Source organism: Chlorocebus sabaeus, chromosome 28, assembly GCF_047675955.1.
Source record: "Chlorocebus sabaeus isolate Y175 chromosome 28, mChlSab1.0.hap1, whole genome shotgun sequence".
Taxonomy (NCBI): domain Eukaryota; kingdom Metazoa; phylum Chordata; class Mammalia; order Primates; family Cercopithecidae; genus Chlorocebus; species Chlorocebus sabaeus.
The window spans coordinates 12716418-12777670 of record NC_132931.1 but is presented as its reverse complement, the minus strand read 5'-3'; the positions used below and the strand labels follow the sequence as shown (position 1 = coordinate 12777670).

General features: G+C 42.1%; 3 protein-coding genes and 1 long non-coding RNA gene across 4 annotated transcripts; 1 reads left to right on the top strand and 3 right to left on the bottom strand.

The window, feature by feature from the left end:
* Nucleotides 1-6926: 6926 nt before the first annotated feature.
* Nucleotides 6927-8088, bottom strand: OR2AE1 (olfactory receptor family 2 subfamily AE member 1). Its single transcript, XM_008018608.3, is given in 2 exon segments — nt 6927-7911; nt 7914-8088. Coding segments are annotated over 2 exon segments (1047 nt in total). The 3' UTR covers nt 6927-7039.
* A 12417-nt stretch (nt 8089-20505) lies between these two features.
* Nucleotides 20506-49584, bottom strand: TRIM4 (tripartite motif containing 4). The gene is made up of 6 exons (XM_008018607.3): nt 49004-49584; nt 39612-39707; nt 38654-38884; nt 33637-33659; nt 33278-33375; nt 20506-22374 (listed from the first exon to the last, which is right to left on the bottom strand). Exons 1-6 carry the CDS (start codon nt 49394-49396, stop codon nt 21791-21793), a joined length of 1425 nt encoding a protein of 474 aa, XP_008016798.1. The 5' UTR covers nt 49397-49584; the 3' UTR covers nt 20506-21790.
* A 10-nt stretch (nt 49585-49594) lies between these two features.
* LOC119621364 (uncharacterized) lies at nt 49595-57073 on the top strand. The gene is made up of 2 exons (XR_005237905.2): nt 49595-49779; nt 51840-57073. It is a non-coding gene; the product is annotated as an uncharacterized lncRNA (long non-coding RNA).
* Nucleotides 53978-60378, bottom strand: LOC103246762 (gap junction gamma-3 protein). The gene is made up of 2 exons (XM_008018606.3): nt 59598-60378; nt 53978-54312 (listed from the first exon to the last, which is right to left on the bottom strand). The coding sequence occupies exons 1-2, from the start codon at nt 60376-60378 to the stop codon at nt 54254-54256; spliced, it is 840 nt and encodes a 279-aa protein (XP_008016797.3). The 3' UTR covers nt 53978-54253.
* Between the last annotated feature and the right edge of the window lie 875 nt (nt 60379-61253).

Here is a 61253-nt window from a genome sequence, read left to right as displayed (position 1 = left end):
CCCCAAAACATGTTTCTTTGCCATATCTTGAAATGGTCCTGCAAAGCTGTCCTTTGTGGGGGAAATTTGCATCTGTAAAGCATCTCTTTTCATATGTAGCTAGATCTTTTTCTTCCAGGCCATCCCAATCCTGAAGAGATGAAGTAAAAGTCTAACACCTTTTAAAGGTCTGAATAGGAAATATTTGTCATCTATTGTCTCTAAGGGCAGCCACTATAAGACTTCAAAAGAACCCTGGTCTCCACAACCTTTTTTTTTTTTTTCTTAAATCTTAACCTGAACATTTCCTTTCTATCCATCCCAGGTCTTTAAACAAACTCAACCAATGGTCAGTCAGAAAATGTTTAAATTTTCTTATAGCCTGGAAGCACACATACCCCCAACATCCCACTTTGAGTTGTCCCACCTTTCTGAACCAAACCATTGTATTTCCAAAATGTATTTGATTGATGTCTCATGCCTCTCTAAAATGTATAAAACCAAGACGCACCCCTATCACCTTGGGCATATGTTCTCAATACCTCCTGAGAGCTGTGTCACAGGACATGCTCACTAATATTTGGCTCAGAATAAATCTCTTCAAATATTTTATAGAGTTTGATTCTTTTCATCAACAAAAGGAAATTACCCTAATATAGCATGTACTATTAGCAATAATGTTACCCGGAAGGGGTCCCAGTCCAGACCCCAAAAGAAGGTTCTTGGATCACTCGCAAGAAAGAATTCAGGGCAAGTCCATAGAGTAAAGTGAAAGCAAGTTTATGAAGAAGTAAAGGGATAAAAAATGGCTACTTCATGAGCAGAACAGCAGCATAGGCTCCTCCTTGGCCATTTTTATGTTATTTCTTGATTACATGCTAAATAAGGGAGATTATTCATGAGTCTTCCAGGAAAGGGTGGGCAATTCCCAGAACTGAGGGTTCCTCCCCTTTTTAGACCATATGGGGAAACTTCCTGACATTGCCATGTCATTTGTAAACTCTCATGGCGCTGGTGGGAGTGTCTTTTAGCATGTTGATGCATTATAATTAGCCTATAATGATCAGTGAGGATGACCCGAGGTCACTTCCATTGCCATTTTGGTTTGGTGGGTTTTGGCCAGCTTTTTTTACACTTGCTGTTTTGTTTTGGTTTTGGAGGTTTTTTTGGAGACAGGGTCTCACTCCATCACCAAGCCTAGAGTGCAGTAGTGCAATCTCAGCTCACTGCAACCTCTGTCTCCCAGAGTTCAAGGGATTTTCGTGCCTCATCCTCCCCCTCCCGCCACCCCGAGTAGCTGAGACTACAGGAATGCACCACCACACCTGGATAATTTTTATATTTTTAGTAGAGACGGGGTTTCACCATGTTGGCCAAGCTGATCTCAAACTCCTGACCTCAGGTGATCCACCTGCCTCGGCCTCCCAAAATGCTGGGATTCACCTGCTATTCTTTTAGAGTTGCAATGTGTTGCTTGTCCTTCCTCTTAACAAGTATTTTATTGCTTTTATTGAGCAAATAAAAGCAATGATCAAAACAGGGCTAGTGAAAGAATGTTTTTCTGTCTTCCCAAACTGGAGGGTAGACATTCATTTTTTAAATTTAAATACTTATTTAATTTTTATTTGGAAATATATATTCACAGAAAGTTGCCCCAAAAATGTACAAGGATGTGTCATGTACCCTTCATTTTTCCCCCAATGTTAATGTCTTCCATAACTATGAATATATTATACTCTAGTAACAAGATTATTACTCTAAGTAACTAAGATTATTACTCTAAGTAACTATTATTACTCTAAGTAACTAGATTATTACTCTAGTAACAAGAAATTGACATTGACATAATCCACAGGGCTTTATTCAGATTTCACCATTTTATGAGCCCTCATTTGTGTGTATGTGTGTGTGTGTGTGTAGCTCTATGCAAATTCATCACACGTGTAGATTTGCATAATGCCCAGAAGAATCAAGATACACAACTACTCCATCAGCCTATGACCCTCGTGATTCTCACCTGCTATTCTTTTATAGTCACAATGTGTAGCTTAACTTTTTTTCACAAGGTTTTTTCATGACTTTTATCAAGCAAAACTTTATTTTGAGGGGACCAATTTATCAATTTTTCCTGTTATGAATTGTGTTCTTGGTATTGAGTCCGAAAATTCTTTGTGTACCGCACCCCACCCCCAATGTTTTTGTTGTTTTTCTAAAAGTTACAAAGTTTTATCCTTTACGTTTAAGTCTATGATTCGTTCTGCATTAATTTTTATATAAGGTATCAGGTTTAAATCAAGGTTCATTTCTTGGGGCCTATAGCTATTCATTGTTCCAACACCATTTTTGGAAAGGCTATCCTTCCTCCACTGAATTGCTTTTGCACTACTATCAAAAATCAGTTGGGCTGGGCACGGTGGCTCACACCTGTAATCCTAGCACTTTGGGAGGTCGAGGCAGGTGGATCACTTGACATTAGGAGTTCGAGACCAGCCTGGCCAACATGGTGAAACCCCATCTCTACTAAAAATACAAAATTAGCTGGTCATGGTGGCGCATGCCTATAGTCCCAGCTATTTGGGAGGCTGAGGCAAAAGAATCGCTTGAACCCAGCAGGCGGAGGTTTCAGTAAGCCAAGTTCAAGCTACTGCACTCTAGCCTGGGCAACAGAGCAAGACTCTATCTTTAAAAAAAAAAAAAAAAATCAGGCCAGGCGCGGTGGCTCATGCCTATAATCCCAGCACTTTGGGAGGCCAAGGTGAGCGGATCACGAGGTCCGCTCAGGAGTTCAAGACCAGCATGACCAACATGGTGAAACCCCATCTCTACTGAAAAATACAAAAATTAGCCGGGCATGGTGGTGTGCACTTGTAATCCCAGCTACTCAGGAGGCTGAAGCAGGAGAAACGCTTGAACCAGGGAGCCGAAGGTTGCAGTGAGCCAAGATCATGCCATTGCACTCCAGCCTGGGCGACAGAGCAAGACTCCATCTCAAAAAAAAAAAAAAAAAAAAAATCAGCTGGGCCTATTTGTGTGCATCTATTTTTCATTCTCTATTCTGTCCCACTGATCATAGCGTCTTGACTATAGTAAGTAGTAACATCATTGCGAGTGATTTCTCCCACTTCATTTATTTTTTTCAGAAATATTTTATCTATTGTTGGTCCTTTGACTTTCTATACAATTCAGAATAAACATCAATATCTAAAAATAAACTTTCTGAAATTTTGATACGAATTGAAATAAACTTACAGATCAATATGAAATAAATCTATATCTTTACTATGTACAATCTTGACCGTATGAACACAGGATACCTCTCTATTTCCTTTCCTTCCTTTCTTCCTCTCATGTACATTTCCTAGTTTCAGGACAGTGAGATGTTTTGTTAGGTTTATAGCTGAAGTCTTTTGTTTTAATTGGAGGGATTATAAATCATATAGCATTTATAATGTGTTTTCATATATTCATTGCTGTCATGTAGAAATGTGTTTGACTTTTTATGTGTTGCTCTTGTATCCTACAATAGTGCTAACTTCACCTTTTTTTTTTTTTTTTTTCTTTTGAGTCTTACTCTGTTGCCCAGGCTGGAGTGCAGTGGTACGATCTCGGCTCACTGCAACCTCTATCTCCCGGGTTCAAGCAATTCTCCTGCCTCAGCTTCCCGAGTAGCTGGGACTACAGGCACGCACCACTACACCTGGCTAATTTTTGTATTTTTAGCAGAGACAGGATTTCACCATGTTAGTCAGGCTGGTCTCGAACTCCTGGCCTCAAGTGATCCGCCCACCTCACCCTCCCAAAGTGCTGGGATTACAGGTGTGAGCCACCACACCCGGCCTGAATTCATTTTTTTATTCCAGAGTTCCCCTTGCATATTCTTTGAGTGTTGAGATGCTCCTGATCATACTCTAGTATGGAGATGTGTGTTTGAGAAACCTGAGACAGACAGTAGAGAAGGGCAAGCCCCTCACTTTGAGAGAGTAAGTAGAAGCACAGCCATGGGGTTCTGAGTTGGCATGAGCCCCTCCAGCTGCCTGCCATGGAGCTGATATCCCCACTCTTGGGTTACTCCAGTGACCAGACAAAAGCAGGGCTGTAGTGTTGTGACTCCAATGGGCCATCCTAGAGGGGACGGCTCCCATGAGAAGACAGGGAAGCAGTGTGGGGTTGGGAGTCAAGGGGGATTATTTTCTCCTCTGTTCACAGAAGGCTAAATTTACTCATCTGCTAAATTGTCACCATGGATATTCTGGAAGACAAATACATTTTCTAGATGTAGTTCCTACATCAACAGCATCAGCACCACTTGGGATTCATTAAAAATGTAAATTCAGAGTTTTCGAATGAGAAACTCTGAATCAGAAACCCTGGAACTGGGGCCCAGCAAACTGCTTTAACAAGACCTTCAGATGATTCTAATGTGTACTCATGTTTGAAAATCGCTGCTATAGAAGAGCATGAGAACAAGGAAGTAACATGAAAGAATTTAAATGAAAAAGTTAAAATGATGAGAACATTCAAGCAAAGAAATGGAAAATGAAGAGTCAATGAAGTAGGAGTTAAATTGAGTGTAGTGTTCAGTGAAGAAAATGTTTCAAAAAGGAAGGCATAATCAACTTTGTCAAAGGCTGTTGGGTACACTGAAAATTGGCCGTTGAATGTGGCCACAAGGAGGCCATTTGTGACAATCATCCTAATGGTTTCCACAGATTGATGATGACAAAAGCCAACTGAAGTGAGCTCAGGAGAATATGGAAGCAGAAAAAGTGGAAATAACAGGTAAAGAAAACTATTTTGGCCAGGCGCGGTGGCTCATGCCTGTAATCCCAGCACTTTGGGAGGCTGAGGCAGGTGAATCACGAAGTCAGGAGATCGAGACCATCCTGGCTGATGTGGTGAAACCCCGTCTCTACTAAAAATTAAAAAAAAAAAAAAAAAAAAAAAGGATTAGCCGGGCATGGTGGCAGGTGCCTGTAATCCTAGCTACTCAGGAGGCTGAGGCAGGAGAATGGCTTGAACCCGGGAGGCGGTGCTTGCAGTAAGTGGAGACCACGCCACAGTGAGACTCTGTCCCAAAAAAAAAAGAAAACTGTTTCAAGGAATTCTTCTGTAAGACTGTTTAGACCACGGATGGACGTCCAATCTTTTGGCTTCCCCAGGCCACACTGGAAGAAGAAGAATTGTCTTGGGCCACACAAAATACACTAAAACTGATGATAGCTGATGAGCTAAAAAATAAATACATATATACATACATACATATATACATACAGACATACATATTAAAATCTCATAATGTTTTAAGAAAGTTTATGAATTTGTGTTGGGCCACATTCAAAGCCTTCCTGGGCCACATACAGCCTGCAGTACATGGGTTGAACGAGCTTGGTTTAGACTTTCCAGGGTTGAGAGGAAGTTTCTTTTTAAGATGACAGTCATAAAAGTATGTCTGCAGGCTGATGGTATTGATCAAGTAGACTGGGAAAATTTATAATGCAGGAGAGAGAGGAATAATTTCAAGAGCAAGATTATAAGAGATCCCTACAGATTAGACGGTTATGACGACCTGTGTTAGTCCTCCCCCATATTGTTAAACCCAAATAATCTTGTCCCCATTGGATGAATTCTACTACTGGCCTCTTCTTGGACTTACTCTGTGGACAATTTGGCAGTAAATGGATATGGGAGTAATAGTCTCCAAATCTGGTTCTTTAGTGCTCCCATGGATTCTGGGATCTTCCCAGCATCCGTTCAATAAGCCTCTTTTCTGCTTGTATCGTTCAGAGTCCATTTCTGTTGCTTGGAACCAATACTCACAACTAACACAAAATCTCAGGTCACTGTTTCTGTTTTGTTTTGTTTTGTTTTTCCATTAAACACATAGGATTACTGAGGCCTTGAGAGGTTAAGTAATTTACCATGTATCCCACTGTTAACAAGTGGCAGACTCTCCTCCAGATCACTCTGATTCCAAATCACAAGGCAAGAAACCCTCAAAGAACAGAAAGGTATTTTCAGTCTGTGAAATAATAAAAGTTAATATCCCTACTGATATGACAGGTCCAATATAAACCAAGAAAAGCACAAGCAGATGTATAAAAAATCTTAAGTTTCACAATGTAAATTCCAAACATCTAGTTTACCACCTGGATCATACTAGGCACTCAACAAATATCTGTTAAACACAACATGTATTACAAGGATTATGTTATATATTATTATGTATGTATACAAAATGCATTATTCCTTCCCTTACGAATTCTTACACACTGTGATTCAAGGAACTCTAAGGGTGTAAGAATATAACTTTTAGGGCTGGGTACAGTAGCTCACGCCTGTAATCTCAGCACTTTGGGATGCCGAGGCAGGTGGATAACCTGAGGTCAGGAGTTGAAGACCAGCCTGACCAACATGGTGAAATCCCGTCTCTACTAAAAATACAAAAATTGGCCGGGCGTGGTGACGTGCGCCTGTAATCCCAGCTACTCTGGAGGCTGAGGCAGGAGAATCACTTGGACCTGGGAGGCAGAGGTTGCAGTGAGCTGAGATCGTGTCACTGCACTCCAGCCTAGGTGACAGAGAGAGACTCCATCTCAAAAAAAAAAAAAAAAAAAAAAGAATATAACTTTTATATCATGCATCCTCCCTTTCAAACAGCCATGATTCACCATTTACTTCCCATGTTTCCAAAAGTAAGCAACACACCCCCATTTTATGCTCCATAAATATTCTCTGGTGGCATGTTTTATATATTTGTTGTCAATAAAAATAATAATAGATAAGGGCCCTTATATCTTTATCTTGCCTTCTTTTTTTCAGGGTGTCACTGACCTTTATATGTCTTCTTTCAAAAGGACTTTTTTAAAAGTTTTCCCTAATTCTCTAAAGACCCACTGAAATGTTCTCCACAGTGCTTGGATACCTGACACCGAAGTGGAATATTGGAATTGTGTGTTAAACGTGTTTTTCTTCCAGTAGTAAAACAGCATAAGGGAGCTAGCTCCCTGAAAAACCTCACAGGTTTACATGAATTAATTTAAGGAGCTTATCCTATTCCACTCTACACTCGGGGCAACCATAATTGCAGTCGTTGAATGCATTGGGTGATAACGTCTCTCCTCAGCACTCTTCTCAGAGCCTTAGCTACATCTTTATTCCGGAGAGTATAAATCAGAGGATTCAATGTGGGGGTAACGATGCTGTAGAACACAGAACCAACTGTGTCCTGCAATGGAGTGCGCTGGGACCTGGGTCTCATGTAGGAGAAGATGCAGGCACCAAACCAAAGAGAAACCACCATGAGGTGGGAGCTACAAGTGGCAAAGGCATTTCTCTTGCTCCCAGATGAACGCATCTGAATGACACTTTGAAGGATGAAGACATAGGATGTAGAAATCAGCAAGATGGGGAGGAGAAGAAGGAGGATGCTGCTGATGTACACTGTGGTCTCATACACAGTGATGTCGCCACACACCAGCTTCACAACAGCTGGGAACTCACAGTAGAAGTGGTAGACTTCCCAAGGCCCACAGAAAGGGAAGTGCATCAAGATTGCTGTGTGAATTAGGGAGTTCACGGATGCCCCCAACCATGACGTGACAACCATCATCAGTCCCACCTTCTTGCTCATGAGCACAGCATAGCGCAGTGGATGACGGATGGCAACATGGCGGTCATAGGACATGACAACTAAGAGAAAACACTCAGCACCACCCAGAGACAAATAGAGGAAGTGCTGGGTTGCACAGCCCACGAAGGAGATAGACTTCTTGCCAGATAGGTAGTTGGTAGCCACCTTAGGGATGGTTGTGGAGACATGAATCAGATCCATGAGGGAGAGCTGGCTGAGCAGGAAATACATTGGTGTGTGAAGCTGGGGATCAATGCAGATGAGGAGAATGGTGAGGGTGTTGCCACTCACGGCAATAAGGAGACCACCATGGTCAAGGAGAAAAGCAAAAGGTGGGTAAGGGAGTCATCAAAGAGCCCCTCAAGGATGAAGTCTGCCAGAGAGGTCTGATTCCTCTGCCACCTTGTTCCCTTTCTCAGTCCCTGGGGTAACAGAGAGTGGAGATAAAGGGTGTGATTAGAAACACTGGGGTCCAGCATACCCGATGAAAAGCACCTTTTGATAGAAGACAGAACCTTTGAAAAAAAAAGTTTCCATTTCTAATTATTCAACCTCTCTAATTATTGAAATAACCTTTATTTAAAAGAGAGCTTAAAAATCTGCCTTCACAAACATAATCACTCTGAAATTTCAGAATATCTAGACTCTATTATCAAACTTCAAGTCTCTTCTCGTTAAGAAAGATATATATGTGTGTGTATGTGTGATTGTATATGTATGTGTGTATATTTATTCACCATTTACTTCCTATGCTTCCAAAACACACATACGTACACACACACACACACACACATATGTCTTTCTTAATGAGAAGAGACTTGAAGTTTGATACTTAATAGAGTCTAGATATTCTGAGATTTCAGAGTGATCGTATTTGTGAAGGCAGATTTTTAATCTCTCTCTCTCTACACACACACACACACAGAGTTTGGGGCAAAGCTTGAGGGGGTTGTTTATTTTATCAGTGAGAATTTTATTAGAAAAGCTAAAACACTAAGAGATTTCTCTTACACAATTGTGGAAGCTGGTTAGGCCATCTATGCATGGCTGTTACCTTTGTGTCTGATGCTGGAACTTTAAGTCCAGAGGGCAAGTAGTCAGGAAAAAAAATGGATATAAAAAGTGGCAGATCAAAGGCATGCTGGAACCCACAAGCATGAGCTGTAACCCCACAAAGGCAGACTGAAACCCATGTCAGTTCTTGTTGCCTCTGAAATTGGTGGTGTGGATATCCTGCAGAAGCTGGGGCGCTTGTTAATGGTCCGATTAAGAATGCACACACCTGGCTGGGCGCTGCGGCTCACGCCTGTAATCCAGCACTTTGGGAGGCCGAGGCGGGCAGATCACGAGGTCAGGAGATCAAGACCATTCTGGCTAACACAGTGAAACCCCGTCTCTACTAAAAATACAAAAAAATTAGCCGGGCAAGGTGGCGGGCACCTGTAGTCCCAGCTACTCGGGAGGCTGAGGCAGGAGAATGGCATGAACCTGGGGGGCGGAGCTTGCAGTGAGTGGAGATCGCATCACTGCACTCCAGCCTGGGTGACAGAGCGAGACTCCATCTCAAAAAAAAAAGAAAAAAAAAAGAATGCACACACCTGACCCAGAAGTCAGAAAAACTAAAGGAGAATCCAAGGGAAGGCCTTTTGAAGACCGTCTGGTTGGCAACACTTTTTGGTACTGGGGCAATGTCCTCCAGGATGCGAAATATACTCTAAATCTGCATTCAACTTATCCTGCTGTTCCTCCCATAGCAAGATTCATGGAACCAGAAATCACCAGGTGGAAGCGAGAACGAGTCTTCTCACTACAGTCTCTGTAACTGTGACCCACCAGCAAAATTTTAGCTTTCTATCCCTTCACTTTTAGGTTCTGCTGTTTTAGAGGTCTTAGTTCCAAAGGGAGAAATTCTTCCACCAGGTATCACAACAATAATCCCATTTGCTGATAGTTAAGACTGCCACCGTACCACTCGGGGCTTCTCATGGAACTGAATCGATAGGCACATAAGGTTACTCTATTGGCTAATGAGACTGATTCTGACTAGCAACGGGAAACTCAGTTACTATTACATGGTGAGGATAAGGAGAATTATGTCTGCAATCAGATTTTCTAGGGTGCACTCTCATGTCCCATGATGTAAGCCAATAGAAAACCACAACCCAATTCGGACAAGACTGCTAGTGGCCCAGATGCTTCAGGAATAAAGGTTTGGGTTACCCCACCAAGCAAAGAATCATGAATAACTGTAGACAAAGGGAATCGGAATGGGTAGTGAAAGCAAGTCATTATAAATACCAGCCAAAACCATGTAAGCAGCTGCAGAAACAAAAACTGTAATAGTTATGGGCATTTACTTGTGTGTGTGTGTGTGTGTGTGTGTGTGTGTGTGTGTGTGTGTGTATGTGTACTGAATATTTGTTTTCTTCTCCTCTGTCATCCCCTATATCTAACATAAGATATATTAATAATTGTTAATTTCAGGCTGGGCACACTGGCTCACATCTGTAATCCCAGCACTTTGGAAGGCCAAGGCAGGCAGATCACCTGAGGTCAGGAGTTCGAGACCAGCCTGGCCAACATAGTGAAACCCGTCCCTACTAAAAATACAAAAATTAGCCAGGCGGGGTGGCACATACCTGTAATTGCAGCTACTTAGGAGGCTGAGGCATTAGAATTCTTGAACCCAGGAGGCGGAGGCTGCAGTGAGCCAAGGTTGTGTCACCGTACTCCAGCGTGGGTGACAGGGCGAGACTCCGTCTCAAAAAAATAAAACAAAAAAGATGCTGGAGAGGATGCAGAGAAATAGGAACACTTTTACCCTGTTAGTGGGACTGTAAACTAGTTCAACCACTGTGGAAGGCAGTGTGGCGATTCCTCAAGGATCTAGAACTAGAAATACCATTTGACCCAGCCATCCCATTACTGGGTATATACAAAAAGGATTATAAATCATGCTGCTATAAAGACACAGGCACACATATGTTTATTGCAGCACTATTCACTATAGCAAAGACTTGGAACCAACCCAAATGTCCATCAATGATAGACAGGATTAAGAAAATGTGGCACATATACACCATGGAATACTATGCAGCCATAAAAAAGGATGATTTCATGTCCTTTGTAGGGACATGGATGAAGCTGGAAACCATCATTCTGAGCAAACTATTGCAAGGACAGAAACCCAAATACCGCATGTTCTCACTCATAGGTGAGAATTGAACAATGAGAACACTTGGACACAGAGTGGGGAACATTACACACTGGGGCCTGTCGTGGGGTGGGGGGAAGGGGGAGGGATAGCATTAGGAGATACACCTAATGTAAATGACGAGTTAATGGGTGCAGCACATCAACACAGCACATGTATACATATATAACAAACCTGCACATTGTGCACATGTACCCTAGAACTTAAAGTATAATTTAAAAAAAAAAAAGTAACTTTAATTGATCCCTCAAATATCCACCACCCTATTCTTTTTGTGTTTTTTCTCCTAAATGTCTTTCTAGACTTTCATGCGTGCAGATTATCTATTTACTTTTTAAAGTGAAGAACTCAGAAAGAGTCACATCTGGCCAGGCACGGTGGCTCACGCCTGTAATCCTGGCATTTTGGGAGGCTGAGGCGAGTGGATCACCTGAGGTCAGGAGTTCGAGACCAGCCTGACCAACATGGAGAAACCCCATCTCTACTAAAAATACAAAATCAGCCGGGCGTGGTGGTGCATGCCTGTAATCCCAGCTACTCGGGAGGCTGAGGCAGGAGAATCGCTCGAACCCGGGAGGCAGAGGTTGCGGTGAGCCAAGATCACACCATTGCACTCTAGCCTAGCAACAAGAGCAGAACTCCCTCCGGAAAAAAAAAAAAAAAAAAAAAAAAAGTCACATTTATTACTCTGTCTCTTCTAAGACAACCTACAGTATCATCTTTCTGGCTGTCACTTCACCCTTGTTTCATACTCAGCTTCTAGTGGACTAAAAGCTCAACTTCTCCCATGCTCCTTCTGATCACTTCAACCCATTAGAGATCTCCACACACTTCCCTTTTATTTAAGTATCCATATACTTCTCTATCACTTTCCACATTAGTGTCCATCTTTCTGTACAAATCTCCATGGTGTAAGTTTTTCACCATCTGACCCGTGTCTCTCTTCCTCCCTTCAGCAACTTTACTAATAATTTTCCATTCTGATTTGTGGCCTTCAAGTGACTTTTTTTTCTCTGTCTTCTGAGGAAGCTTTCCTCATGGATTGGTCAAATGTCATCCTCTGACTTAAGGGATAAGCTGGCAATGCCCTAGTTTCTAATAAAGTTTCCTAGATACCTCAAGCCTTAATATTATCTTACCTGGAATTTCCTCTGCAGAGACTCGTAGGAAGACAAGAATAGAAGTGAAATGCAGAGGGCAAGAGAGGTCCACGCTGACCCACGTGTTGGCTACTGGTGATCAAAACAAGCCTTTTCTGAGGTGCTCACCAGACTTCCTTCCCTAAGCCTGGAAATTTCCATCTACGTTACCTTTTGGTGGAACGGCATAGGAGAAATTGCCCCAATGCAGCCATTGTTGTTTGCACTAACTACCCTAATGACAGAACATCACCAGGACTAATGGGACACATGTGTGTTCATATCATGAGCTCCATCAACACACATCAGGACAGATTAAGTAACTGAACTTCTTTAGCCTCTACTAGTCGGGCCTTTGAATCACACATATGCTTCCTCTGGCTCTATACGTATATTTGAGACAACCCTCCCTTCCAATATCAGAGCTTGGGCAATAGGAATTTCCATTAATATCACTTTATTAAGAAGGTAAACTGAATACCAGTTTAATCGTGAATGTGCCCAGAGTCAAAATAAAATCTGTTATGGTTTTCCCTTGTTTTGGATCTCTCAAGGCACTCTCTTCTTAGCTTTACACCTCCTCCCCTCCTTAATAAAATATAAATTAGGCTTTCTGACTGCATAAATGTCTTCTCAATAGTAATCATGGGGGTTAGAGTAAGAACATTCTTGGTCTGATGTGAGCCAATCATAAGAAAAAATGGACATCATCTGGGAGAAATAAAACATCCCCCTAACCCAGAAGACCTATGTCAGCTGAGGCAAATTGAGGACACTAAATAGAATGGCATCAGGGATTCCATCCCAGAAGACACATCTTGCATCACTTCTGGAGACCATTACTCAAGACGTCAATTAGACTGTGCTGTACGCACTGAGATAAGCATCCCCAAAGGGCTTTACTTGGAGTTTGTTCCAAGTGATGAGGAGAATGAGATATTTTGCAGAGTGAGCCTGAAGATAACAGAATATTATCCTCAGGGGCCAATTAACTGTGGCGATAAACCATTCTTAGAGTCCATTGATTGTTTTTCATTTGGGAACCCAGATTTCTGTAACCCCTTTCCACGCAACCCTTTTGAGAAGACAGTCTGAGTAATAATATCTAGTCTCTTTTGCCCACAGCACCCTTTTGAGGGTTTTCCATGTGCCATATCATAGGAAAGAAGTCAAGGAATAGAGACAGGCAGTTCCCATCCTAGCTGTTGGTTGTACTCCAATTTCATAGACTATATGAATATAACATGTCAAGAGATTTCAGGTAGGGTGCGGTGACTCACACCTTTAACCCCAGCACTTTGGGAGACCAAGGTGGGTGGATTACTTGAGGTCAGAAGTTTGAGACCAGCCTGGCCAACATGGCAGAACCCTGACTCTACTAAAAATACAAAAATTAGCCAGGCATGGTGGCACACATCTACAGTCCAAACTACTCAGGAGACTGAGGTAGGAGAATCACTTGAACCCAAGAGGTGGAGGTTGCAGTGAGCTGAGATCGCACCATGGCACTCCAGCCTGGGTGACAGAGTAAAACTTCCTTTCCAAAAAAAAAAAAAAAGATTTCAGATACAGAGGGAATAGAAAAAAATGGCATATCCCTACCTCCCCTTCTTATGCACTTCCATATCAGTCTCATACCCTGCTCTTCCTTTCCATTATAGGGTATGTTGACCTCTTCTTTGTTTCTCTACCTCAACTCAAATCCTAAAATGCTTTGCTTCACTGATATTAGCTGGTTGTTTAAAATTGTGTAGCACTCTCCCCCCCCCCCCTCACTCCTGCTTTCTCCTGCTCTCACTTTGCCTTCTACCGTGAGTAAAAGCTCCCTGAGGCCTCCCAAGAAGATCATCGGATACAAGCACCATGCTTCCGGTACAGCCTGCAGAACCATGAGCCAATTAAACCTCTTTTCTTTATAAATTACCCAGCCTTGGGTATTTCTTATAGCAATGGAGGAATAACCTAATACAGATTGCAAATAATTTCTCTCATTCAATAGGTGGGCTTTTTATTTTTTATTGCTTTTTTACTGTGCAGAAGCTTTTGAGTTTGATGTCATCCCACTTGCCCGTTTTTGCTTTTGTTGCCTTCCTTTGTTGTCATACTCAAGAAATCATTATAAAGGCTAATGTCAGAAAGCTTTTCTCTTATGTTTTCCTCGAGTTTTATGGTTTCAGGTGCTACATTTAGGTCTTTAATTCATTTTATGTTGACTTTTGTGTATGGTGTAAGATAAGGGTTTAATTTCTTTGTTTGCATGTGGATATCCAGTTTTCCCAAAACAAGTTATTAAAGAGACTACCCTTTTTTCCTTTTTGTTGTTGTTGTTGTTTTGTTTTGTTTTGAGACGGGGTCTCACTCTTTCACCAGGCTGGAGTGCAATGGGATGATCTCGGCTCACTGCAACCTCTGCCTCCCAGGTTCAAGCAATTCTCCTGCCTCAGCCTCCCGAGTAGCTGGGATTACAAGCACATGCCGCCAAGCCCAGCTAATTTTTGTATTTTTAGTAGAGACGGGGTTTCACCATGTTGGCCACAATGGAAAAGAGACCATCCTGTCTTTATTGTACATTCTTGGCACCCTTGTTGAAGATAAGCTGACTGTATATGCACGGGTTTATTTCTGCACTGCCTGTTCTGTTCTGTTTGGTCTATATGTCTGTTTTTATGCCAATATTGAAGCAACATCATTTGTCTGGGGAAATACTCAAGGTTCGTTGTCTTGTGCTAAGGAAATCAAATATGAGGACATATACAAGGAGTGGGTTTAACAGCAGAAGTTTAATAGTGAAAGAAAGAAGAGAGAGCTTCCTCATGCAGAGGAAGGGAACCAAAATGGGTTTCCAGGTTTGGGGTGAGATGCAGTTGACTTTATAGAGGGGCTTAGAAAGGCAGTGTCTGATTTTCACAGGGCCCAGGGGATTGTTTGGACCAGGTGTGCCACTTACATAGCTGTGATTAGGCTGGCCATCCCACCCTAATCTTTTATTATGCAGGTGGGGTCTCCACCTGGCCAGCGCCATGACATTTGCACATGTGGCAACAAAGAGAAGGGAGGAGAAAACCTCCATGTTGGATGTACCTGGCTTCCAAGTATCTCTTTTCTATTGGCACAGCTGCCAGTATTCACCTATGCAAGCTTCCAGCTTGTATATCTATGCTTGCAGCTTGATTTTTCAGGCTGCTTTTTGTTAGAAAAGAAATGATGTGGGGGCTGCTTTTTATTAAAAGGAAATTCCACTGATAATTCTTTTACCCTTACTAACTGCCTAAATAATTCCTTTTTAACTCCTATGTTGGTATCATGCTGTTTTGATTATTGTAGCTATGAAATATAGTATCAAATCAGGACTTGTAATGGCCCCAGCTGTGGTTTTCTTGCTCAAAATTGCTTTGGCTATTTGAGGTCTTTTGTGGTTCCATATGAATTCTAGGATTTTTTTCTATTTCTGTAATAAATACCATCAGGATTTTGATAGAGACTGCGTTTAATCTGTAGGTTGCTTTGGGTAATATGAACATTTTAACAATATTATTCTTCCAATTCACTAACATGGAATGTCTTTTCATTTATTTGTGTTTTCTCCACTCCAAAAACAAAATAATACACATTCTTATCATCTGCAGTGGCACATAATCTAAAATCAACCAATCAGCCATAAAACAATTCTCCACAAATTGAAAAAAACCAAAACCATACCAACCATACTCTCAGACCACAAAATAATAAAAATAGAAAACAATAAGAACAGCACTCAAAACTAAACAATTACATGGAAATTAAACAACCTGCTACTGAATGACTTCTAGGTAAACAATGAAATTAAGGTAGAAATCAAGAAATTCTTTGACACTAGTGAGAACAAAGATACAATATACCAAAATCTCTGGGACATGGCCAAAGCGGTATTAAGTGGAAAGTTCATAGCACTAATGACCACATCAGAAAGCTAGAATCTCAAATTAACAACCTAATATCACACCTTGAGGAACTAGAAAAACAAGAGCAAACCAAACCCAAAGCCAGCAAGAGACAAGAAATAACCAAAATCAGAGCTGAACTAAATGAAATTCAGGTACAAAAAAACCATACAAAATATCAATGAAACCAGAAGTTGATATTTGAAAGAATAAGTAAGATTGATAGACCACTCGATAGACTAATAAAGAAAAAGAGAGAAGATCCAAATAAACACAATCAGAAATGACAAGGGGACATTACTACTGACCCAATAGATTTAAAAAAAAAAAAAAAAAAAAAAAACTCAGAGTATAACAAACACCTCCATGCACACAAGCTAGAAAACCTACTAAAAGTGGCTAAATTCCTGGAAACATATAATCTCCCACGATGAACCAGAAAGAAATTAAAAATCTGAACATACCAATAACAAGTTCTAAAATTGAATTAGTAATAAAAAGCCTATCAACCAGATAAAGCCCAGGATTAGAAGGATTCACAGCTGCATTCTACCAGATGTATAAAGAAGAACTAGTGTCATTCCTGCTGAAACTATCCAAAAAACTGAAGCAGAGGGACTCCTCCCTACCTCATTCTATGAGGTCGGGATCATCCTGATACAAAAACATGGCAAAGACACAACAAAAAAAGAAAACTTCAGGTCAATATCCTTAAAAAATCATAGATGGAAAAATTCTCAACAAAATGCTTGGCTGGGCGTGGTGGCTCACGCCTGTAATCCCAATACATTGGGAGGCTAAGGTGGGCAGATCACGTGAGGTCAGGAGTTTTAGACTAGCCTGACCAACATGATGAAACCCCATCTCTACTAAAAATACAAAAATTGCTGAGTGTAATGGCGGGTACCTGTAATCCCAGCTACTCGGGAGCCTGAGTCAGGCGAATCACTCGAACCCAAGAGGCAGAGGTTGCAGTGAGCCAAGATCACGCCATTGCACTCCAGCCTGGGCAACAAGAGCGAAACTCTGTCTCAAAAATCAAACAAACAAACAAAATGCTAGCAAACCTAATCCAGCAGCACATCAAAAAGGTAATCCACCACTCTCAAGCAGGCTTTACCCCTAGGATGCAAGGCTAGCTCAACATACGCAAATCAGTGAGTGTAATTCATCACATAAACAGAACCAAAAACAAAAACCATATGATTATATCAATATATGCAGAATATAATAGGAGTCATCCACCTACCCTGCCACCTGGGAGTTGGGAGGGCAGGTGGATGACTACAAAGGGGATACCCAGGGTAATGATAGGATGATGAAACTATTCTATTTGGTACTGGAGTGATAAATACATAACTCATGCATTTGCCAAACCCATAGAACCACACATCAACAAGGAGTGAACTTCGATATACACAAAATTTTAAAAATTAAACAGGATGTTGGAAGAATTCCAGGATGAAATGCAGACTGTGAGGAAGAATCTATTACAAATCTACTACACAATCTCACTGAAGAATGGAGTGGTAGGGGAAGGAGCTGAACAACTTTGGAAAATGCTGTTTTAATAGGAAAACATAAGGTGAAAAATAAAAGGAATTGTACACAAATACTATACTCCAGTTGATAAATTTCTCACCGGGATACAGGTTAACAATTCTGAATCTGCTTCACATGTATGATGGGTGGCTGATGAGAGCCAGGTTTCTATCAGAGAAGAAAATTACAGATGATAAGAAAGGAGGGAAGGCTAGAATGAATCTCATGGAGCTGGATTAGAGTTGGAGACATCAGAATTAATTCATGCTTCGCTTAATATAAATATAGATGGGTAGACACAGAAATAATTCTAGAAGTGTTTGTATATATGGGTATTGTGATGGTTAATGCTGAGTGTCAACTTGATTGAAGGATGCAAAGTATTGATCCTGGGTGTGTCTGTGAGGGTGTTGTGAAAGGAGATTAACATTTGAGCCAGTGGGCTGGGAAAGGCAGACCCACCCTTAATGTAGGTGGGCACCACCTAATCAGCTTCCAGTGCGGCCAAGACATAAAGCAGGCAGAAAAATGTGAAAAGGCTAAATTGGCTTAGCCTCCCAGCCTACATCCTTCTGTGCTGAATGCTTCCTGCCCTCAAACATCAGACTCCAAGTTCTTCAGCTTCGGGACTTGGACTGGCTTCCTCGCTCCTCAGCTTGCAGACAGATCTTCACCATATGCAGGCACCACCGCAAAGTGGACAACTGCAGCACTACAGCACCTTTCTAGGACATCCCTGAAGGACAGGAGGTCTGTTAGCTAATTCACCGCATCAGATTGACCTGTAAGGGTGCGTGACTTAAGGTCTGTCATGGCCTTCAGTCTTACTTATGATTTGGTATCTTATCGTCACAGAGCCCATTTTGTTAATCCTGTTGTCTCTATTTTAATGTTGGGCAGTTGTTGTGTCTCAACTCCAAAAGGGAGGAAATGCACCTGAGGCATGTCTAACTTCTCAGCCAATCATGGCCAGAAATTTGTTGTTCAGGTTTCTCTAGAGCCCCCTTAGCCAGGAGGGGGTTCATTCAATTAGACGGGAGGCTTAGGATTTTTAGTTTACAACTGATAGTTTATTTTCAATCCTGTTTGTATATCAAGAAGCATGGAAAGAGTTTATGGATGGGGTTTTGCTTTTTTTTTTTTTTTTTTTTTTTTGGTCGGCTTTTTAAATAAAAATGAACACCTAGGGCTGGGCGCGGTGGCTCAAGCCTGTAATCCCAGCACTTTGGGAGGCCGAGACGGGCGGATCACGAGGTCAGGAGATCGAGTCCATCCTGGCTAACACGGTGAAACCCCGTCTCTACTAAAAAATACAAAAAAATAGCTGGGCGAGGTGGTGGGCGCCTGTAGTCCCAGCTACTCGGGAGGCTGAGGCAGGAGAATGGCGTGAACCCGGGAGGCGGAGCTTGCAGTGAGTTGAGATCCGGCCACTGCACTCCAGCCCGGGCGACAGAGCGAGACTCCGTCTCAAAAAAAAAAAAAAAAAAAAAAATTAACACCTAGGTCCCACCCCACACCTGATGAAACCAGAGGGGTCAATATCAAGACTCAAGCACAGAGACAAAGAACTGTGAAGAATAAGAGGGGCAGAGGAAAAGAAATTTTTTTTTCTCTGTTGAAGATGCAAGTTCTTTGCAATCGTATGAAGGGGGACTCATGAAGGCTTAAAAGGAAAAGTTTGGAATCATTGCCACCAGATGTAAAAACAAGTTGAGTGATAAAAAAGTTTACCACGCAGCTCAAAGGGCCCACTTGAAGGCAGAGAGCAAGGACTTGTAGTAGAATCAATCAACCTTTCAATAGCCAGAAGGAAGAGAGGAGGGAAGGTACTGATGAGTTTCCAAAGGATTAGCTATTAGTAAAGCAGGCATTGAAGGACGTCCTGATGGGCAAGTGTAGTCACTATTTCCTAAGGTGGCCATAACAAACTTGGTGGCTTAAAACAATGGAAATTTATTGTCTAACCTCAGTTGTTGCAGCTAGAAATCAGAAACCAAGGTGTTGATGGGGCCATGCTCCCTTCAGAGTTTCTAGGGGAAGGTTCTTCCTGGCCTCCCCCAGCTTCTGGTAGCCCCAGGTTCCTTGGCTTGTGACAGCGTAACTCCAGTCCAATCTCTGCCTCCATCTTCCAGAGCCTCTTTCACGTTGTTTCCATCTGGCATTTTTCTGTGTGTGCGTGGGCATGAGTGTGTGAACATATGCATACATTTCCTTCTTTTTAAAAGGACACCAGTCATATTGGATTAGAGTCCATCCAAATGACCTTATCTTGCTTACATCTGCAAATATCCTATTTCCAAATAAGGTCATATTCACAGGCAGCTCTTCAACGTATCTTTTTGGGGAACATAATTCAACCTATAACAGCAAATATCCTGGGAAGTTGAGAACTCAGTAGAAACTGTTGAACGAGGGGGCTGCTCAGGCTGAACAGGAAGACGAGCCAAGATGGCTGATGTGTAAGAAGAGGAGGAAGGGAGGAAGAGTTAGGGAAGATACTGGAAGTTGTTTAAGAATCCTCACTACTGCCATTCAACCCAGCAATCCCATTATTCTGTATACGCCCAATACCCGAAGACATTATTCAACCACAGAGACATATGCATGGATACATTCACTGAAGCACTATTCACACTAGCAAAGACATGGAATCAACCTAAATGCGCATCAACGATAGACTGGATAAAGAAAATGTAGTACATCTATACCACGGAATACTATGCAGCCATAAAAAATGAGATCATGTCTTTGCAGCAACACGGATGGAGTTGGAGGTCATTATCCTAAGCAAACCAACACATGAACAGAAAACCAAATATCACATGTTCTCACTTATAAGGGGAGCTAAACATTGAGTACCCATGGACACAAAAAAGGGAACAATAGACACCAGGGACTACTTGAGGGTAGAGGGTGGAGGAGGGTAGGGTATCAAAAAAGTACCTATTGGGTACTATGCTTAATAGCTGGGTAAGGAAATAATATGTACACCAAACCCCTGTGACATGCAATTGATCTATAGAACAAACCTGCACGTGTTCCCCTTAAACTAAAATATAAGTTAAAATAAAATCCTTGTTAAATCGCTGCCTGAAAGTCTTTATTGAAAATCTGGGAGAAAATAAAATGTTAGTAGCGCATAACTTTAATTTTTATACTTTTTGTATCTTACAAACTTTCTACAGTAAGTACACATGACTTATATAAACAGAGAAAAGCAATCATTATCTTAAAAGTAACTATCCAGTAACTGCTACAGTCTCCTGAGTCCAGACAATCTAGAGCAGAAGGGTAGAGTGAGGAAAATACACACAGTATAAAACACATGTAACAAAATCAAAACCTGAAACAAAGATCAACATCCAATAAATGCTTCCAAATAAACGGAGAGTAGATAAGAGCATGGGCTTTCATCTCAAATCTGGATTTTAGTCCCAACACTGCCATTTACCAGTTAGCCAATACTGAGCTAGTTACTCTAGAGAGTTCGTTTTCTCATTTGTACAAATAGGATTTTACTTTCCATCTCACTGAGTTGTGATGAGAATCATATGCAACAGCGTATGAAGAGGCTAGCAAAAGGTAAGTACTTGACAAGCATTCCAACATTCTCATGATGACATGAATAACCCTGTACATACAATATAGGAACCTGACAAATACACAGTACGGTTAATAGCTGAGGGCAGAGACATGGTTGGGAAGAGAGAGAATGCAACATGGGCAGAGTGAGGGGGGATTCCCACAATTTTCTAAGACAGAAAAGTGGGGGAATCAGTAGTTACTGGGAAGAACAGGCAATGCCTGACTGGATAGAAAAAGATTCTATGCCTTTGTCAAATTTCACAAACATGACATAAGCCTATACTGTGGGATGTTCACACTATGTCCCTTTAGTGCCAGTTAGGGTACTTCAGGCTGCAAGTAACCAAATACAACTAAAATTGTCTTAGACAATAAGGGCATAATTATCTCATATAAGCAGCTCAGGATTAAGGAAATTTCAACAATTTCACAATGGCAACAAAAACTATGTTTCTTCTACCTTTCCACCATTCCTGTGTTCTGAGTTCCAATATGGCTGCTAACATTCATATGTCTTCCCCGCACATCTCTTTAAAACCTACAAAAAGATTTCCCAAAAGCACCTTGGAAAATTTCCTGTCCCATCTCCATTGGCCAGAACCACCTCCCATGGGACTGCCTCTTGTGAAGCACACAAAGGGCAGATACCAAATGGTTCCATTAGGGAGACCCAGAAGATGGACGATCCAGGATAGAGACATGAAGGGCAGAAGAGGGCCCGGGGATGTGTGTCCCTGAGCTGGACTACAGGGAAGGAGTTTTGGTCAGGGGAAGAAAAGCCTCATTTCCTGTCAGTCACTGGTGGAATGACTAAAGATGCTAATGGACTCAACCAAAAAAATGGCCGGAGGCGTGAGACAGAAGAACAAGCAAAGGTGTGCAGGTGCACTCCATCCACAGCGCTGTAGAAGGAGACATTCCCAGTCCCACGATCCAGGTAAACCCCCACTCGGTGGAGAGCTGGCTCTTGCTGGGTGGGAGTTCCAGGGAAGCCTGTCAAGGGCCAATAGCCAGCAGCACTCCAATAAATCGCCCAGATGCCCACATCTGGGGACATTGTTGAACGATCAGTAATTCCCATTACATCCTCCCGACACACCCCAACGGCAACCTCCAGACTATCTCTTCTCTCAACTTCCCAGTAATGTTTCCCTGAGGTGAAAACGTTTTTTCCCAGAACACAGGGTAAGTGCTGAAATCTCTCTACATAAGCGGTCTTCTGAGGATTTCTCCATCCAGCGAAGTAGTTCCATGCTGTAGAAAACACTGGCCAAGAACTGGCTGATGCTGTATTTTTCACGTATCTCCCTTCCTGGGAGAAGACGAGTTTGGGATGAGCTGTGTCTTCAGCTAGGTTTACAGCCACTGTGGGGAAAATGAGAGCTGAGATAAGTAGCGCAGCAGCTTATCATCACCCCTTCCCCAGAAATGCCCATCTCTTCCAGCATCAGTTTCATCTTGCTCCTCCTAACAAGCACTCATGACTCCTCACTGCTGCCCAACTGATTCTCAGCCAGGCCTAGCAGGCCACAGCATGGCCTTTAGCAACCTGAAGTCCTCATTTCCCTTCTGCTCTAAAAGACTAAGCCCTAGGCTGGGCGCAGTGACTCATGTCTGTAATCCCAGCACTTTGGGAGGCTGAGGTGGGGAGATTCCTTGAGGTCAAGAGTTTGAGATTAGCCTGGCCAACATGGCGAAATCCTGTCTCTATTGAAAATATCAAAAACAACAACAACAACAACAACAACAACAACAAACTGGCCCGGTGTGATGGTGGGCACCTGTAATCCCAGCTACTCGGGAGGCTGAGGCAGGAGACTCACTTGAACCCAGGAGGCGGAGGTTGCAGTGAGCTGAGATCGTGCCACTGCACTCCAGCCTGGGTGACAGAGCAAGATTCTATCTTAAAAAAAAAGAAAAAAAAAAAAAAAGACTAACCTCTAGAAACTGGGGATCTAATTATTTCATGATCCAAGTTTTCACAATCAGCCTAAAATTTGGAGAGGTATTAACAAGTTCTCACATGTTGAATCAAAACTAGAACCAAAGCGGCTGACTAGTGGGTTCTTTGGCTAGATACACACAGGTGTCACATAGGACAGAAAAACGAGGTCTCTTCAGGGGTTCCAGTTGTTTATGGGACATCTCTGCAAATCTCCCCAATCATTCAAAACTGAGCTAATTATCTTACTTACTCCCCCTTCTATAATCTCGGGACTAATCCACTTCACATGCAGACATCTTGCCTTCTACGTTCTCTAAGGTGTCAGTTACATCCACCTGAACATCACGCTGTGAAATCTTTATTTGCGACTCTTCTTCCTCTAACCCTCAACGGCTAGTTAGTCACCAAGTCCTACCAATTCTACCTTTGAAATTTGTCACTCAGGTTCTTTTCCTCCCCTCCACTCCCATTGCCACTGCTTTTACTCCAATCTCCAGCAGCACTCAATGTGTTAACAACGTCCTCCCTGGCCTCCCTGCCTCCAAATTCCCTTCCCTCTGACTCTCCATGTCTCTTGAGTTTGAGGACTTTTTTAAAAAATCAGGAATGTATGCTAGAGTTTGACAAATGCTTTTCCTGCTTCAACTGAGACAATCACATGGTTTTCCTTTTTTTTTTTTTTTTTAGTTTAATGATATAAATTACATCGATTTTCAAATATTAAACCAACTATGCTTTTCTGGGATAAATCGCATATATTGTGATTATTATACATTATCCTTTTTGTATGCCAAAGGACATATAAATTCGTTGTGATTAATACATATTATCCTTTTAATATATTGTTGGATTCAATTTGCTAAAGTTTTCTTAGAATTTAGGTATCTATGTTCATGAGAGACATTGATCTATAATTCTTTTCTCTTGTAACGTCTTCGTCGGATTTTGGTATCATGGTAATACAGGCCTCACAGAAAGAACTGGGAAATATTCCCTCTTCATCAATTTTCAGTAAGAGTTCTTGAAGAATTGGCATTTATTTCTTAAATATTTGGTGAAATGTTTCACCAAGAAAGCCATCTGGGGTCAGGCGCAGTGGCTCACGCCTATAATCCCAACACTTTGGGAGGCCGAGGCAGCGGATTATGAGGTCAGGAGTTCAAGACCAGCCTGACCAACATGGTGAAGCCCCATCTCTACTAAAAAAAAAAAAAATACAAAAATTAGCCAGGCATGATGGCATGCACCTGTAGTCCCAGCTACTCAGAAGGCTGAGGCAGGAGAATCACTTGAACCTGGGAGGTGGAGGTTGCAGTAAGCTGAGATTGCACCACTGCACCCCAGACTGGGTGACAGAGCAAGACTGTCAAAAACAAAGAAAAAAGAAAGAAGGCGAGAGAGAGAAAGAAAAGAAAAAACAAACGCCATTTGGAAGGTTTCTAATAGCAATTTCTTTCATAGAAATAAGATTATTCCAGTTATCTCTATCTTCATGAGTCAGCTTTTGTAATTTGTGTCTTTTAAGGACTTCGTCCATTTCATCTGTGTTGTCAAGTTTATTGGCAAAAGTTGCTCCTAATATTCTATTATCTTTTTAATATCTGTAGAATCTGTAATGATGTCACATTTCTCGTTTCTGACGTGAGTGTGTTTTCTTTTTTTCTGATCATTTTGATTAAAGGTATATCAATTTTACTGAAATTCTCAAAGGACCAGCTTTTGGTTTCATTGGTTTCTGTTGGCTTTCTGTATTTTACTGCAATGACTTCTGTTCTGATTTTTTATTATTTCCATTCTTCTGTTTACTTTGGGCTTTACTTGTTCCTCTTTCTCCAGTGTCCTAAGGTGGAAGCTGAGGTCACTGATTTGAGAAGTTTCTTCTTTCCAATATAGCACTATACACTTTTTTTTACGTACTGCTTTAGCTGCATCCCACAAATTCTGGTATGTGGTCTTTTCCTTTTCATTCCATTCAAACTACTTCCTAATTTGCGTTTTGATTTCTTTAATTCAAGGGTTACTAAAAAGACTATTATTTAGATTCTTGACATTTTGGGGGGGTTCCAAGGATATTTTGATACTGATTTCTATCAATTCCATTGTGATCAGAGAACATACTCTGTATGAATTGAATCCTTTGAATTTGACACTTGCTTTACAGCCAGCTTAGTCTATCTTGGAAAATGTTTCACGTACACTGAAAAAAATATGTAGTACATATCTGTTGGGTAGACTGTTCTATAAATAATGGGATCAAGTTGATTGATAATGTTATTCAAGTCTACTATATCCATGCTGATTTACTGCCTACTCTAAAAATTACTAAGTTACTGAAAACTCTAAAAGTAACTGTGAATTTGTCTATTTCTCCTTGCAACTCTATTAGTTTTTGCTTAATATAATTGAAGCACTGTTAAGTGCATAAATGTTTAGAACTTACCTCCTCTTGACAAACTGACCCCTTTATCATTAGGATAGAACATTCTTTATCTCTGGTAATATCCTTTGGTCAGAAATCTTTGACACTAATATACCCACTCCAGATCTATTAACATATCTTTTTCCATTATTTTGCTTTAAACATATATGGTTCTTCATATTTAGTGTGCTTCTTTTCCAGTATACAGTTAGGTCTTGCATGTTTTTTTAGCCAATCCAACCAACTTCTGCCTTTTGATTAGAGCATTCAGACCATTTATAGTTAATGTGATTATTAGTATAAGACTTGTGTCTATCATTTTGCTGTTTTCTATTTGCCCTATATGCTCTTTTCTTCTTTTTCTGCCTTATTTTTTATTAATCTTTTTTATAATTTCACTTTATTTCCTTTATTGATTAGCTACAATTCTCTTTAGTGGTTTAAGGTTTATAGTATCATATGGCAGATGCGCCTGACAGCAATAACTCAAGCATACCCTGAGAATGACCCTATGGTCTAAGTAGAATGTGTTCAGACTTCCAAGCTAAGGAAAGTGGGAGTGGCCAACCCAGAGATCTGCTCCTTATCTAGGAAGGACATCTGAACATCTGAACCTCTGGCCCATTCTTGGAATGCAGGCTGTACAGAGGATCAAGGCCCTTTGTTCCGGGTTAAATGGAGGTTGTTAGGAGGCGGCTGCTAAGTAAAAATGCTATATAATCTGCATGCTTTTTACAAACAGTAGTAATTGGTTTTCGTGTCCAGCCCACTGCTCCTGGACCACCCAGCATGTAAGTCCTCAATAAACCCTGTGTCTCATTCACTGGCTCCAGGTTTCTTCCACCTCTCAGACACAGTGCCATCCCTACTGAAATCAATAGGGGTCTAGCAAAATTAGCCCAGCAGGAGGTCGGAGAAAATTCCACTTGAGTGCCAAGACAATGGGATCAGGGGAGGGGAAATCCACAAGGGAAATCCTGGGCTGGCTGTCTACGTGTATGGGGGGCCTGATAGCCACTATCCTTGATGGGTGGGGCCCACCAGGTAAGTATGGGGATATCCCCGAAATGCCAAAAGATCTGGAAGAACTGCTGCAGGGGGAAGATCCAACTAAGGGAAAGTCAAATGCCCAAGCTGTGGCAGCTGCAGTTGGCTGGCCACTCCTCCCTGCTTAGAGCAGCCCCCAAGGCTGACCTTGCGGCACAGGCAAGGGTTCACCAGTTACAAGATGAGCTGCAACTAGAGAGATACTAGCTCAGGCTGAAGTGTTGGAGAACTTATTGTCCCATCTGTGGGAACAGGATGACAAAATGGAGACGCTGGTTTGTTGAGTAACCTGTTTGAAGGGTCACTGACTGCCACATGGACTTAGAACTATCATGACTAAATTGTCCTGGGACCCTAAGTCCTGGGACCCCGTGGAGAGATCTAGTGGCGAGGAGGATGAGGACTGGGATGAGTCCATAGAGGTTCCCATCCTTTCCACATGTCTGATGGTCACCACCAAGATAAAAGAAGACCAACCACACCCACAGCAGGTAGCCCTAGAAGACTTGCCTGCACCTGAAAGAAGGCAGAACACCACAATGCAGAATTATACCGCTCTGAAACTGGTGAAGCTGGGAAATAAGTTCAGACAGAGTGGGAGAGAGTCAATCCACTCTCCCTGGGATTTTACACTCTCCCAGTTAGTAGAAATGGATTTTGAATGTTCCCAATGCAGATAATGGTAAATGTTTGAGGTGATGAATATGCTAATTACTCTGATTCGATCATTACGCATTGTATACAAGTATTGAAACATCAGGCCGGGCTCGGTGGCTCAAGCCTGTAATCCCAGCACTTTGGGAGGCCGAGACGGGTGGATCACGAGGTCAGGAGATCGAGACCATCCTGGCTAACACGGTGAAACCCCGTCTCTACTACAATACAAAAAAATTAGCCGGGCGCGATGGCAGGCGCCTGTAGTCCCAGCTACTCGGGAGGCTGAGGCAGGAGAATGGCGTGAACCCGGGAGGCGGAGCTTGCAGTGAACCGAGATCCAGCCACTGCACTCCAGCCTGGGCAACAGAGCCAGACTCCGTCTCAAAAAAAAAAAAGAAAAAGAAACATCATACTGTACCTCATAAATATGTACAATTATTATATGGCAACTAAAAAAAAAGAAGAAAAGATTTCTCAGGTCGGTTCTTGCACTCCATGGGGGAAGGGCCGAGAATAGAATATACAGGTCACACCTATTTTACATCCTACTCCCCAACCCCCTGTACTTCTAAAATAACGAATCCCAGTCTTCCTTGTGCAAGGGGACAATCATCCTCTTATAGAACATTATAATACCCCCCCACTGTCTTACTCTGGCTGCTTGCAAAGCATCACAGAGGGCCCAATTCACTTGGTATTATAAACCAGGCGCCAGGCCATTGCCGTGGTGGTGCTCTCAGAATGACACAACTTCCTGTGTCTTACTAAATGGCTTCCCCTTTCTTGTACCCACTAAACATCTCACCTGTTGCCCATAGATAGGGTGCAGCAAACCGCTTCACCAGCTGGGTGCACATGGTGACCTCTTTCCAGAACACAACAGACTATTGGGTCTGCAGAGAGCTGCCCCTCTCCTCCACAACGGACCTGCCATGGCACATCCACGCTGCTAACTTGAGCACCTGGAGCCATGTCAATAGTCGGCATGATGAGCCTCACCCACTTCCCTTCAGCACCACCACCACATTATGCAGTGAGTTTCCCACCATCAATGAGACAAGATGACATATTTTCCACCTAGTATGGGAGAAGGTTAATGCTACCCCAGCTGTGGGGTATGCTGAACACGATGGACAAGGGTGACAAGAGTGCAGACACAGGTAGTACGTCACGCACCCTTACGTACCGAAAGGCATGATAATAACATGTCACAAGCTAAACCCATAATATGGATGGCTACCCCCACAGCAATGCAACCAGTCCCTTCAAATAGCCAATAATATGTGGCTACGGTGGCACAGTGACTGTCTCCATGTGGGGGCCCATGCTCTCCCCTTGGGGATGGCTACGGGTAGATGGCAACCACAGCTGGCCTTACTTACCCTATAATTGGGCTGGTAGGTGCACCTGGGGTCGTTCTCACCTGCCGGACACATTGTGTCCCATTGAGACACCATTCCTACGAACTGGGAGAGTGTAAAAGCCAGGCGCTTCCAGAAGTGTGCATTCTGGTGGTTCTACCCCTTGGTCACTTTTGCCCCCAAGTGGCAACAACAGGCACAGAGCTGCAAGTTGGAGACCTCGCTAAACATATGGCCGCAGCCTTCGAGGATACCTGCGCCATGCCATTCCTCTTCTCACTGGGCAACTGTGTAAAATCGCATGGTCCTGGATATCTTAACTGCTGCCCCGGGTGGAAGTTGCACATTAATTAAAATCAGATGTTGTGTATATATCCCTATTACTCTCACATTACAACCGGGACTATGTAAACCCTAGAAACCCATATTTCAGCTATAGAATCTCTACCTCATCAACTTCCAAGTGCTTGGAAAAACTTTCTGTAGAGGATGATTGGACTATGCTTGTCATTGTCTTTTGTTGCTGTAGTTTCTAATGCTGCTGCAGCATCTGGAAGCAATGCTCCTGCACATACCTTGCCCCAGGGAAGTTGCAGAGAATGGCGTGAAAGAATGTGGGGGCCATTCGAGGGTATGCTGGACTGCAGTGTATGGCAGACACACCTGACAGCAGTAACTCCAGCACACCCTGAGAATAATCCCACAGTCTAAGACGACTCTGTATTCAGAGTTCTGAGGTAAGGAATCCAGAAATGTACTCCTTATCTATAAAGGAGTGGCCAATCCAGAAATGCACTCCTTATCTATAAAGGAGTGGCCAATCCAGAAATGCACTCCTTATCTGTAAAGGCCGTGTGAACTCCTGGTCCATTCCTTGGAAGCAGAGGCTCTACAGGGAATCGAGGCCCTTTCTTTTCGGTAAAATGGAGGGTCCCAGGTGGAGATTGCTAAATGAAAACGCTATGTATCACCTGCATGCTTTTTACAAAGAGTAGTGGTTTGTTTTCCTGTCCAGCCAGCCATTCCTGGACTGCCCTGCATGTAGGTCTTCAATAAACCCCATGTCTCATTCACTATTCCAGATCTCCTTCGGCCTTTCAGACATGGTGCCATCCTTAATGAAGTCAGTAGGGGACTGGCACAAGTACACATCTTTTTATTAGTCTCCCTTCAAGTGATATTACACCACTTCACATATAAGAACTGTATCATAGTACACTTTCATCTCTCCTCTCCCAATCTTCACACCACTGTCACGCATTTTACTTTTAAATATGTTATAAACTCCAAAATACATCATTTTTTGTCTGTTGAAATAGTCAATTATTATTAGTCAGGGTTCTCCAAAGGAACAGAACCAAAAGGAAATGTGTGTGGGGGGGGGGGCGCGGTGGGTGCGTGTGTGCACACGTGCATGTGTGCACCTATGAGTTTTCTGGGTTTTCTTTTGAGATGGGGTCTCGTTGTCGCCCAGGAGTACAGTGGTGCAATCACAGCTCACTGCGGCCTCAACCTCCTGGGCTTAAGCCATCCTCCTGCTGTGGCCTCCCAAGTAACTGGGATTACAGGCACACACTCAGCTAATTGTTTTATTTTTTGTAGAGACACGGTCTATGTTGCCCAGGCTGGCCTCAAACTCCTGGCCTCAAGCAATCCTCCTAACTCAGCCTCCCAAAGCACTGGGATTACAGATGTGAGCCACCACACCCACCCAGTGTATGAGATTTAATATAAGGAACTGACTTATGCGATCATTGCTACCAACAAGTCCAAATCTGCTGTGTGAGTTGGCAGGCTCAAGACCCAGATAGAGCCAGTATTCCAGCTTGAAGGCCATTAGGCAGGAAGAGCCAACGCTGCAGGTGAAGTCCAAGGCAGTATGCTGTAGAATTCCATCTTGCTCAGGGAAAGGTCAGTCTTTTTTTTCTATTCAAGCCTTCAACTGATGAGATGAGGCTCACCCACATTATGAAGGGCAATCTACACAGGCCTACTGACTTAAATGCTAATCTTATCCAAAATCACCCTCACAAAAACACCCAAAATAATTTTTGACCAATATCTGGGCACTCTGTGGCCCAGTCAAGTTGACGTATAAACTTAGCATCACAATTCCTTTTTAAAGGAATAAATAATGACAATAATATATATTTATTCATGTCATTACCATTTCTGGTGCTCTTTTATTCCTTTGTGTAAAGAGATTTCCATCTGGCATTTTCCTTCTGTCTGAAGGACTTCCTTTAACATTTCTTGAAGTGTCAGTCTGCTGTAAACTCTTTCTTTTAAGCTTCAGTTTATCTCAAAACTTATTTATTGCACCTTTGTTTCTGAAGGATATTTTTTGCCAGTTCTAGAACTCACCAGTTTTTTCTTTCAGGACTTTAAAGAGTTTGCTCACTTGCATTGTTTCCAATGAGAAGTGTAATGTCAACTTTGCCTTTGTTCCACTGCAAGTAACTGTCCTTTCTCCTGGTCGCATTTAAGATTTTCTTTTTATCACTGGTTTCAAGCAAGTTATGATGAGTCTTGGCGTATTTTTCTTCATATTTCTCATACTTAGGGTTTGTTGAGCATCTTGGATCTGTGGACTTAGTTTTTATTATATTCAAAAAATCTTTGGTCATTATTTTTTAAACTATTTTTCCTATTCCATCCCCATCCCCACTCCTCTCTTTCAGGGACTCCAATCACCATAGATAATAAGGCTGCATAAAGTTGTCCCACAGGTCACTGATGCTCTTTGTGTTTTTGTAAATTCTTTTATTCCATATATGTTTCATTTTTTGTAGTTTCCATTGCTGTCTTCAAGTTCACCAATTTTTTCTTTTGTAATATTTAATCAACTATTAATCCCATCCAGTGCATTCTTCACCTTAATCACCACATTTTTCATCTTTAAAACTTTGATCTGGTCTCTATACACCTCTTTACAGAATACACTCATAATAAATGTTTTAATGTCCTTCCATGCTTATTCTAACATCTGTGTCAATTCTAGGTCAGTTTCAGTTGATTATTTTCCTCTATTATAGGTCACTGCTTTCCTGTCTTTTTGCATGCATGATAATATTTGACTGGATGCCAGACATTGTGAATTTATATTGTTAGGTGCTCTTTTTTTGTTTATTTCTACCAATTTTCTAGGGCTTTATCCTGGGATGCAGTTAAGTTACTTGGAAAGAGTCTGATCCCTTTGGGTCTTACTTTCATGATTTGTAAGGTGGGTGTGGAGCAGTACCCAGTCAAGGGCTAAACATTCTCTGCTAATGAGGCAAGATCTTCCTGAGTATGCTACTCAGTGCCCATGAACTACAAATTTTCTGGTCTGGCTGATAGGAACCGGCACTGTTCCTGGCCCTGTGTGAGCACCAGGAACCATTCTCTCTCATCGTTTTAGAAGCTTGTATCTCCAGCCTTGAGTAGATTTTCACAGGCATGTGCTGATCAGAACTCTGCTGAACACCTAGGAAGTTCCTCCACAGATGGCGAGGGTTCTCTCTCTGTCCGGCTCTCTCCTCTCCAGGACACTGCCCAGTACTTTGCGAACTCTCACTACTTTATTCTCCGTGAACTCCCAGCTCTATTCCTCAACTCAGCAAGTCTCCCTGGCTCTACCTCAGTTACCCCAGCCTTACATGGTCTGGAAATTCCCTCAGGCAGAGGGTAGGGCGATCATAGGTTGACCTCATTTGTTTCACATTTCTCAGGAATCACCGTCCTTCACTGCCTGATGTCTGGTGCTTTGAAAACTGTTGTTTCACATTTTGTGCCTGTTTTGTTTTTGTGTTTTTATTTTAGTTGCTGCAGATAAGAAAACAACTCTTATTTACTCCATTTTTGGCTAGAAGTGAACATCTACAACATGGTTCTTTTTTTTTTTTTGAGATGGAGTCTCACTCTGTCACCCAGGCTGGAGTACAGTGAATACAATCTCAGCTCACTGCAACCTCCACCTCCCAGGTTCAAGCGATTCTCCTGGCTCAGCCTCCCGAGTAGCTGGGATTACAGGTACACACCACCATGCCCAGCTAATTTTTGTATTTTAGTAGAGACAGGGTTTCACCATGTTGGCCAGGCTGGTCTCGAACTCCTGACCTCAAATGATCCACCTGCCTTGACCTCCCAAAGTGCTGGGATTACAGGCGTGAGCCACCATGCCCGGCCTACAACATGGTTCTTAATCAAACATGTGCACATGAGAATCGCCAGCACAGCTTCTAGAGCATGTACATGCCTTGGTGCCTCCCTGGAGATCCAATGGGTTTATTTTCAGTCTGTCTTACACTTTTCTTCTCAACCTCAACCTCTATCTTTCCTCAAAATACACCTTGTTCTTTAGCCTCATTGGACACCCACCCCTCTGTTTTCTCCACACCTTAGCTCATGCTGCTGCCTCTGCTTGAAATGGTCATCCCCATTTTCCACCTGCCAAACTCCTACTAATCCCTCAAATCGCAAACACACCTCTGCTGTGAAAACTTTACCATCTCACCCCCAACAGAACCCTTCCTCTGGACTTCTGTAACATTTTATTCCTCCTGCCAACAAACACTGGGTCCTACTATATCACAGTGAGTGCCGTGTGTCTGTCTCTCCAATGTGCTTATGAATTCATGAAGAAGTGAACAGGTCTCTTTCTTTTTGTATCACTAGCACCTCATAACGGTGTGTTAAATAAATGTTTCTTGAATGAAGTGTATACCCACTTATTAACCACCTTTCCTGACACTCTATTAGCTGCATACTGTTTCCTCTTTCCTCTTCAGACTTCTCTCTTTATTCTCTTATTTGAAAGATTTCTAAGGAGCCCCAAGTCCTCCTAGAAATTCTGCTCACCTTGGAACTGCTTTAGCATTTCCTTCATCAACGGTATCTGGCACACTGTCTTCACCTTTACAGCTTCAAGGGAATAATTCATATCCTGGATCTCACTCCTAAGAAGGTAGAGAAGACTGCTCTTAGGGGACAACTAGTGTAGCCAGGACCCCCACTCCCAGTCAAATGTTCTTAGCCCAATGTTCAGATGGTTTTTGTTCCCATTCCTCCTCGCAGAAGCAATCGGGAGAATTTTTCCTCAGATCCCCTCTTAGGGTGTGCCCAGACTGACCTATGGAGCCTAGGCCTTGTTTCCCTTCTGCTCAGCCTGTATCTTTACCATGCCACCCAGGTCCCCATAAGAGAATAGGAGCACATACCTGGTCAACACTTCTTTTGGATTCTGTGAAAAGAAGGAAGACATAAGCAAGTTACGAACCTTCTCCTGGAGACCTGGGACACAACTGTGTGAGCAGGTATTTTCTGACAGTTGCTTTTGCTCATGTCACATATGATCTCCTGCTGCCAAAGCCAACGGATTGACAGAATCTGGTCCTTTCTTTCACGTGGCCCCTCTGCACTATTCAACAATGCTGCCCATGCCCCTACTCTTTCTCCTTTGGCACCATGACATGAACTGGCTCCTGGCTTCCCGCCAGCCTCCCCAACTAGTCTCAATCACAGAGCCTGCTCCTTTGCCTGCCTTTTGGTAGGTCCTCAGCAGCTCCAGCTTTGAGCTTCCGCTCTTCTCCTTCCTGTTGTTTTACAAGATGGCTTTTAAATTATAATCGCAAGGGATATTTTATCATGTCCAAGTCCAAAGAATGTTTTCTACAGGTGAATTTTACTAAACTTTATGGAACTGAAAATACCCTAAGTTGTAGCAGAAAAGAGAAAAATAGAAATTTTCCCAACTGATTTTTCAGAGACTATTATAACCTTGTTCCTTAAGCCATGAAATGAAATAGTAGAAAAATATATATATAGACCCATTTTACTTAAAGACATAGATGCAAAAATTCTAAGTAACATATCAGGTAACCAATGGCAACACGTACTTAAAAAATAGAGCTCCTCCAAAAACTTGTAACTCAGCCTAATCAAGAGAAAAACAGACAAATTCCAATAGGGAGGCATCCTACAAAATACCTGACCAGCACTCCTCAAAACTGTCAAGATCATCAAAAACCAGAAAAGTCTCAGCAAATGTCACAGCCAAGAGGCAACTAAGGAGAGACAATGGCAACCAAATGTCATCTGGTATCCTAGGCGCGGTTCTGGAAAATGAACACTAGGTAAAAACTGAGGAAATGGAAATAACCTATGAACTCTAGTTAGTAAACTGTATCACTGGTTCATTAATTGTAACAAATGAACCGTATTAACGCTAGATGTTGACGATAGGGGAAACTGGGGGAAGGGGTATGTGGGAACTCTGTCCCATCTTCTTAACTTTTTTGTAAACCTAAATTGTTCATTTTAAAAAAAGAAAATGGTTAATTACCACAGGAAAAGTGCTCAATCTCACTAGTTATCAGGAAAATAGCTTTATCTAGATGGGTGCAGTGGCTCATGCCTGTAATCCCAGCACTTTGGGAGGCTGAGGTGGGGGTATCACTTGAGGTCAGGAGTTCAAGACCAGTCTGGCCAACAAGATGAAACCCCATCTCTACTAAAAATACAAAAATTAGATAGGCGTGATGGCGGGTGTCTGTAATCCCAGCTACTCGGGAGGCTGAAGCACAAGAAATGCTTGAACCTGGGGGGCGGAAGTTGCAGTAAGCCAAGATGGTACCACTGCACTTCAGTCTGGGTTAGAGAGCAAGCAAGACCCTGTCTAAAAAAAGAAAAAGAAAAAAGAAAGAAAATAGCTTTATATATATATATATATATACACACACATACACACACACACACACACACACACACACACATATCCATATACCTTTAGGAAGAGGAAAGGGGTGCCGACTGAGGGCAGAAGATGACATTTTGCACCTTTCAGGATGGCTAAAATTAAAGAACTGACAAATCTAAGTATTGGTGAGGACACAGAGCAACTGGAACTCTAACTTTACACACTGGTAACAATAGTGTAAACCGGAACAATCACTTTCTACCAGTTTGAAAATGGTTTGGAATCATCTACTAAAGCTGAACACACATATATGTCCTATGACCAGGAATTGTTCTTACAGGTATACAACTAATAAAAATGTATACAAATGTGCACCCAAAAAGATATGTTCTCACATATTCCTGTGTTTTAATAACAACAGAAACATAAATCATCCAAATTTTCCTCAAAAGAAAAATGAATAATATGCTTTGGTATATTAATAAAATGGAATACGACAGTACTATACAGCAGGCACTACTGACATTTTGGGCTGGATAAAGTCTTTGCTGGGAGTTGAAGGCAGGCATGTCCTGCGCATTACAGAATGTTTGGCAGCATCCTATACACAAGAGATGCTGGTAGTAACCACCCTTGAGTAGTGACAACCAAAAATGTCTCTATATAATATCACATTTTGCCCTCTGAGGGAGCAAAATCACCCTGATTCAAAACACTGGTGTACAGCAATGAAAACAAATACCTACTGCATGGATTCATCTCACAAACGTAATGTGAGCAAAAGAAGCCAGTACAAAATAGAGCATCCTGAAACACACTCACTCAAGAATAAGCACAAGTGCCAGCCGTGGTGGCTCACACATGCAATCCCAGCACTTTGCGAAGCCAAGGCAGGCAGATCACTCGAGGTCAGGAGTTCGAGACCAGTCTGGCCAACGTGGCAAAACCCCGTCTCTATCAAAAATACAAAAATTAGCCAGGTGTGGTGGCACACGCCTGCAAATCCCAGCAGAATCACTTGAACCCGGGAGGCAGAGGTTGCAGTGAGCCGAGATCGCTCCACTGCACTCCAGCCTTGGCAACACAGCAACACTCCATCTCAAAAAAAAAAAAAAAAAAAAAAAGGTAAAAAAAAAAACAAGAGTCTGAGAAGTCCAGAGGGAGGCTACCCTTTGAGGAGAAGGGAAGAAGTACCGACTGGTAACATGAGGAATCTTCTAGAATGCTATGTATGTTCTATTTTTTTGACTTGGATAGTAGTTACATGAGTGGTCACTTTGTGATAATCTGTCAAGCTTACGATTTATACATTTTTCTCCACGGGTGTCATCCTTTTTTTTTTTTTTTTTTTTTTAATAGAGGCAAGGTCTTGCTATGTTGCCCAGGCCAGTGAAAACTCCTGAGCTCAAGATATCCTCCCACCTCAGTTTCCCACAGTGCTGGGATTACAGGTGTGAGCCACTGCACCTGGCCGTAAAATGTGTTTTAATGTTTATTTTATTATGACGATAAATATAACAACTTGTCAAAATCTGTGGAATACAGAGCAATACTTAAAGGTAGGAGTATAACTTAAATAAATTTACCAGCAAACAAAAGGGTAAATATAAATGAGCCAAGCATTCCAACTCAAGAAGTTAAGAAAACAGCTAGAGAAGAAACCCAAAGACCAATTTAAAAAAAAACAGCTGGGGGCAGTGGATCACACCTGTAATCCTCCAACACTTTGGGAGATCAAGGCGGAAAAATTACTTGAGCCCAGCAGCTCGAGGGTGCAGTGAGCTATGAGCACACCACTGCACTCCAGTCTGAGCAACAAAGCAAGACCCTGTCTCAAAACCTAAATAAAATAAATAAAAATAAACAATAAAGAGCAGATATTAATGGTTTCACTGCAGCATTATTTGTAGGGGTGATGGTGTTGGAGGCAACCCGGGTAGCCATCACTGGAGAAAGAAACAGGTAAAATGTGGGTCATGGGGTAAAAGTGAAGGAAATCAATTTTTAAAATGGATGGATGGATAGATAGGTAAGTACAGTAAGTTCTCTCAGGCTCTGAGATTCTATGCTCCAGTTTCATCTGTTTGTTTTGTTTTTTTGGTATGGAGTCTCGCTCTGTCGCCCAAGCTGGAGTGCAGAGGCACTCACTGCAATCTCTGTCTCCTGGGTTCAAGCAATTCTCCTACCTCAGCCTCCCAAGTAGCTGAGATTACAGGCATGTGCCACCACCCCCAGCTAATTTTCAGTAGAGACGGGTTTCACCATGTTGGCCAGTCTGGTCTCAAACTCCTGACCTCAGGTGATCCGCCCACCTCAACCTCCCAAAGTGTTGGGATTATGGGCGTGAGCCACTGCACCCAGCCCCAGTTTCATCTTTTTTAATCGTTTCCCTAACTTTGCATTTCCATTTGCTGATATAACTTTTTGTAAGCATTCTGCTGGCTCACATGTATCTTAGAGGTTTCAGATTCTAATTAGACGTTAAGCCTGTATTTTAAATGTGTTATTTCAGAGATTCTTTTATGACACACATTCAGATATGTACTGGGAACTTCATTGCTTAAGCATGTTGTAAAACTTTTACATAATTCTTGGAAGTCATTACACTTAATATTAAATGTTAGGTTATATCTATCATATAAAACCTAGCTAGCAATTTCTTATTGATAATAACTAGAGGGTGGGTCCAGGTTTCTGAATTCCTTAAGAGTAGAAGAGAATATTGTCTCTTCCTTATGAAAAAAAAAAAATAGTAATGGTAGACAGAAAATGTTCTTGAGAACACCTTTTAGAGATTCTTTCATCTTCATTCACATGAAATAGAGGACAGAGAGGTTCTGAGGCATCCAAGACTCAGCATGAATTATTTCAGCAAAAAGAAAAAACAAAGACAGTCACAAACGTAGGACCCTAGCCAAAAACTAAAAGAAGCTCTAAGGACACTTTACCTACAGAGGATATAAAGGTAAAGATTAACTCAAAGGAGGGGCTTTTGATAACAAACTGGCCTAAAGACCCAGATTTAAGTGCTGAGTTAGAATTACAATCTTTTAAAGGTTGCTAGACATTGGAAATTATTTAAATGAAAGCACCACTCAAATATAGGGAGAAGAACAAAGTTTTATCAAGCTGTGATTGTAATGATTAAAAACAAGCGACAAACATAAGTGTCTCTTCACTGTTGATACGATTATGTACTTGGGAGTTTTATGCTTGCTTTATTGTTTAAATAAAGAATTATAAATGTACACATAAGATGAATGAAAAAGTCTTACATGTACTAAGTCTCAGATCCTAGATGTACTGTGAGACCATGTGAATCAACTTATCTCGTATGACCTGAGCTCAGCCTACCTAAGTTTCACATTAATTTCCTTTGAATGGTGAATCTTTGGCTTTTTAGTTGTGTGACAGCACAGAACTAGCAAGAGATAAGACATGTCTATGAAACCCACTCACCAGGAAGGATATTCAGCTCTAAAGACAAGAGGGAGTTCAGTTAGTGAAGACAAGATCATCCCCGCCTGTAACTGTCTCACCTGAAGCAGCTCCAGGGTGGGGGCCTGGCTCTTCTCCCCCACCTCTAAGATGAGCTTCTTCAATGAAGCGATCATTTGATTGAGTTTTAACGTGTTCTCATTCAGCTTCTTCTTTGACTCTTCTTCTTCTTTGTTCAGTCTCTGAAGAAACAGGTCCTCTTCTTCAACCAGGAAGTTGTGCAGCTTTGAAAACTCTGTGCTGATTCTCATTCGCTGACTCTTTATCTTATCCTAAGGCCACATGAGATTTGTTCACAAAATGACCCCAGTTACTAAATTCCTTATACAATTCCCCAGTAATCCACAGTCAATCCTAAGCAACCCCTCTTGAAAAGCTCCTGCCCACTCCCCTAAAATTTCCATTACTCCTTTATTTATACCTACTTGATAGCTCTATACTAGTCATTATAGTATTCATTCATTCTTCCTAACATTTCAGTCTCTACTACTGACAAGTTTTAAACTAAAACAAACTTGCACATCTACTACTTAGTTTAGCCCTCAGAACACTTATTGAGTTTTGTTAAATCTTCAGGAGTATGAGTGTGTGTGTGCGCGCACATGCGTACCTCCCAACTATAATCAGCCTCCCCGAAAGCAAAGTCCATTCATCTGCTTCCTTCCACAATGCCATGGGCCCAAACCAACTCCAACCTAGGGAGTATATTTAGGAAAAAGTAGGAAGGAAAGGGGTGCTACTTTCAAGTAGAGAGATGGGGATGAAGTATGTGGAACTCATATCACCAAAAGCCACTAGCAGCAGGGACGGGTACTTCCTTTCCTATCCCTGTATCTATAAGGGGCCTGACAACTGAACTGACACCCAGAAAGTTCTTCTTTCAGTCACGATATGGAGGAAACAGAGCTTCTGAGGCATCCAAGACCCTATGTGAACTGCATAACCCCATGACCAAAAGGACCTCAGGAGCAAGAAATATCCAACCACTTCTGCTATTACCTTCCACTGTGTAGCGTTCTTCACCTCTACATCCTGTAAATGCATGACTTTCTTCATTTTGGACACGAGATTACGCTGAGACTTAAGAAGTTTCTCCTGCCAGCAGAAACACACACAAGTAAGAAAACATCTCTTCAACCATCATCTTCTTCTTCTTTTTTTTTTTTTTTTTTTTTGAGACAAAGTCTCTCTTTGTCACCCAGGTTGGACTGCAGTGGCCTGATCATGGCTTACTGCAGCCTCAGCCTCCCGAGCTCAAGTGATCCACCCACCTCAGCCTCCCAAACAGCTGGGACTACAGGCATGCTCTATCAGGTCCAACTAATTTTTTTATGTTTCGTAGAGATAAAGTCTCCTTATGTTGCCCAGGCTGGTCTCAAACTCCTGGGCTCAACAGATCCTCCCACCTCAGCCTCCCAAAGTGCTGGGATTACAGGCATGAGCCACCATGCCTGGCAACTTCATTTTCTAAGAGCTAAAAGTCACCTAATCAAAACAGAGAATGAGATTGAGAAAATACTGAAGATGGTCACACGCCTATGATAAGAATTATTCCGGTCTGAAATCATCACAACACTATATTGAGTTTTCCTGGTAAGTTGGCAAAAACTAAAAACTGTTAGATTAGTAAATATCTACTACTGGCAGGGAGAAGGCCTCTGGCACCACAGGAGATCAAAAAGGTGCCATTTTTTGATAGACAACTGGCAGGATTCAACAAAATTTTAAATGTGTATAATGCTACTTCTAATAATCTATGCAACACAACACTAGCAAAAATAACCAATATGTAAAGAAATGGTCACTATAGCATTATTCATTATCCACTAATTAGAAAATATTAAATAAATTATGCTATATTGATACTTTGCATCAATTTCAGGTAGCTGTCTATATAATGACATGAAATACACAATAAGTTGAAAGCAAGCCATAAGACAATATGTATCGTATAATTCTGTTTTGAAAAGAACAAACGTGTGTATGTGCATATGTGTTTATCTATGTGTGTGTATTTGTATGTGAAGGCAAGGGAAATGTGGAAGGATTTATACCCAAGTATTAACATTGGTGATTTCGGAGGAAAAAAATTCCTTATAAATTTGGAGGTGGGGTACTAGAAATTTCATACATTTTTGCTTTAATTTCTACAAGTGGCATATGCCATTTTTATAATTCAAAAACCCAAGTAAGTTATTAAAAAATAAAGCAAGTCAATCAACATTGACAAACTGGGCTGAGGGGCAGCATCCAATAATAGTAGAATGCCAGCTGCGAGTGCAGAGATGGAAGCAGAAAGGTTAGAGAAACACACAAGAGAAAAACCCACAGGAACTGATGACCAAATGGCTGCAGGAGGAAAAGGTCCAGATTTAGCCCCTCGGTTCTGGTTTAAGTAACTGGATGGACTGTAGGTTATTTATCAAATTAGAAAATATAGGAAGATGAGCAGTGTGTAAATGGGAGGAAGGAAAATAAATCTCACCTAAATAAATCGAGTCTGAGATGCCTATGGGACATCCAAGTGGATATGTTAGCAATTAGAGTTGGGAAGGAGATGTATGCTGCAGAAGCAGATTTCAGGATTAAAGCCCAGGTGGCAGTTAGAGCCTCGAGTGAGCGTAAAATCAGCCAGTAAGATTCTACAGAGTAAGAGGATCAAGGCTAGAACTGGCAACAACTACATTTAAGCAGTATACAGAGAATAAAAATCCTGCAAAGAAGCTAAGGTGAGCAGTTGGTGAAAAACCAAGAGAGAATGGTTTCTCCTATGCCGAAGGAAGAGATCATTTAAACTACAAAACTAGGGAATAGTGTCAAATGCTAGAGGGTGGCCTGGGACAACTTTCTGTAAGTCTGAATATATGTTAAAATAAAATTTAAAAAATGTAAATAAAACTAAAAGAAAAAACAAGAAATGACAAGAACTAAAAAACAATCTGTACAACTTTTTAAATTGTTCCCTAGAAAACTAACTATTACTCATAGGTATAACTTTTCATCCAATCATTTACAAGGGACAATGGTTAAAATCAAGTTAAATAACTGACAAGGCTGATAACATCAAAGTTGGCAAGGATATGGAGCAACTGGAACTCTTACACAACATCAGTAGGCGAATGAAATGCTACCACCATTTTGGAAAAAGGTTTGGCATAAAACTAAACATACATTAATCCTAGGGTACAGCAATTCTACTCCTAGACCCAGGAAAAAGGAAAACATGTACCCATAAATAGACCTGTACAAGAATATTCATTGCAAATATTCATAGCAGCTTTATTCACAATAGCTAGAAGCTGCAAACAGCCCAGGTAGTCACTGATAGGAAGGTGGATAAATAATAGCAAAAACCACAATTGCATTTGCACCAACCTATACAAAATGAACGAATCTCAAAACCAATATGCTGAGCAAAAGGATCCTACACAAGAATACAGACATTGGAATTCCATTTATATGAAGTTCTGGAACAGGCAAAACCTAATTTGTGTTTGGAAAAAAAATCAGAACGGTGGTTGCCCTGGTAAGGGAAGGGGGAAGAGAATAACGGGGAAAGGGCATGAAGGAATTTTCCGGATGGTAATATCCTTTATCTTGAGAAGGGTATTTGTCAAAACTCAGCAAATGTACAACTAAGATTTGTGTTTTTCATTGTATTTAATTTTACCTCAAAAAATACCATAGACCAGGCGCAGTGGCTCACCCCAGCATTTTGGGAGGCCGAGGCAGGTGGATCGCTTGAGGCCAAGAGTTCGAGATCAGCCTGGCCAACATGGTGAAACCCTGTCTCTACTAAAATACAAAAGAAATAGCCAGGTGTGGTGGCACAAGCCTGTAATCCAGCTACTTGGGAGGCTGAGGCATGAGAATTGCTTGAACCCAGAGGCAAAGGTTGCAGTGAGCCGAGATCATACCACTGCTCTCCAGCCTGGATAACAGAATGAGACTCTACATATTTAAAAAAAAAAAAAAAAAAAAAAAAAAAACCCATAAACAAATGTTAAAACTGATTAATGATATACATGCTAAAGTATTTTGTTTGCAATTGAATTTTAAAAGCATCAAAACGAGAAGAATTGATGTATTCAGAGAGATACAGAAAAATGGACAGCGGTGTGATAAAAGAGTCAAATGTTAATGGTAGAATATAGATGTGGGTACACTGGTGTTATTACAAAATTCTTCCAACTTTGATGTATGCTTGAAATTTTCATGGTAAAATGAAATAGGAAAACATAAAATTAAATTATAAAAGGGATTTATACAGTTCTGCTAAATGGCACAGTACCATCTGTGCTATTTTGTTTCTACCATGATGTTTCTTAACATTATATAATCCATTTACTATCTCTAGTAGTTAACTTTAATAGGCATATAACCCTGCTACTCTCTCATATAATTTCACTTCTTTATTCAATTACAACTGCCACTTTGTGGTCACTGTCAAATTTGATGTATATGAGGTTTGTAATGAGATATATATTAGCTCCTTCAAATAGGACCAAGCTTTTTTGAAAGTTTTCACTTTTGCTTGATAATGAAAAAATAATAATCTACTAAATAGAGATTTTCTAGTCTTAAAAAGACTTAACAAGTCAGTATGCATGAATTCTCTCATATGAGAGAGTTAACTTGACAACCTTGGGGGAAATTACAAAACACCTTCCCTGCAACAACAGAAACTGCCAGGAGGTGGCAGGAGTGCAACACTAAGCATTTCAATCTGGGTTAGAAATAACCAGAAATTTTAAAAATCACTTTCTCAGCCAGGCGCGGTGGCTCACGCCTGGAATCTCAGCACTTTGGGAGGCCAAGGTGGGCAGATCACGAGGTCAGGAGTTACAGAGCAGCCTGACCAACATGGTGAAACCCCATCTCTATTAAAAATACAAAAAAAAATTAGCTGGGCATGGTGGCGCACGCCTGTAATCCCAGCTACTCAGGAAGCTGAGGCAGGAAAATTGCTTGAATCCAGGAGATGGAGGTTGCAATGAGCCGAGATTGCACCACTGCACTCCAGCCTAGGCAACAGAGTGAGACTCCATCTCAAAAAAATAAATAAAGAAATAAATATAATAATTTTTAAAAAACCATTTTCCCTTCACTTAGCACCAGAAAATTGTACCTATATGAAAACACAAGTATAATAAAAGAGCATACTTTTATAGAATGAAGACATTTACTGACTTGTGATCATGTAGCTCAAACAACATTAAACTTCCAAAGATCTTAGTTTCACTCTAGACCTTCAAACCAGCTGTACGTCTGTGAGCAAGTCAGCCTCACTTATTTCCTGGATCAAAGCTTCCTTACCTATGAAATGAAGACAACTGGACTAAATGTCTCTTAAATACCATCCCAGCTCCTGAGTTCTATGAATTTCAGTCACTGTAACTTTTGCAATCGATCCAAGCTGGTAGGTCTACCTCGGAAATACACCTCAACTCTACCTAGATGCCAACCCCACTGCCACCACTAGCTTAAGTCACCATCATCTTTTGTCTGAACTACAATAACCTCCCGACTGCTCTCCCTACTTACAGTCATGTCCTTCTCTCATACAATATCCACAAGGCAGCCGCAGTGACACCATTATAGCTCACTGTAGCCTCAAACTCCTGAGTGCAAATGATCCTCTAGCCTCGGCCTCCCGAGTAGCTGGGACTAACAGATGTGCATCACCACATCCAGCTAATTTTTGTATTTTTTGTAGAGATGGGATCTCACACTTGCCTAGGCTGGTCTTGAACTCCTGGACTCAAATGATCCTCCTGCCTCTGCCTCCCAAAGTGCTGGGATCACAGGCACGAGCCACCACACCTGGCCTTAGAATAACTTTTCTAAAAAATAATCAGATATTGTCACTCTCCTGCTCAAGATTCTTCACTGGCTTTCCTCTTCACCAAGAAAATTTGAACACTTCATTGTGGCCCAACATAAGCTGACCACTGCCTACATCTCGTGTCACATCTCATGCCACCTCTCCCCTTGCTCCTGGTCCTCCAGGCGCAAAGACCTTCTTCCTGTCCCATAAACATATCCAGCTCTCCCCAGCCTCAGGGCCTCTTCCCACGGTTCCTCAGATGGCAGACTCCGCATCCAGCAAGTTTCGGCTGCAATGCCACCTCCTAAGAGAAGACTGCTCACCTGATTGAAACCCTCTGGCATAGCACTTTCTTTCTGTTGGTTTTTTTTTTTTTTTTTGGTTTTTTTGGTTTTTTTTTGAGATGGAGTCTTGCTTTGTTACCCAGGCTGAAGTGCAGTGACTTGATCTCAGCTCACTGCAACCTCTCTGCCTCCCGGATTCAAGCAATTCTCCTGCCTTAGCCTCCGGACTAGCTGGGATTACAGGCAACCACCGCCACACCTAGCTGATTTTTGTATTTTTAGTAAAGACAGGGCTTCACCATGTTGGCCAGGCTGGTCTCAAACTCCTGACCTCAAGTGATCCTTGCGCCTCAGCCTCCCAAAGTGCTGGGATTACAGACATGAGCCACCACGCCTGGCCTGGGATGGCACTTTCTTTTTCTTTCCCAGCAGGCCATCACCATCTGTGATTATTTCATTTATTTGTCTGTCTGTCGTCTACCTCCCACCCTCAGCCCAACTGGACTGTGAGCTCCATGGAAAGCCTTTACCTGTCTTGTTCACCACTGGATTCCCAGCGCTGCCTCTGGTGCAGTGCCACAGCATCTGACACAAAACCAGTGCTCAAGAAACATCTTAAATTAATTAACAGAATGGAGGGATTGGCTCCTAGAGTCAGGCATGAAGGAAAAAAAAGCTGCGCTTAGAGGTCTTTTCCATGCAAACCATTTGCATCCAGAGATTTATGAAGCTATTTCTCTTTCTCTTTTTCTCCCCTCACCAAAACGGGTATAGGATGGGGATATTTTCCATGGATTTAGGGAACTTCCAGCTGTCCAACTTTTAAAACACAGTCCATCCATCTGAGTATACGCTAAGAATGGGATGCTTGGAAATAGGGCAGCTTTATCCAGGGGCAGTGTATGTTTTTCTAACTAACTTGGGGTGGGGATGGAATGAAAGGTGGTTGAATAGGGCAGTGACTAAGCAGAGGATGATAGAGAGATGGGCGGGTATCAGGGAATTCTGCCCAGTGACCTGGCTCCTGAACACCTACCCAGTCAATCTTGCGACATTCAGCTCATCCCAGTGTAACCCTTACCCATCCACTCCTGTCCTGTTGGGCCTTGTATTTAATCCTGAAATCCCATCTCTTCTAAGAAGACTTCTCAGATTAGTTGTGGCAGAGTGAAAAGTGTAAAGGATTAGGGGGTTAGAGGACCTCAGTTCAAGCGTAGCCACTTCCTAGCTCTGTGACCTTGGGGGCATGTAACCTCACATCTCTGTGGCATAGTTGCCTCATCTTCAAAAAGGGGATAACAGAATCCACCTAACAGGATGTCTATGAGGATTAAAGAATTACAATATGAAAAATGCTTAGAACTGTGGGTGGTACCTAAGAAGGAATGAACAACTGATAGCTATTATTGCTGAAGATGGAAGATTTAAGGGCTATGTTCCCCTTTCATACCCATACACTTATATTTCCCTCAGCCACCACCCACAAGTATATTTTCCCTTCCATTTATCTGATGGGTCCTCTCTATGTCTTTTGCTGGCTACTAACCATTGGTGTTTCCCAAGCTTCTCTTTGTGCCTTTTTTTTTACCCTCTATGTGGTCCCCCTAGGAGAATCTCATCTTCTTACTTCTTCCATGACTTCAAGAATAGGCTGAGGATTCTAAAATATTATCTCTAGCCTCCAAGGCACCCCACCTCCTGTCCCACTTCCTTGAACTTCCTGTCACAGTTATTTTACACTCAGTACATTCCACAACCGGCATGGGATCTTCTGTCCTAAGACTATGCTTCCTCCTGTGTACCTTACCTCGGTTAACCTGACAGTCATCTACCTGCCATCTGAAGCAGAAACTTGGACTACCATCCAAGACTCCTCTCTCTCTCGCACCCACCAAGTCTAACTGATCACCAAGTCATTCAACTCCAGCTCATAATCACTCCATCCCTCCCTCTCCATCATCCCTGCCCCGAACTAATTCAGGTCCTTATTACCTCCTGCTTAAAATGGTACAACAGCAGCCTAATTAGTCTTCGTGGATGTCAAAGTTATCTGACTAAAACAAAAAAACTGATCACATCATTCCCTGCCTTAAAACCCTTTAATAACTCCCCATTGCCTGAAAGAGAAAGTTCAATCTTTTTACTATAGCAAACAAGATCCTTCATGATAAGGCCCTGCCTTTTTCTTCAAGTTCGCGGCCCACCATCCTCCCTCCCATGCTCCATGCTCCAGAAGTACTGAGCAACCTCCAGTCCTCTCACACATCACATGCTATTCCACTCCACCACATTTGGAATATGCTGTTTCTTTGGCCTGAAATACCCTCTCTCCTACCTCTACTCATCCTTCAAGAGCTAACACATTCAACTCCTCAATGGAGCCTTTCCTCACTCCTCAGTGATCACTCTGACCTCAGACCTTCTGTACACTTGGTAAATACTTCAGCAACTCTCACACACACTGAAATTAATGTTCTACACGCTTAAGTTCCTTATAAGGCCCATGTCTTTCTCATCCATTTACGTCCAGATGCTAAAACAATGTTTGGCAAATAGTAAGCATCAATAAAGGTCACTCAGTAAAGGAATGAAGGTACACTTTCTAGTCCAGCTTTGCATGTTTCCTGTTCATAATCAGCTGGTACAACTGTACAGTATTTTACAGTTTCCAAACATTTTCACTGTCATTAAATTCATGTGTTTGGCCAGGCAAGGTGGCTCATGCCTATAATCCCAGCACTTCGGGAGGCCAAGGTGGGTGGATCACCTGAGGTCAGGAGTTTGAGACCAGCCTGACGAACATAGTGAAACCCCATCTTTACTAAAAATACAAAATTAGCCAGGCATAGTGGCGGGTGCCTGTAATCCCAGCTACTCGGGAGGCTGAGGCAGGAGAATCACTTGAACCTGGGAGGCGGAGGTTGCAGTGAGTTGAGATCACACCACTGCATTCCAGCCTGGGTAACAAGAGTGAAACTCCATCTCAAAAACAATAATAATAAAATAAATTAATAAATTCGTGTGTTCATGTACTTACTGCATATTAATTCTGCTGGAGACCACTGGAGTTACACCATCAGTAATGGGAGGGGGTGGGCCTACTCTGGAAAGGATGATCAGGGAAGGTCTTCGAGCTAAAAGCTAAAAGGATCTAAAGGACAGATGTGGGTAGAGAAAGAGAACAGACTTGAAACAAAAGCAAGAAAGCCAGTATGGCTGGAGCAGAGTAAGGTAAAGTGACTCATTCAACTGAAGCTTCTTAACCCATGAGATAGATAGGACAGATAATCCCCAAATTCAAATGTTACATGATTTTCCCAACTGATGAAGGAAGCCAGTAACAAAACCCAGCCTCGTCATTACAAGCCAGGCTTTTCCCAAATCATCAGTTGTCTATGACATTCACAGATACAGACAGGCACTGTCCAATCAGTATCCATTTAGCCATACAAGCACCTGAAATGTGGATATTCCAAACTGCTATGTGTTGTAAACGTAAAATACACACCAATTTCAGGCCTATTATGAAAAAGGAGTATAAAATATCTCATTGAGGCCGGGCACAGTGGCTTACACCTATAATCCCAGCACTATGGGAGGCCAAGCGGGGCGGATCACTTGAGGTCAGGAGTTCGAGACCAGCCTGGCCAACATGGTGAAATCCCTCTCTACTAAAAAACAAAAATTAACCGGGTGTGGTGGCGTGTGCCTGTAATCCCAGCTACTCGGGAGGCTGAGACAGGAGAATTGCTCGAACCCTGGAGGCGGATGTGGCAGTGAGCCAAAATTGCGCCACCGTGCTCCAGCCTGGGCAACAAAGTGAGACTCCATCTCGGGGGGAAAAAAAAAAAAAACTCATTGATAATTTTCATCCCAACTTTGAATATTTGGGGTAATCAGATTAAATAAAATATATTATTAAAATTAATGTCACCTCGTTTCCTTATCTTACTAGATTTTAAATTACATATGTGGTTTCTATTGGACAGCAGCGGCACACACCCTCTCAGTATGTTTTTCTTTATTAGGAGCTCCCCAAGGGCCAGTTTCTTGAAAATTCTGCACAATGATTGCTGAGGGGCTTGCACCTCCCCTCCTCTCATTCCAGTTTTAACCCCAGCTCTGAAATTTGTGTGTTGCTTAACTTCTCTGAGTTTCAGGCGCTTTTCATGCCATCCAATAGGAATGACAGCCACTTCGTGGCTCTTTCAGGAGAATTAAGTAAACTTTATCGGGCAATACTGGCAGCCCCGTCATAGTCACAGAGACAGCCAGCTCACCCGGTAGCTCTCGAAGGCCTCGTCGATGGGTGCCATGGCGTGGGTCTGGTGCTCCTGGGACTCCCTGCATACCAGGCACACGGGTCGCTGGTCGTCCTCGCAGAAGAGCCGCAGCGGCTCCCAGTGGCGGCTGCAAAGGCCCGGGGGCACGGGGCCCAGGCGCCGGCGCCGTGTCTTCTCCGTCAGCCTGGCCAGGGCCCAGTTGGGTCGCAGCGCAGCGGGCGCCGATGGGTGCCGGCATTCGGGGCAGGGGAACTGGCCTCCGCCCGGCGCCCAACTGCGGTGCAGGCAGCCGCGGCAAAAGTTGTGGCCGCACTCGATGGACACCGGGTCCTGGAAATACTCCAGGCAGATGGGGCAGGTCAACTCCTCCTGGAGGTCCTCAGCTTCCATGCTTCCCTGCCGCGGAGCCGGGGTCCGACGTGAGGCGAGGGAGAGGCCAGCAAGCTGCGAACGGCCGCGGGGAGACCTGACGACTTCCGAACCGCCGTCACCGCCTCACGTTAAGAGGGGACTGCGTAGTGTCTCTTCCGGGGTTCAGGATCCAAAAGGAAAGCGCGCACGTTGCCCGGCCTGCGCGCGCAAGACCGGAAACTGCTGGGTATCCGCGCCGGAAGCGCGCGAGGGTTGGCCCAGGCTTAGGCGCGGGGCAGGACGGAACCGTTGAGCGGCTCCTCCAAACAGGTATAGAGACCCAGAAATGCCCGTGGAAGGCTAGAGAGGACTCGGGCAAGGCATTAGGGCTGGACGTTGTGACCCCTGGTGGAGCCAACCGGGTAGGTGCCTCTAATCTTGGCCTTTCTTTCCAAGTTTGAGCGTTCAGGTCTGTGTTTGTCTGCTGGTTAGACTGATTTAACTTCTAGAGTCCCAGGAGTTCTGGGCGAGCTGTGGCCTAGGGACCTGAAATGCCAGGAAGACTTGAAGGATCTGTGTTGGTAGGCCTGGAGTTTGGCTAATGTGGGGATGATTTGGATTCAGAGATGCAGATATATTGCCTTTTTGGTATCCAATTTGAAAAGTAGCAACCATTTTGCTATCCCAAAGAACATCCATGGAGGCTTTCAACAAATAATATGCTTGACTGTTTCAGGGAATTATCTATATCCCTTAAGTGGATTTTTGATCTTGTGTTTCTGAGGTGCTTTGCTTTTTATTCTTCCCACTTTCTTCCTTTTCTTGTGAATGATATTTGTTTAAAAATTAAAAACTCTGGACTGACAAATTTAATAGAAGTTATTTGCACAAAGAACAATTCATGAATTGGGCAGCTCTCAGAACCAAAAGAGGTTCAGAGAGCTCTGCCCAGCAGTATGAGCTACTAGCTTTTGTAGGAAGCAAAGTAGAGAAATCACCTGATTAGCTAACATCTAGGTGTCTGCCTTATTTGGCAATGATATGATGAGGCATTTGCCTTATTGGGGTATGGTCTGATCAGTTGGCTGGCTGTTATTGGCTGAAGGTCAGCCGTGATTGGCTGAAACCCAGCTATTTGCTATAAAAAATATAGTAAGTTGGTCGGAGGTGGTGGCTCATGCCTGTAATCCCAGCACTTTGGGAGGCAGAGGCGAGTGGATCACAAAGTCAGGCGATCGAGACCATCCTGGCTAACATGGTGAAACCCTGTCTCTACTAAAAATGCAAAAAATTAGCCAGGCATGGTGGCGGGTGCCTGTAGTCCCAGCTACTCGGGAGGCTGAGGCAGGAGAATGGTGTGGACCCAGAAGGCCAAGCTTGCAGTGAGCCAAGATTGCACCACTGCACTCCAGCCTGGGCAACAGAGCAAGACTCCGTGTCAAAAAATATATATATATATTTTTGATATATTTTATATATTATATAAATATATAATATATATTATATATAAATGAACCAAAGTCTAACTATATATATAAATATATTATATATTACATATTATATATAATATATATAATATATAATATATATTATATATAATATATAAATATAAATATATAATATATATTATATATAATATATAAATATTAATATATATTATATATAATATATAAATATAAATATATAATATATTATATATAATATATAAATATAAATATATAATATATATTATATATAATATATAAATATAAATATATAATATATATTATATATTATATATTTTATATATATGTATATAAATGAACCAAAGTCTAACTTACTCTATATATATATAAGTCAGGTTGTATTTTGTTATATAAGAACTCAAGTACCAAGACAGCCTCAGGCTAAGGGGCTTTTGCTTATTTAACAGATTTTTCATTCTTCTTATGTCCCAATATCAAATACTGCCTTTCCCATAATAATTTTTCTCAGTAAGTAATATGATTAAATGATTAGAAAAAGAGGTTCTTGAGATATCTGTTTTGGGGTTATTGCTAAAAGTTCCACTGAATATTTCTAAAACATTTAAATTAGACAACGAATGAATGGATTTTCTTTGTAAATTGGAATACTCTATGGAGAAGGAATCTGGTTCTTTAATAGGGACCAAGCAGGAAGGAATGCTGTTAACAGTTACTGATATTTACCATGAGTGTTTATGGCATCTGTGTGTCTGTATGTCTACCTAAGTATTGGATGAGAAGTTTCAGCATTCCTGCAAAGTATTTATTCCCCTTACTGTAGTCATTTAAATCTTTTCAGGTAAATCCCTTAAAATCCTTATATGTTCATTCCTGCCATACCAGAGATGACCTTCCTTCTTTAGTAAGTGATGCTCCCTAATTCACAATTTTTCTCCATCACAAAATGTCTATAAGTCTGTGTACCAGCCAAGGTTCAATCAGAGAAGTGGAATCACTATGTTTCTTTATGTTCACAGGGCAAGCAATTAAAAGGGAAGATGAACATAAAGTAGGGAAGAGCAAGAATGAATTGTAACTTAAGACACGAGTTGGTCATTCTTTCACTGTCTCCAACTTCAAAGATACGAGTATCCTTGCTAGAGGAGCTGACACTCTTTGCCACAGGACTAGACACACACATGGCTCAGGAATCAAAAAAGCTGAAGATGACTCAGGGGAAGGCTTCTGCCCCATCCCAACAAGGAGAACCAGCTGATTGGTGACAAAGTGCATGAGCTACAGTAGCACCTAGTGTCCCTGCACCACCGTTTCAACTATAAAACTGGAGGGATGCTTCGGTTCTGCCCTTCAAGACTTACACAACCATGTCTTTTCCGGGCTATTCTAACCAGAAACAAAAGAAAAGGAAATTCTGGGAAACGTAGTTTAGCTTAGCAAAGTTGAGATATTACAAAATTACCACTGTCCACTCTGTGTCGAGTTGACATAAATACAGCCCTCCTTAAAACATGCTTTCAAAATAAAGCCCACACCCTACACATAAACTATCTCTGGAGAAATTTGAAGTCTGTTGTGCACTGAGGATAACCACAACAACAAACTGTAAACCTAGCCCAATTTCTGACTAGATTGATACCACCAAACCACTGCTATGCACTCAAGAGCACTAAAGTCCTAGCAGAAGGAAAGACACATCTCCAAGCATTAAAAAAAAAATTTACTTCATACTGTGAAGAGGGAATTGAAAAAATAATTTAAGCAAAAAAATATATAACATGTCCAACTTTTAACAGAAAGAAAAAAAGACACATACAGAAAGGCAAGAAAAAAACACAGTTCAAAGAGATAAAACAATCATCAGAACCAGACTCATAAGACATAGACATTAGAACTGTCAGATAATTTTAAATAACTGTGATAAAGGCCCTAAGGGGAAAGTTAAACAAAATGCAAGCTCAGATGGGTGATTTTAGCAAATAGATGGAAATTATAAGGAAAAATAAAATGGAAACTGTAAAAATAAATATAAGGCCGGGCACAGTGGCTCACGCCTGTAATCCTAGCACTTTGGGAGGCTGAGACAGGCAGATCATGAGGTCAGGAGATCAAGACCATCCTGATTAACACGGTGAAACCCCGTCTCTACTAAAAATACAAAAAAATTAGCTGGCCATGGTGGTGGGTGCCTGTAGTCCCAGCTACTCGGGAGGCTAAGGCAGGAGAATGGCATGAACCCAAGACGTGGAGCTTTCAATGAGCCAAGATTGCACCACTGCACTCCAGCCTGGGCTACAGAGCAAGACTCCATCTCAAAAAAAAAAAAAAAAAAAAAACAATTATATAGAGTTGAAGAATGCCTTCCATAGGCCCATTAGGAGACTCAACACAGTTGAGGAAAACATCAAACTTGAAGGTAGGTAAATAGAAATTACTGAAACACACATACACACAAAAGAGTGACAGAAACAGAACACAGCATCCAAGACTGATGGGAAAATATCAATATCAAATCAAGAAATAATGGCTGAGAATTTCCAAAATCTGTGAGACACCAAACCAATCCAAGGATCTCAGAGAATACACCGAGCAGGATAAATTCTTTAAAAAGAAACTAAGCTTATTGTATTCAAACTAAGCTTTATTGTATTGATACCTGGTAGTTATAACTTACCAAATACACTGCCCATCATCTCCAGATGATCTATTATTTCTGAAAGTTTCCTTTATTACATTTCTTACTTCAGAGAGAGGAACTTTGATCAACTTTCCTCATCACTATACTAAAAATCCTGCCCAAGGAGGAGCTTATTCACCGTATAGCCTTGGCTTCGTGCTATGGTCAGTGTTGCAGTCAGTATTCTCAGAAAGAAAGGACTGGTTCCATTTTACCTCCATCTTTTGTTTCCTGTCAGAAAACCTACCATACCACCAAGTATGCCTTCTCTACACTGCCTCTGATGTTTAAGTAATTTTAGAATTCTGTTGAGACTATCTCCCTTTTTAGGTATCATGAATCTCATCCTAAATTGCATGCCAAAGACTTTGAGAACTAAGCTATGGGCCCAGTTCTCATGTCCCAGACTGGCCTTTCATTACCCACACAATGAATGGGTTAAATTGCTTGGCAGGTGACAGTCCAATGATCACAACCAAGGAGGATTTCCCAGGGGGATTTTATTACTTGCAATAAGTAAGGAGGACACTGAGAATAATTCCCCAAAGCATGGCCTCCCTGAGCAACGGTGCAAACATGGCTTTTATTAGTCTGGTTAGCTGAGTCACTGTATGTACAGGTGGAGTCAAGGCAGTGCAGTCCCAGTTGTCGGTCATGCTTCTACATATGTCACATGTATAGAAAATGGTTAAGCTCCTCCTTGGGCAGGATTTTTAGTATAGTGATGAGGAAAGTTGGCCAAAGTTCATCTCCAACTCAGGCATCTCTGGGTCCAACTGGTCTTTGTTTTTCCTGGGCTGAGCTTCTTCCTGGAACTTTTTAAAACAAAAATTCAAGATATAACAGTTACAAGTGGGTAACTTTTTCACCGTGCATACCCAAAAACCCAAGGACCCTGGGTTACACTTTAGGTGGTACCCATGTGGGACCTGTCGGAAGAGTACTACAAAGGCTTTGAAAACTGAACTGACATTGGAACCACAACCCTCAGAAGGCTGGTCAAAACTTATGACTTGAACCCAAATGGGTTAATTACCTTTTAAAACATAAATATCAAGATCCTCCACCAAACTTAACCAAGACCCAGAGCATCCTAATGACATTCAAAGTGTCCAGGATACAATCGAAATTAATTGGCATGTGAAGAACCAGGAAAATCCCAACTCACGTTGGAAAAACAAAGTAACAGATGCAGAATGTAAGTTGCCACACATGTTGAAATTATCAAGACTATAAAGCAGCTATTCAAATGGAAAGTTAAAAAGTCTCAGAGAAGTAATAGAAAATATAAAGAATAGCCCCATGGAAATTTTAGAATGGGAAAATACAAAAACCATCATCACATCATATCCAGGGTATGTGCTGTCAATATTGCTTATCACTGTTGATGTTAACCTTGATCACCCAGCTCAGGTAGTATTTGATGGATTTCTCGCCTGTAAAGTTATTCTTCCCTCTTTCCCCCTATTTTACTGTTTAGCGGGAAGTCACTATGTGCAGCCCATGCCTAAAAAGGGAGTAGCTGGTGGGCACAGTGGCTCACAGCACTTTGGGAGGCTGAGATGGGTGGATCACCTGAGGTCAGGAGTTCGAGACCAACCTGGCCAACGTGGTGAAACCCTGTCTCTACTAAAAACACAAAAATTAGCCAGGCATGGTGGCGCATGCCTGTAATCCCAGTTACTCAGGAGGCTGAGGCAGGAAAACTGCTTGAACCTGGGAGGCAGAGATTGCAGTGATCCTGCCATTGCACTCCAGCCTGGGCGACAAGAGCAAAACTGCATCTCAAAAGAAAAAAAAAAAAAGTGAGTAGTTATATTTCACCTCCTTGCGGTGGAGTATCTACATTCTTCTGCATGAGAAATTTGTCAGTTATCTCCTATTTATTCAATTATTTATATTATGAACTCATTGATTCTTGTTTTATACTTTGGGTTATAATCCAATACTACATTGTTTATTTTACTGCTGAGATTATTCCTGTGTTGGCCACTGGGAGCTTTTTCAGTTGACACCTGTGTCCCTTTGACAAACTCCTGTCATTTTGTGGGGAAGAGGGAGTAGCACTTTCTTTCTTTCTACCGCTACAAAATCTTCCAGTATTATCTTGTATTTCTCTTCCCTAACCCTAACGTCAATAATTTGCATTTCCCTAATGATAAATGATGTTAAACATCTTTTCATGTGCTTTCTTATTACCTATATGTCTTCTTTGATGATTACCAAGAACAGGAAGGGTAGGGGGGAAAAGTGGAGATGGTTAATGGGTACAAAAAATAGAAAGAATGAATAAGAATTAGTAGTTGATAGCACAACAGCGTGATTATAGTCAAAAATAATTGTGCATTATAAAATAGCTAGTATAATTGGATTGTTTATAACAGAGGCTAAAAAGGCTTGAGGTGATAGATACCCCATTTACCCTGATGTGGTTATTACACATTGCATACCTGTATCAAAATACCTTGTACACCCCATAAATATATAACCTCCTATGTGCCCATTAAAAAGGTTTTTAAAAAAGAAATAATGCTGAGACAACTGAATATCCACATGCAAAAGATAAAGTTTGACATTTATCTTACACCATACACAAAAACTAACTCAAAACCAACCAGAGACCTAAATGTAAAAGCTGAAACTATAAAACTCTTATGGAAACATAGGCATAAATCTTTATGGCTATGAATTAGGCAGTCATTTCTTAGGTAACACACAAAAATCATAAGCAACAAAAGAAAAAATGGATGTTAGACTTCATCAAAATTTAAAACTTTTGTGCATCACTATCAAGAAAGTGAAAGACAATCATAGAATGGGAGAAAATATTTGGAAATCATACATACAATAAGTATCTAATACCCACAATATATAAAGAGCTCTTACAATGCAACAACAAAAATACAAAAAAAAAAAAAACCCAAATTATAAATGGGGAAAGGATTTGAATAGACATTTCTCCAAAGGAGATATACAAATAACCACTAAGCACATGGAAAATGTTCAATGTCATTAGCCATTAGGCAAGTGCAAATCAAAACTACAATGAGATACCACTTCACACCCACTAGGATGGCTAGAATTTAATAGATAAATAAAAAGTGTTCCCACATTGCTGATAGGAATGTAAAAATAGTGCAGCTGCTGTGGAAAACAGTTTGTCCGTTCCTCAAAAGTTGAAACGTGGAGTTTCCTTATGACCCAAACATTCTATTCCTGGGTATTTATCCAAGAGAACTGAAAACATGTGTTCACACAACCCTAAAACTGAGGCCAGGTGTGGTGGCTCAGGACTGTTGTCCCAGCACTTTGGGAGGCTGAGGCAGGCAGATCACCTGAGGTCAGGAGTTTGAGACCAGCCTGGCCAATATGGCAAAACCCTGTCTCTACAAAAAATACAAAAATCAGCTGGGTGTAGTGGTGCACGCCTGTAGTCCCAGCTACTCAAGAGGCTGAAGCAGGAGAATCGCTTGAACCCAGGAAGTGGAGGTTGCAATGAGCCAAGATCACACCACTGCACTCCAGTCTGGGTGACAGAATGAGACTCCATCCAAAAAAAAAAAGTGGTACACATATGTTCACAGCAGCGGTGGTCATAAGAGCCAAAAAATGGAAACAACCCAAATGTTCAGAAACTTGAAGAGTGTATAAACAAAATGTGGCCTCTCCTTAAACAAAATGTGGTATATCCTAACAGTGGAATAACATTCAACCATATAAAGGAATGTAATACCAAAACATGCCACAACATGAATGAACCTCAAGTTATGCTCAGTGAAAGAAGTCAGACATGAAAGACAACATATTGCACGATTCCATTTGTATGAAAAAGGAGGAAAACCAATAGAGACAAAACCATATGATGGTTGCATATTTTGGGTGACAATAAGAGGTTGAGAATAACATGAGGGGGTAGGGTTTTTTTAAGTTGATGAAAAAGTTATTAAATTGGTAGTGTTGATGGATATACAACTGTGAATATACTGAAGGTTATTTAATTGTATACTTTTTTTTTTGTCTCCGGTAGAGGGTCATAACTGCAAGTTGTCCAGGTTCTTGGCATTTTGAACAAGGAATTGGACAAAATGCCTAGCAAAGCAAAGAAAGAATGAAGCAGGGATTTATTGAAAACCAAAGTACACTCCACAGTGTGGGAGCAACCCGAGCAGCGGCTCGAGGGCCGGGATACAGGATCTTCTTGGCTCTAAATACCCACTAGAAGTTTCCCATTGGCCAGTTCATGCTTTGCAGAAAGCAACCAATCAGAGGCTCGGGTGAAATTACAAGGTTGCAAAGGAAGACATATCTGCAAACAGCCTGATTTGTTGGGGACAGGCAATTTCCCATCTGCTGTGATTCCTTCCACCAGAAAAGGTTGTGGAGGGGGGTTGCAAAGGGAGTAGCCTCTGGTCCTTTTGTTACTTAGGCATGGAAAGTTAAGGTTTTCCTTTCAGTTTTGTCCTAGGAAGTTGGTGTGAAATAGCCTTAGGTTCCTTGCCTCCAGACCCTATTCTCCTCCCTCACTTTAAGTGGATAAATCGTATGCTGTATGAATTATATCTCAATAAAGCTGTTTTAAAAGGGGTGGTATAAGGAAGAATTCCAAATAATGCCATTTGCATTTTTCGTTTGTCACTTTGGCTGGGCTCTGGCTACAGTGGATGAGGGATTCTTCTGAAGAACTTGTGTAGCAGGAAGAAAAAATATTTTTCCTAGTTATTGCCAAAGCGTCTCTTGGGAACCCCTAACTTACTTGGGGATAACTTGGGATTCAGAAAGAGGGGAAAAAAAAAAAACTAGATAACTGCTTTTGTTGAGAATTTCAGGACAAGAGAAAACTAAGAAAAGGGGGCAGCATTCTGTTTTAAAAAAAAAGAAGAAGAAAAAGAAAAAAAAAAAAAGGATAGAACACTGTCCAACAGAAACGACTTAAGAGACTAGAGAAGGCTGATATTCAGATTGCAATTATCTGCCGAATCACACTGTGATGTCAGCCTCCCTTGCTGTTACTCCCAGATCAGCAGTAGAACTCTACTGCCTTTTCTGTGTGGCATTGAGGGTTATGAACTTAAAAAGTAGGAACCTGGTCCAGCATATGAGTTGCTGCTGTGCTGGAGACAATTCTAACAGCTGCAACGAGAACTGCAGAAATGAAGAATGAGAATTGAGCAGAAATCAGAGCTATCAGTGATCAAGGGGGCCTAAGCCCCTGAATTCACGGTAATCTTCCTTAAGGATATGGCTGGTCATTTGAATAAATCTGTAGATATAAAAGGACACTGACTTATATATGCTTGAAGTCCAGAGTTTCTGGCTTATGACATATGCTGCAGGTCTGAGGGGCATTCATTTACCAAACTTTGATGATAAGGGGAGCAGAGAATGTGGAAAAACAGAAAAAAGGTAAATGAAGCCACCGAGACAGGAAGGGACATTATCTTCAGCAACAGGAATGTCAACAGGAAGCAACATCAAATATTGATGAGGAATACTCATCAGTATTTATTAAGCAGGGCAGAGGAGAGACACAGTTCAGGGAGGCTTCTACTGGCTGACTCTTGAACCAAGCCCATAAAAATTGTGATGCTGACACCAGAAAATTCCAGTGAAAAGGCACAGTCAGGAAACGCTTTAGACTACATGGCCCACGGGGCCCTTAGAGATCCTTCAACAGCCTCTAATTTGTCACAGATGTGAATCCCCACTCACTGGATGTTGGGAAGAAGATTCAATCATAGGGTTTCCTTCAGGCAAGCTGGGTGTCTTTATAACTCTGCAAAGTAGAGAATCGAGAAGAAGCGGAGATTTTTCCTAAGTGGAGAGAGACCTAAATGGAAGTTCAGGAGGGACAACGGACGGTTCCTTGTTCACTGGAAGGAACCATCAAGTTGATGGGGATGGACATTGGGATAGATTTTGAGAGCAAGAGAGAACAAAGAAAAAGGTTGGGAGTGGCGGTCAGAACACATGTGCCTAGAACCTGGTTACCTACTTTGTAACATGCAGAAGTTGTACTTCCCAGAAAGGTGAGGAACCTGCCCCGGGAGGAGATCATCAGGACACAGACATCAGTGACAGGAAGAGAGGGTGTCCTTCTCACCTGCCTCTTGAAACTGCTCTTTGGTTTCCACCACTGGGAGGCTATCGGTTGCTTCCTTGTGTCTTCTGGTGCTCTCTGAAGTTGGGAAGTATTTAGAAGAGGAAGGTTTGTGCTTCCAGGTCCTCCACCATCTCCCCAAACCCAGAAGCACAAGTTCCAGAAAAGTAAACAAGAGACAGAACCCACTGACTCCAAACATAGTCTTCAGGAAAATGGTCTTCTCAGAGGGGCGGGACAGATGGCAGGTTATACTACCAAGGCAAGGCTCTCGGCGACATGCAAAGGAGCTGGGCATCTGGAACCCATACAAGTGGTACTGCAACCCCAGGGCTGTCCCCTCCAGGACAAGCCGAGCCGCGAGCTGAGCCACGTAAGCCCAGAGCAGCCTAAGGCTTCCAGCCCCTGGGGTATCTCTGCTGCTCTCCCCTCCCTGGATCAGGGTCTCCTCCTCCTTCCCCTTTCCTGATAATTCCCAGTGCCAGATCACGTGATACAGAGTGAAACCCATGTAGAGAGCGCTGGGTACAGCCACCAAGATGACCTGGAAGACCCAGAAACGCAGCGGGGAGAGGGGGTGGAAGGCATCAAAGCAGGCGGCCTTGCAGCCCGGTTGCTGAGTGTGACACACGAATTCACTCTGCTCATCGCCATAGACTCCAGGCCCACTGGCAGCCAGCAGCACAAGGCGGAATCCCAGGAGCACGGGAAGCAGGAGGCGCCCCACGGGGGTAGAGTGCCGGCTCTCCTCCGCCAGCAGCCGCCACAGGAACCTGCCACACATCCTGTTTTGGAGCAGAGGACAAGGGATCAGTGTTGCTCACTGTCCTGCAGGGGGAGCGCCAGTCCACCTTGTCACTTCTAATCCAAGGATCACTGAAGGCAAGATTTTTTATTCCTCTCCAAGTATCTGACTGATTAAATACCAAGACTCTGATCGCACCTCTTTACTACTTAATGAAATCATCTATGAAATAATAATAGTGAGTGTGTGTGGTGTGGCTGTCTCTTCTGCCCTCCCCTTCTGTACTGCTGGAGTGGAGAGGAATTCTCAGGTTGGAGAGATCAGGATACATCTTCATCTCTCTCATTCCCTCCTTCCCTCCCTCTCTCCCTTTCCCAAAGGCTAAATGTAAGAGAGTAGACTGGGATGTTTCGTTAATTTTCCTTTGAAAGCTATTGCTTCCCTAGCTGATGGCTGCCAGGCCTGGTGCTACTAACAGCATCATCTTAAGCAAATCAGTGCTGATGCTGAGAGGGAATGTGCATTCTCTTGCTGTCTTCTTTTCTCTGTCTCCATGCCCTTGGATTATCACAGGTGTGTCTGGATGTCCTCTCCTCCCATCACAGTGGTAAAGTTGAGAGGTAGGTAGGTTATGGGGCTAGATGTGATGGATGAAATGAACAGAGCAAGCATCGAGGCTCGCTTTAGTCTGAGGCTCTTAGGCCTTACAAGCTGAGGAAGAAGAGAACATTTGGAAGGTAACCCAGCAGAATTTACCAGAATTCTATAATATAGGATTTGGGGCCAGAGACAGAACTGACAGATAGAAATTCAGATTTTGACCCCCACTTGCCATTGTTCCTTGGGCATATATCTCCCTCATGGTGACAGATGACCATGATCAAGAATAGGTTTCAGAAATCCCTCTGTTCCCC

Coding starts and splice junctions, on each gene's coding strand:
- TRIM4 (XM_008018607.3), bottom strand. CDS start 49,396: ATGGAAGCTGAGGACCTCCAGGAGGAGTTGACCTGCCCCATCTGCCTG. Junction 39,708..49,003: donor AGGCCTTCGAGAGCTACCGG/GTGAGCTGGCTG, acceptor TTCTGCTGGCAG/GAGAAACTTCTTAAGTCTCA. Junction 22,375..33,277: donor AATGCTAAAGCAGTTCCAAG/GTGAGCAGAATT, acceptor TTTTCCCCACAG/TGGCTGTAAACCTAGCTGAA.
- LOC103246762 (XM_008018606.3), bottom strand. CDS start 60,378: ATGTGTGGCAGGTTCCTGTGGCGGCTGCTGGCGGAGGAGAGCCGGCAC. Junction 54,313..59,597: donor AGAGCAGTTTCAAGAGGCAG/GTGAGAAGGACA, acceptor TGTTTTAAAAAG/TTCCAGGAAGAAGCTCAGCC.